The sequence below is a fragment of the Ranitomeya variabilis genome, chromosome 4 (genome assembly GCF_051348905.1).
Source record: "Ranitomeya variabilis isolate aRanVar5 chromosome 4, aRanVar5.hap1, whole genome shotgun sequence".
NCBI lineage: Eukaryota > Metazoa > Chordata > Amphibia > Anura > Dendrobatidae > Ranitomeya > Ranitomeya variabilis.
In genome coordinates this window covers 597,703,178-597,775,266 of record NC_135235.1, presented here as the reverse complement: position 1 = coordinate 597,775,266, position 72,089 = coordinate 597,703,178, and positions in this window count along the sequence as shown.

Genomic DNA, 72,089 nt, shown 5'->3' with positions numbered 1-72,089 from the left:
GGGTTAACCCTGGTCTCCCACAGGAACCAGAATAGGGGCAAGTCTCTTCCCAACACAATACCATATGGAAGGGTCTTCACCACTCCAACCACATGTTTGATTTTGCCACACTATGTATAAAAGTAACCTCCATGGTTGGGTTCTGTTGGTATTCCCCATGGATACACACCACCCTCACTTTCTGTCTACCGGGGTTGTCCCTGGAAACAAGGGACCCATGGACCAGAGTCACTAAGTTCCCTGAGTTCAAAAGAGCCTCCGTTTGGTACCTATTGATGAGTACCTGGCACAGTTGGGGTTCGCTGCCTGCAGTGCCTGTAGTGGAGGTGCAGACTGGCTGGGCATACATAGACACACAGCGAATATACTCGAAGTCCATGGGTTCAGCTGTCAAGGGGCAGTTGGCAGTCACATGTCCAGGCCCTGGGCACCACCAACACGTGACAGCTGTTGCACAACTAGACCTTGGGGCTGTTATAGGGGAAACAGGTCTCTTATGCACTCTCTCACTTCGGGTTACCCCATCCTGGCTGTCCCCAGTAGAGGGTCAGGGACCTTTCCCAGGCTCCTGGGTTGGCGGTGTCCAACGTTACAGCAGAAGTGGAGCAGTGTCCCGTATAAAGTCCTGAGTGTCTGTATACTGCTCAACCAGTCCAACCACCTGGTCCAGAGTGCCCGAGTCCCCTTGCCCCACCCAACGCTGTGTGGTTGCTGGCAGAGCCTTCACCAGCTGCTGGACCACCACCCTCTCTAGATCTGAAATGGGGTTAAGATCTCAGGCTGAAGCTATTTTTTGACCAGCTGCAAAAAATCATATGCCTGATATCTGGCGGGTCGAGTCTCCACAAAGGACCATTGGAACACCCGTTGTGCATGAACATAAGTATTATCCCCAGTCGGGCAAGGATCTCACCTCTTAGTTTCTCATAGTCCAGGGCATCCTCCCTACTGAGGTCCAAGTAACCCTTCTGGACATCTTCCGTCAGGAAGGGGGCCACCACTTCAGCCCACTGAGACAACGGCAATCTCTCCCGCTCTTCTGTGCATTCAAACACTATGAAGAAGGCCTCCATATCGTCCCCAGGACATATCATCCTCAGTGCTGACCGAACTTTGTACCGGACCTCCGAACAGAACGTGGTCACTAGCGTGGATGTCTCTCGCAGAGCTGCAGTCTGTTGCAGGATCAGCTCATTCGTTTTCTGCTGCTGCTGGTGATTGTGCTGCTGCAACTGGAGCTGCTCCTGCTGCCGTTGCTCTTGTTGTTGCCACTGAAACTGCAGCTGGTGCGTGAGGGCCAACTGCTTCAAAAGCTCCTCCATCTTGTCGCCAGGCTTGGGCTGCAACGTTGCCTTCCTGATCACTGATATGCAGCACGCTTTGAGGTAAGTCTCAGTTCATACTGCACGCATTCTCCAACCATATGTAGTGCAGCAGGGTTGGTGCAGTGTGACAGACAGGCAGTGACTACAGAAAAGTGTTAGCAGATATGCAACAGATACAGACTTAATTGTGTGCAGGAGGAGTTTACACTTTTCTGACAGTAGATGGCGAGATTGTTACTGTTATATGCTTAGTTGAATGTAATGCATATACTTGTTGTACTTTGGTTTCACTTTCTCTCTGGTAAAAGGTCCTTCAGACTTCCTGCTATGCTATATTAAGAAGCTGATGCATGTACCTCATGTTCTGTGTAGATAAAAGTTGAATTACCCCATATAATCTACTCTCTCAAGTTTCTTCTGTGACCCAATTATGCAACAGAAAGTTCAAAGTAAAAGTCTTTAATGTCCAAAAAACTCACAAAAGAAACAGCATACAAAATCCTCTGGATCGCAGTATCAAAGCAGTCCTAATTCGAGACCTGTTGCCATGGGCAACTGCACCACCGTGCTACGCTGAGGAGTGCCAGGCCTTTTGATTCTGCCTAGCTCTGTGTTATCTCACACAGGCTGTACTTTGCAGAGAAACCTGTTCTGCACATTTGCAAAACAAAACTGACACACTCAACCATTTGCTGCAGGGTTTTTACAAGGAACCTGTCTAGGCCTTTGTCCATAATACAGTATAACGAATCAGAGACCTGAAGTGTTGATACTGGTGCTGAAGCTGACCTATCCTATTAACAGTCCTCTCCCTGGTCCTGCGACTCTCTCTACCTCCTTAGGCTAAGTGCAGATTGTATGTGATACTTTTATTTTAGACTAATCATTTGTAAGTGTTGGTCTTGGGCAAGCCAAAAATAAAAGTCAATGGCAGGTTTTCTTAAATCTGCAATGGGCAAATAGTTTGCCCAAGACCAACACTTACTTTTATTTTGCATTGCCATCACAGCTCTGCCTGTGACTGCAATGCACTCCTGCAGCTTCAATATGCTTCTGTGCACACCCTGGGGGACACATAGCGACCCTCGCATATAACACCGGTCACTGCCTCACATACCCCCCCACTGTTCGAACTTGTGGGGTTGAACATTTGTCACCATACACTGGGCCCGTGACAGAGCATTCACATTTCCCTGTGACTTCCCCGGCCGATGTTCCACTGAAAAACTGAAGTTTTGCAGGGACATGAACCATCTGGTGACCCGAGCATTCCTTTCCTTTGCATTTCTCATCCAGATGAGGGGTGAATGGTCTGTTACTAAACGAAACTGATGCCCAAGCAAATAGTAGCGTAGTGACTCTAAGGCCCACTTAATTGCTAAGCACTCCTTCACCACTACGGTACAATTTTTCTCTGCCAGGGTCAGTTTCCTGCTCAAGTAGGTGACTGGATGCTCATCCCCGTTCACCTCCTGCGACAGCACCGCTCCTAGGCCTACCTCTGAGGCATACGTTTGAACGACAAAGGTTTTCCTGAAATTGGGGCTGATGAGGACCAGCTGTCCATACAACGCCAACTTCAGGGACTGGATGCTTCCTCCACCTGAGGATTCCACGGTACCATAACCGACTTCTTACCTTTTAACAGTTCAGTTAGGGGGGCCGATTTTCCAGCAAAATTGAACAAACCGGCAGTATTACCCAATGATGCCAAGGAATGCCCTTACCTGTTGGTTTTCAATGGCTTGGGCCAGTTTTGAATGGCCTTGATCTTGTTTACTTGGGGTTTTATAACCCTGCGACCGATCAAGTAACTACCGGGCTTCCGTGAGTCCTATCGCGTATTTCTTTGGGTTCGCTGTTAACCCCGTGATTCTGAGAGACTCCAGCACTGCTTGTACCTGGGACAGGTGGGTATTCCAATCCGCACTAAAGATGACTATGTCTAAATATGCCAAAGCGTATTTCCCATGAGGCTCTATCACTGTATCCATCAGCCTCTGGAATGTGGCCAGAGCCCCATGTAACCCAAAAGGCAAGACGACATGGTGATAGAGACCCCCTGGTGTTATAAAAGTGGTCTTTTCTTTCTGTTAACGGGACCTGCCAGTAACCTTTGGTGATATCGAGTGTGGTGAAGTACTGGGCCTTCTCCAGTCTCTCAATTATAGCTTGTCCACCCGGGGCATTGATTAAAGGTCAAATTTTGACACTTCAATGACCCATTTGGCTTTGGTGTTAGCACAATGGGGCTAGCCCACTCACTCCGGGACTCCTCAATGACTCCCAACTGAAGCATTTGCTTCACTTTGGCCATAATGGCTTGCCACCGGGCATCTGGCACTTAGCATGGTTTCATCCGTACCCTTACCCGGAGCTCGGTGACAATGTCATGTGGATCAATGAGGTCCACCCTGGCAGCTCTGAGAATACATCTGCATTCTGTTGTTCCAGAACCCGATCCTCCCATCGCTGCTGTTTGGTGAGAGCATCGTTTATTTTACCCTGACCTCCGGCCGTGTCCGTGGCTGGTGCCAGAGGGTTCCCCATTAGTACGACCGGAGTCGCCTCCATGCCAAACATTCCTGTTCCCTCCATGCTTTTACCAAGTTTACATGGTACAGTTGTTCAGGTTTCCACTTTCCAGGCTGGTACACTCAATAATTTACTTCTCCCACCGTACTCCATATCTCATATGGCCCTTGCCACCTGGCCATGAGTTTACTCTCCGAGGTGGGCACTACTACCAACACCCGGTCACCTTCTTTAAAGGACCTGACCGTGGCCCTTTTATATATGCAGCTCTGCGCGGCCTGGGCATCCATTAGATGCTCTTTTACTATGGGTCTAACTGCATGCTTGCCACGTGCTCAATCACACTCTGATGCAGACTTGGCTCCTGTTCTCAAGTCTCCTTAGCTATGTCGAGCAGTCCCCTTGGATGCCTGCCATACAATAGCTTAAATGGTGAGATGTCTCTGATACCTCGTGGATACCGAACATTAGGGCAATAACAGGTCCCAATCCCTCCTGTCCTTGGAGACCACCTTTTTAAGCATGGCTTTGAGGGTCTTGTTAAACCTCTCCACCAACCCGTCGGTTTGTGGGTGGTACAACAACGTGTGGAACCGTTTAATCTGGAGCAGCTTACATAGCTCCCTGGTCACGTTGGACATGAAAGGAGTCCCCTGATCAGTCAAGATCTTCTTTGGTAGCCCAAGGCAACAAAGCATGGCAAACAGCTCACAGGCTATTCGTTTCACTGAGGTGTGGTGGAGGGGTATTTCCTCTGGTTATCACCTGGCGTACTCTACTATGACCAAAATATTTTGATGGCCACGAGAGGATTTTGCGATAGGGCCCACCAGATCCACTGCTATCCTCTCAAATGGTACCTCTATGATGGGCAGAAGTACCAATGGACTCAAGTAGTTTCTGGTGGGTGAGGTTAGTTGGCACTCTGGACACATGTCACAGTACCTTTGGACCTCTATGTAAATCCCGGGCCAAAAAAAGCTGCAGTATGCGTTCCTGCATCTTTTTGGCCCCCAAGTGCCCTCCCAGCATATGGGTGTGAGCCATGTCGAGCACCACCTGACAGTAGGATTGGGGCATCACCAGGCATTCCACCACCTCATCCTGGATTTTATCCATCCTGTATTACAAATCCTGGTGGATAGCCATGTGGGGAAAAACTGCCTCTGCCCCGGTTGCTGAGCCCCTTCATTAATCTCTATCACCCTTTCTTGTGTCCGGGCCAGGGTGGGATCCTGGAGCTGAGCTGTCTCAAACTTACCAGAGGACACTACCAGCTTGGGGATCAGTGGGGTCTCCTTGACCTCTCCTGCCAATACCTCTAGGGGAAACCTATCGGGGTTACACTTTGTCCCTATGTTGGTGATCCCCAGAGTAGGTATCGCTGACTCAGGATCTTTGGGTTCCACACCCAGAAAAACATTTACCTTGGGAGGGTTAACCCTGGTCTCCCACAGGAACCAGAATAGGGGCAAGTCTCTTCCCAACACAATACCATATGGAAGGGTCTTCACCACTCCAACCACATGTTTGATTTTGCCACACTATGTATAAAAGTAACCTCCATGGTTGGGTTCTGTTGGTATTCCCCATGGATACACACCACCCTCACTTTCTGTCTACCGGGGTTGTCCCTGGAAACAAGGGACCCATGGACCAGAGTCACTAAGTTCCCTGAGTTCAAAAGAGCCTCCGTTTGGTACCTATTGATGAGTACCTGGCACAGTTGGGGTTCGCTGCCTGCAGTGCCTGTAGTGGAGGTGCAGACTGGCTGGGCATACATAGACACACAGCGAATATACTCGAAGTCCATGGGTTCAGCTGTCAAGGGGCAGTTGGCAGTCACATGTCCAGGCCCTGGGCACCACCAACATGTGACAGCTGTTGCACAACTAGACCTTGGGGCTGTTATAGGGGAAACAGGTCTCTTATGCACTCTCTCACTTCGGGTTACCCCATCCTGGCTGTCCCCAGTAGAGGGTCAGGGACCTTTCCCAGGCTCCTGGGCTGGCGGTGTCCAACGTTACAGCAGAAGTGGAGCAGTGTCCCGTATAAAGTCCTGAGTGTCTGTATACTGCTCAACCAGTCCAACCACCTGGTCCAGAGTGCCCGAGTCCCCTTGCCCCACCCAACGCTGTGTGGTTGCTGGCAGAGCCTTCACCAGCTGCTGGACCACCACCCTCTCTAGATCTGAAATGGGGTTAAGATCTCAGGCTGAAGCTATTTTTTGACCAGCTGCAAAAAATCATATGCCTGATATCTGGCGGGTCGAGTCTCCACAAAGGACCATTGGAACACCCGTTGTGCATGAACATAAGTATTATCCCCAGTCGGGCAAGGATCTCACCTCTTAGTTTCTCATAGTCCAGGGCATCCTCCCTACTGAGGTCCAAGTAACCCTTCTGGACATCTTCCGTCAGGAAGGGGGCCACCACTTCAGCCCACTGAGACAACGGCAATCTCTCCCGCTCTTCTGTGCATTCAAACACTATGAAGAAGGCCTCCATATCGTCCCCAGGACATATCATCCTCAGTGCTGACCGAACTTTGTACCGGACCTCCGAACAGAACGTGGTCACTAGCGTGGATGTCTCTCGCAGAGCTGCAGTCTGTTGCAGGATCAGCTCATTCGTTTTCTGCTGCTGCTGGTGATTGTGCTGCTGCAACTGGAGCTGCTCCTGCTGCCGTTGCTCTTGTTGTTGCCACTGAAACTGCAGCTGGTGCGTGAGGGCCAACTGCTTCAAAAGCTCCTCCATCTTGTCGCCAGGCTTGGGCTGCAACGTTGCCTTCCTGATCACTGATATGCAGCACGCTTTGAGGTAAGTCTCAGTTCATACTGCACGCATTCTCCAACCATATGTAGTGCAGCAGGGTTGGTGCAGTGTGACAGACAGGCAGTGACTACAGAAAAGTGTTAGCAGATATGCAACAGATACAGACTTAATTGTGTGCAGGAGGAGTTTACACTTTTCTGACAGTAGATGGCGAGATTGTTACTGTTATATGCTTAGTTGAATGTAATGCATATACTTGTTGTACTTTGGTTTCACTTTCTCTCTGGTAAAAGGTCCTTCAGACTTCCTGCTATGCTATATTAAGAAGCTGATGCATGTACCTCATGTTCTGTGTAGATAAAAGTTGAATTACCCCATATAATCTACTCTCTCAAGTTTCTTCTGTGACCCAATTATGCAACAGAAAGTTCAAAGTAAAAGTCTTTAATGTCCAAAAAACTCACAAAAGAAACAGCATACAAAATCCTCTGGATCGCAGTATCAAAGCAGTCCTAATTCGAGACCTGTTGCCATGGGCAACTGCACCACCGTGCTACGCTGAGGAGTGCCAGGCCTTTTGATTCTGCCTAGCTCTGTGTTATCTCACACAGGCTGTACTTTGCAGAGAAACCTGTTCTGCACATTTGCAAAACAAAACTGACACACTCAACCATTTGCTGCAGGGTTTTTACAAGGAACCTGTCTAGGCCTTTGTCCATAATACAGTATAACGAATCAGAGACCTGAAGTGTTGATACTGGTGCTGAAGCTGACCTATCCTATTAACAGTCCTCTCCCTGGTCCTGCGACTCTCTCTACCTCCTTAGGCTAAGTGCAGATTGTATGTGATACTTTTATTTTAGACTAATCATTTGTAAGTGTTGGTCTTGGGCAAGCCAAAAATAAAAGTCAATGGCAGGTTTTCTTAAATCTGCATTGGGCAAATAGTTTGCCCAAGACCAACACTTACTTTTATTTTGCATTGCCATCACAGCTCTGCCTGTGACTGCAATGCACTCCTGCAGCTTCAATATGCTTCTGTGCACACCCTGGGGGACACATAGCGACCCTCGCATATAACACCGGTCACTGCCTCACATACCCCCCCACTGTTCGAACTTGTGGGGTTGAACATTTGTCACCATACACTGGGCCCGTGACAGAGCATTCACATTTCCCTGTGACTTCCCCGGCCGATGTTCCACTGAAAAACTGAAGTTTTGCAGGGACATGAACCATCTGGTGACCCGAGCATTCCTTTCCTTTGCATTTCTCATCCAGATGAGGGGTGAATGGTCTGTTACTAAACGAAACTGATGCCCAAGCAAATAGTAGCGTAGTGACTCTAAGGCCCACTTAATTGCTAAGCACTCCTTCACCACTACGGTACAATTTTTCTCTGCCAGGGTCAGTTTCCTGCTCAAGTAGGTGACTGGATGCTCATCCCCGTTCACCTCCTGCGACAGCACCGCTCCTAGGCCTACCTCTGAGGCATACGTTTGAACGACAAAGGTTTTCCTGAAATTGGGGCTGATGAGGACCAGCTGTCCATACAACGCCAACTTCAGGGACTGGATGCTTCCTCCACCTGAGGATTCCACGGTACCATAACCGACTTCTTACCTTTTAACAGTTCAGTTAGGGGGGCCGATTTTCCAGCAAAATTGAACAAACCGGCAGTATTACCCAATGATGCCAAGGAATGCCCTTACCTGTTGGTTTTCAATGGCTTGGGCCAGTTTTGAATGGCCTTGATCTTGTTTACTTGGGGTTTTATAACCCTGCGACCGATCAAGTAACTACCGGGCTTCCGTGAGTCCTATCGCGTATTTCTTTGGGTTCGCTGTTAACCCCGTGATTCTGAGAGACTCCAGCACTGCTTGTACCTGGGACAGGTGGGTATTCCAATCCGCACTAAAGATGACTATGTCTAAATATGCCAAAGCGTATTTCCCATGAGGCTCTATCACTGTATCCATCAGCCTCTGGAATGTGGCCAGAGCCCCATGTAACCCAAAAGGCAAGACGACATGGTGATAGAGACCCCCTGGTGTTATAAAAGTGGTCTTTTCTTTCTGTTAACGGGACCTGCCAGTAACCTTTGGTGATATCGAGTGTGGTGAAGTACTGGGCCTTCTCCAGTCTCTCAATTATAGCTTGTCCACCCGGGGCATTGATTAAAGGTCAAATTTTGACACTTCAATGACCCATTTGGCTTTGGTGTTAGCACAATGGGGCTAGCCCACTCACTCCGGGACTCCTCAATGACTCCCAACTGAAGCATTTGCTTCACTTTGGCCATAATGGCTTGCCACCGGGCATCTGGCACTTAGCATGGTTTCATCCGTACCCTTACCCGGAGCTCGGTGACAATGTCATGTGGATCAATGAGGTCCACCCTGGCAGCTCTGAGAATACATCTGCATTCTGTTGTTCCAGAACCCGATCCTCCCATCGCTGCTGTTTGGTGAGAGCATCGTTTATTTTACCCTGACCTCCGGCCGTGTCCGTGGCTGGTGCCAGAGGGTTCCCCATTAGTACGACCGGAGTCGCCTCCATGCCAAACATTCCTGTTCCCTCCATGCTTTTACCAAGTTTACATGGTACAGTTGTTCAGGTTTCCACTTTCCAGGCTGGTACACTCAATAATTTACTTCTCCCACCGTACTCCATATCTCATATGGCCCTTGCCACCTGGCCATGAGTTTACTCTCCGAGGTGGGCACTACTACCAACACCCGGTCACCTTCTTTAAAGGACCTGACCGTGGCCCTTTTATATATGCAGCTCTGCGCGGCCTGGGCATCCATTAGATGCTCTTTTACTATGGGTCTAACTGCATGCTTGCCACGTGCTCAATCACACTCTGATGCAGACTTGGCTCCTGTTCTCAAGTCTCCTTAGCTATGTCGAGCAGTCCCCTTGGATGCCTGCCATACAATAGCTTAAATGGTGAGATGTCTCTGATACCTCGTGGATACCGAACATTAGGGCAATAACAGGTCCCAATCCCTCCTGTCCTTGGAGACCACCTTTTTAAGCATGGCTTTGAGGGTCTTGTTAAACCTCTCCACCAACCCGTCGGTTTGTGGGTGGTACAACAACGTGTGGAACCGTTTAATCTGGAGCAGCTTACATAGCTCCCTGGTCACGTTGGACATGAAAGGAGTCCCCTGATCAGTCAATATCTTCTTTGGTAGCCCAAGGCAACAAAGCATGGCAAACAGCTCACAGGCTATTCGTTTCACTGAGGTGTGGTGGAGGGGTATTTCCTCTGGGTATCACCTGGCGTACTCTACTATGACCAAAATATTTTGATGGCCACGAGAGGATTTTGCGATAGGGCCCACCAGATCCACTGCTATCCTCTCAAATGGTACCTCTATGATGGGCAGAAGTACCAATGGACTCAAGTAGTTTCTGGTGGGTGAGGTTAGTTGGCACTCTGGACACATGTCACAGTACCTTTGGACCTCTATGTAAATCCCGGGCCAAAAAAAGCTGCAGTATGCGTTCCTGCATCTTTTTGGCCCCCAAGTGCCCTCCCAGCATATGGGTGTGAGCCATGTCGAGCACCACCTGACAGTAGGATTGGGGCATCACCAGGCATTCCACCACCTCATCCTGGATTTTATCCATCCTGTATTACAAATCCTGGTGGATAGCCATGTGGGGAAAAACTGCCTCTGCCCCGGTTGCTGAGCCCCTTCATTAATCTCTATCACCCTTTCTTGTGTCCGGGCCAGGGTGGGATCCTGGAGCTGAGCTGTCTCAAACTTACCAGAGGACACTACCAGCTTGGGGATCAGTGGGGTCTCCTTGACCTCTCCTGCCAATACCTCTAGGGGAAACCTATCGGGGTTACACTTTGTCCCTATGTTGGTGATCCCCAGAGTAGGTATCGCTGACTCAGGATCTTTGGGTTCCACACCCAGAAAAACATTTACCTTGGGAGGGTTAACCCTGGTCTCCCACAGGAACCAGAATAGGGGCAAGTCTCTTCCCAACACAATACCATATGGAAGGGTCTTCACCACTCCAACCACATGTTTGATTTTGCCACACTATGTATAAAAGTAACCTCCATGGTTTGGTTCTGTTGGTATTCCCCATGGATACACACCACCCTCACTTTCTGTCTACCGGGGTTGTCCCTGGAAACAAGGGACCCATGGACCAGAGTCACTAAGTTCCCTGAGTTCAAAAGAGCCTCCGTTTGGTACCTATTGATGAGTACCTGGCACAGTTGGGGTTCGCTGCCTGCAGTGCCTGTAGTGGAGGTGCAGACTGGCTGGGCATACATAGACACACAGCGAATATACTCGAAGTCCATGGGTTCAGCTGTCAAGGGGCAGTTGGCAGTCACATGTCCAGGCCCTGGGCACCACCAACACGTGACAGCTGTTGCACAACTAGACCTTGGGGCTGTTATAGGGGAAACAGGTCTCTTATGCACTCTCTCACTTCGGGTTACCCCATCCTGGCTGTCCCCAGTAGAGGGTCAGGGACCTTTCCCAGGCTCCTGGGCTGGCGGTGTCCAACGTTACAGCAGAAGTGGAGCAGTGTCCCGTATAAAGTCCTGAGTGTCTGTATACTGCTCAACCAGTCCAACCACCTGGTCCAGAGTGCCCGAGTCCCCTTGCCCCACCCAACGCTGTGTGGTTGCTGGCAGAGCCTTCACCAGCTGCTGGACCACCACCCTCTCTAGATCTGAAATGGGGTTAAGATCTCAGGCTGAAGCTATTTTTTGACCAGCTGCAAAAAATCATATGCCTGATATCTGGCGGGTCGAGTCTCCACAAAGGACCATTGGAACACCCGTTGTGCATGAACATAAGTATTATCCCCAGTCGGGCAAGGATCTCACCTCTTAGTTTCTCATAGTCCAGGGCATCCTCCCTACTGAGGTCCAAGTAACCCTTCTGGACATCTTCCGTCAGGAAGGGGGCCACCACTTCAGCCCACTGAGACAACGGCAATCTCTCCCGCTCTTCTGTGCATTCAAACACTATGAAGAAGGCCTCCATATCGTCCCCAGGACATATCATCCTCAGTGCTGACCGAACTTTGTACCGGACCTCCGAACAGAACGTGGTCACTAGCGTGGATGTCTCTCGCAGAGCTGCAGTCTGTTGCAGGATCAGCTCATTCGTTTTCTGCTGCTGCTGGTGATTGTGCTGCTGCAACTGGAGCTGCTCCTGCTGCCGTTGCTCTTGTTGTTGCCACTGAAACTGCAGCTGGTGCGTGAGGGCCAACTGCTTCAAAAGCTCCTCCATCTTGTCGCCAGGCTTGGGCTGCAACGTTGCCTTCCTGATCACTGATATGCAGCACGCTTTGAGGTAAGTCTCAGTTCATACTGCACGCATTCTCCAACCATATGTAGTGCAGCAGGGTTGGTGCAGTGTGACAGACAGGCAGTGACTACAGAAAAGTGTTAGCAGATATGCAACAGATACAGACTTAATTGTGTGCAGGAGGAGTTTACACTTTTCTGACAGTAGATGGCGAGATTGTTACTGTTATATGCTTAGTTGAATGTAATGCATATACTTGTTGTACTTTGGTTTCACTTTCTCTCTGGTAAAAGGTCCTTCAGACTTCCTGCTATGCTATATTAAGAAGCTGATGCATGTACCTCATGTTCTGTGTAGATAAAAGTTGAATTACCCCATATAATCTACTCTCTCAAGTTTCTTCTGTGACCCAATTATGCAACAGAAAGTTCAAAGTAAAAGTCTTTAATGTCCAAAAAACTCACAAAAGAAACAGCATACAAAATCCTCTGGATCGCAGTATCAAAGCAGTCCTAATTCGAGACCTGTTGCCATGGGCAACTGCACCACCGTGCTACGCTGAGGAGTGCCAGGCCTTTTGATTCTGCCTAGCTCTGTGTTATCTCACACAGGCTGTACTTTGCAGAGAAACCTGTTCTGCACATTTGCAAAACAAAACTGACACACTCAACCATTTGCTGCAGGGTTTTTACAAGGAACCTGTGGCCACAGGCCACTTGGAAGACCTGGCCGGGAACAAGCTTCCTGTTGTCCGCTCCAAAAATAAAAGCCCATGGCAGAATTTCTTAGTAGAGTTGTGCATGCTCGGCCTCTGCTCTATTCATTATCTATAGAGCTGCCGAGCGCTTCATTTGGCTATTTCCATGGGTTCCATAGACAACAAATAGAGCAAATACTAGATGATACAGATACCAGATATACAGTATAATGTAATATAATATATAGATGGTCAGCGCTCTGACAGTTCCAGCACTAATCACGCAACCACGAGGAGTTGCTTTGCACACTTGCTGTCATGTGCCAGCTAGCGTGTCAGCCGCATCTGCAGTGTTATATTCGCTGATACTAGTTGTCAGTTGTCACCTGACTGCAAGTAGGACTGCACTGGAACCAGCAGAACCGAATGCTAGCCGATGGATATGTATATATATATTTATTCCTCATGCATACACTATATATATCTTCATCTCAGTGAAAAAATATAAAATATATATATTTTTTAGAGGTATGGGGAGGCCCAAATAGAACTTTTACCATGGGGCCCTGTGATGGGTATGTATGCCCTTGCTTGCAGGTTGATAATAATGAGGGAAATCTGCCTTGATTCCCATTGCCAGATTGCCCTCATCATAAGCAGCGTAGCAGGCAGGGAGGGGAGCCCAGACACATTTCTTGCACAGGGGCCTCAAGCTATTAGGCTATGTGCCCACGTTGCGGATTCGTGTGTGGATTTTTCTGCACCGTTTTTGCAAAATCCGCAGGATTTTACAGCGGATTTCCTGCGGATTTTGTGTGGATTCCACCTGCGGTTTTACACCTGAGGATTCCTACTGAGGAGCAGGTGTAAACCGTTGTGGAATCTGCACAAAGAATTGACATGCTGCGGAAAATACAACGCAGCGTTTCTGCGCGGTATTTTTCTGCACCATGGGCACAGCGGATTTGGTTTTCCATTAGTTAAAATGGTACTGTACAACGCATGGAAAACAGCTGCGAATCCGCAGCCAAATCCGAAACGTGTGCACATAGCCTTAGTGTCCGCCCCTGGTGAAGCTGTTTTGTTGTGAGGAATGGTCTAAAATTCCTCCTTGCTGATATGTAGGACTAATTACTGGAAACGATTAGATGCAGTTATTGCTGCACAAGGGGATCAAACAAGACATTGAAAGCAAAGGTTTCATTTTCTTGATTTAAAAAAAATTACAAAGTCTTTTTTTTTTTACTAATTTCTTTGATTTGGTTAATGTTAATATCCGACACTGCACCCGGTACTCAGATCGGAGCGTGCGGCTGCATAGTAATACATGCAACCGCACGCTCCGCTCCTGAGTGCTGGCACCAGCGCCGGGTATTAACATGCGAGACTCATCCGAGTTTCTCGCAGGTGAGTATGAGCCCTTATGTTTACCGTAAAAACTCAGCAAAAGTTTGATTTTATGTGAAAAGAAGGTAGACAATAAAGAATTGAATTTGAACTTGGCAACTGCAGAAAACTGAGTGTAGCTCGGAAGTAGAAAAGTACTAATTTTCAAACTATTTTTCTTCTGTGGATTTTGCTGTAGAAAATGACCTGCAGTGAATCAAAATCGGCAACAAATGTGTTGTATTTTTCTGTCAAATTGCTGCTTCTATCACTCTTCCAATTGCAAAGGGTGACATCTGCATTGATAATACACATCACAAATTTACATTTTACTGATTTAAATTGATAACTGCTGGACAATTTCCCCTGTATATTTTTTCCCAGAGCGTTTGCTGCTACTGTATTTTACAACAGTGCACAATAGTTGACGTGGACACCACCAGATCTACCTAAGGCCTCTTTCACACGAAATCGGTACCGGAGTTATCCGTGTCCATGTGTCCGTGTGCTCACGTGGCACATCAGTGTGGCACACGTGCGGCATCCGTGTGCCGCCCGTGTGCCGCCTGAGGACCACACGGACCGTGCAGGAGAGATAGCGCTACAGTAAGCGCTGTCCCCCCCACTGTGGTGCTGAAGGCGGCATTCATCTCTTCTCCCCGCAGGAGAGAAGAGATGAAAGACCAAGTTTTTTTTTCTTTTTTGTTAAAAATAAAGTTGCTGGGACCTCCCGCCTCCCATCCCCAGTGTGCCGCCCGGCCCCTTGCAGAAGAAATACTCACCCAGCTCCCGCGATGTCTCCTCTCTCCTCTCAGCGCCGGCAGCCTGTCCTGTGTGAGCGGTCACGTGGGACCGCTCATTACAGTGAGGAATATACGCATATTCCTCACTTTAATGAGCGGTCCCACGTGACCGCTCACACAGGACAGGCTGCCGGCGCTGAGAGGAGAGAGGAGGCATTGCGGGAGCTGGGTATTTCTTCTGCAAGGGGCCGGGCGGCGCACTGGGGATGTGTCAGTATTCCGGGTTTTCCAAGTTACCTTGTGAATGATTTTGCCCTTTGTTAAGATGGAGTTTGCTGTTTTTGTCTGCCCTACTTCCTGTTCATTTGTTTAAAACCCGGGTCAGGTGTCAGCCTCACTGCTGGAGTATTCTGCTTGGTTTCTCCATCAGCTCAGCTGCTTGTTTGCTGTACTGCTACCCGTGGCTCTGGACATTCTCTGCCTATGTAAGTTACACTCTCAGTCTGTTGGCTTGGGAACTTAACCCTTGGTTCACTCCTCCGGGTAAGAACTCTGATTTGGAACTGTTTGGAGCTTGCTGCTGGACTTAGACTAAGTTTGCTACTTAATTCTTATTTACTCCCCCCGGTGGGAGCTACTGGAAATTACACCAGTATAATTCTTTATGTGAACTTGTTTCTGGACTTACCCGTGTTTATGCCACAACTGAGATAAACTCATGAACTTGTTTCTGGACTTAACCCGTGTTCGTCCCACACCTGGGATTAACTTGTGAACTTGTTTCTGGACTTACCCGTGTTCGTCCCACACCTGGGATTAACCTGAGGACTTGTTTCTGGACTTCCCTATGTTTCCTTCATACCAGGATTTGACTCTTTCTGCACCAGCTGTGTTTGGATCTGCACGTCACCCGTCACACTCACCTTGCCAAGGACTTTGGCTTAAGAACTCTTCTATTTTGCTGTATATGTTAAGGGACTTGTTTCATTGCAGGTTATCCGTATATTGTTTTCTGTGTTATTGCTGTGTTACAAATACACTTTTGCACTAAAGAAACCCATCTCTGTCTGTTCATTGCCCCATGCTACCAGAATCCTAGAGTTCCTACAATAGTATTACAGGACACTCCAGCCCTAAAAAGGATTCTGCTGGGGCAATGACAGAGACACGGGTAGACAAGATGTTTGCTATGATTAACTCCTTGCAGCAGGAGGTGGTGGCTATGCAAAATAAGATCAGAGACATGGACTCCCGAGCTAACCATAATGCGCAGGTGTTTGGTCAGGCTCTTCAAGATTTACGTACTCAGGTAGAGGCTCAGGTCACACCACCTGCTCAGCATGCACCACCTGTTCAGCATGCACCACCCACCAGTATGCCTAAATTGCCTCCTTTTCAGTTTAATGGTGACCGAAGTCAATTCCGTGGGTTTGTAAATCAATGTATATTATTTTTTGATGTACATGCCTCCTACTATCAGTCTGATAGATCTAAGGTACTATGTATTATTATGTTGTTGACATCACGGGCACTGGCTTGGGCAAATCCTATGGTAGAAAGTCGCGATGTCCGTCTAAATAATTTGGATGATTTTCTGGCAGCTATGGCGCAAATGTTTGATGATCCCAACCGCCGTGCCTCCGCTGAAAAATCCTTGCTTTCCTTACACCAGGGGAAACGTTCAGTCATAGAGTATATTACTGAATTTAAGAGGTTAGTAGTGGATACCAACTGGGATGAAAATGCTTTGTTACCAATTTTCAGGAAAGGGTTGTCCAGTACAATCAAGGATGAGCTAGCTCGCTCAGAATCTCCACAGGAGTATGAGTTATTCTTACAACACTGTGTGCGTATTGATATCCGCCTAACTGAACGCAGACAGGAGAAATGGGCAGCTGTAAATCGCATCACTAATTTTACTCTTCCGTCTAGGGAAACTACCAGTAAGAACCCGCGGGAAGCTGAGGAGGTGCCGATGCAAGTGGACTCACTACAAAAACGTGAAAGTAATGAATGCCGTGAATATCGCTTTCGAGAACGCTTATGCTTTTACTGTGGCCAATCAGATCATTTCCTTATTAATTGTCCTAAATGTCCCAGGCGACCTAACAAGGTATTGGCGGCAGTAGGGGATTATGACAATACGGACACTGAGTCAGAAGTTTCGGAGACCAGTTTACATCTAGATGCTGTGGTTCCCCTAACAGTGATGTCGACTTCCCCTAAGGATCAAGGGGAGAAATACTCACATTGTTCTCTTCCTATTCAGATTCTGTGGGAGGGACAGTGGATAACAAGTTCTGCTATGATAGATTCTGGAGCAGGTGGAAATTTCATGGATTCTTCTTTTGCCAGGGAACATGGTATTAAGACACAGCTAAGAGCCTCACCAGTCACCATGGAAACGGTGGATGGTTCTCCGTTAGTTTCTGGACCAGTAGACCGGGAGACGGTGCTTCTGAAGTGTAAGATGGAACCAGACCATCTGGAAACCCTATCATTTATGCTAATATCTTCTCCTCATTTTCCTGTAATTTTAGGAATTCCCTGGTTACGGTCACAGAATCCAAACATCAATTGGGAAACTAAGGAGATATCCTTCCTTCCGAAGTGTAGCTCTACCATCAGTCCACAGGTAATGGCTCCAGTTACCCAGAATTTGGAGGAGACGAAACAGGTATCTACTCTCCCTCTGGTTTACCAGGAATTTTCAGACATTTGTGACAAGAGGAAGGCAGATCAACTCCCTCCACACAGACCATATGACTGCCCCATAGAGCTGCTTCCCGGGGCAGCGATTCCTTTTGGCCATGTTTACCCGTTGGCAGCTCCAGAATTAAAGACATTACGGGAGTATATAGACGAGAATTTAGCCAAGGGGTTTATCCGACCATCTTCTTCACCAGCGGGCGCTCCCATATTCTTTGTAAAGAAAAAAGATGGCACTCTAAGACTGTATTGACTATCGGGAGCTAAACAAGGTAACCATCCGTAACAGGTACCCGTTGCCGTTAATTCCTGAATTGTTGGAGAGAGTTCGCCAAGCTAAAATATTCACCAAATTAGATCTTCGCGGAGCATATAATTTACTCCGTATACGTCCCGGAGATGAATGGAAAACAGCTTTCAGATGTCGGTATGGACATTTTGAATATTTAGTGATGCCATTCGGACTCTGTAATGCTCCTGCTGCTTTCCAACACTTGGCCAACGATATTTTCAGGGATTTACTGGATCATTATGTAGTCATTTACCTGGATGACATCTTGATTTTCTCTGATTCCCTACAGGAACACCAGGAACATGTCAAGACCGTGCTCAGACGTTTGAGAGACAACCATCTGTATATCAAACTCGAAAAGTGTGAATTTCATTGCTCCAAAATTCAATTTTTAGGCTATGTTATTTCTCCCCAGGGATTGAATATGGAGTCCAGCAAGATCCAGGCGATCATAGATTGGCCGGTACCAGGAAACGTCAAAGAGGTACAAAGATTCATTGGCTTTGCTAACTTTTATAGACGTTTCATCCGGAATTTTTCGGAAATTGTCCATCCCATCACTCTCCTCACTAAGAAGGGGAGGAAGTTTGTATGGTCTTCGCAAGCCCAGGAAGCCTTTGATCGCCTAAAGGTTTGTTTTACCACGACTCCGATATTGACACACCCGGACCCTGCACTGCCTTTTGTCGTGGAGGTGGACGCTTCTGACTGTGCACTGGGAGCAATCCTCTCACAACGAACCGGAGATAAAGGTTTGCTGCACCCGTGTGCCTTCTTTTCTCGCAGGTTATCATCTGCTGAACTGAACTATGATAATGCAGATAAGGAACTTTTGGCAATCATTTCCGCCTTTAAGGAATGGAGACACCATTTGCAGGGAGCAACTCAACAGGTAGTGGTGCTCACAGACCACCGTAATCTGGAATTCCTCAAGTCCGCCAGATGTCTCTCTCCTCGACAAGCTAGGTGGAATTTGTTTCTAAACCAGTTTGATTTTGTCATCTCGTACCGCCCAGGTTCACGTAATGGGAAAGCCGATGCACTATCCCGAATCCACACGATGGACTCCGTGCCTGGGACCCCGTCTAAGACCATCTTGTCGGATGCCAATTTCATAGGAGTGCTCCAGGACCGGGACCTGTGGGAGGAGATCAAGCTGGCCTATGATGGTGACGTATTTCTTGCTGCCCCACCTGACAATGTGAATCTTGTCTTACAGAATGGTGTATGGCTTAGAGATCGCTGTATTTATGTCCCTGAGGCTGTGAGACTTTGAATTCTCAAATTGGTCCATGACTCCGTATTGGCTGGTCATCGGGGGGTACAGAAGACGCAGGAATTTTTAAGCCGTTTTTTCTGGTGGCCTACCTGTTTGAAGGATGTGAATGACTATGTCCGCTCTTGTGAGGTTTGTGCCCGGTACAAAGTTCCTCGTGTTTCACCTACGGGCCTTCTTAAGCCACTACCCGTACCATCTCGTCCTTGGGGGTCTATTTCGATGGACTTTATTGTGGAGTTACCCACCTCCGGCGGTAAGAATACTATTCTGGTGGTAGTGGACCATCTAACAAAGGCTGCTCATTTTATTCCTTGCAGTGGTCTTCCCTCAGCCACAGAGACAGTGGATCTGGTTATCCAGAATGTTTTCCGGCTGCATGGGGTACCAGATGAGATCATCTCTGACCGGGGAATACAATTTACCTCTAGATTTTGGAAAGGATTTTGTTCTGCACTCCACATTAATGTTTGCTTGTCTTCTGCATACCATCCTCAGACCAATGGGCAAACCGAACGAACCAATCAAACCTTGGAGCAATATCTACGCTGTTACGTCAGTCATTTGCAGGATGATTGGCTGAAGCTTCTTCCGTTAGCGGAATTCTCGTATAACAACTTACAGAGCAGTTCCACGAAGGTAACGCCTTTTTTCGCCAATTTGGGATATCATCCAAATATTTTGCCTAGGTCTCCGGTTGCTACTTCGGTACCAGCAGTTCAAGACAGAGTGGCAGTGTTGCAACGTAATCTTGAAGTTTTAAAAGACTCCCTGACCGCAGCACAGGAGCGTTACAAGAAGTCGGCTGATAGATTCCGGAAACCGGCACCCATGTATAAGGTAGGAGACTCGGTTTGGTTGTCTACCAAGAATCTAAAATTGGGTGTTCCTTCGCAGAAGCTGGGGCAGAAGTTCATCGGTCCATTCAAGATCACTGGGATTGTGAGCTCTGTTGCTTGTCGGCTGAAGCTGCCACGAACTCTAATGGTACACCCAGTATTTCATGTTTCTTTATTAAAACCAGTCTCTCTCAACACATTTCAGGGACGTATCGTACCTCCTCCTCCACCAGTGTTGGTTGATGGCGAAGAACAATTTGTTGTACAGGACATTATCGATTCAAGACTTCATAGGAATCGACTTCAGTATCTGGTTAGATGGCAGGGTTATTCTCCTGAAAACGATTCTTGGGAACCAGTAAGTAACATCAATGCTCCCCTGAAGGTTGCTCAATTTCATCGTAGATACCCAGGCAAACCTGGTCCAGGATCGTCCTGAGGCCGTTTCTAGGGGGGGGAGTAATGTCAGTATTCCGGGTTTTCCAAGTTACCTTGTGAATGATTTTGCCCTTTGTTAAGATGGAGTTTGCTGTTTTTGTCTGCCCTACTTCCTGTTCATTTGTTTAAAACCCGGGTCAGGTGTCAGCCTCACTGCTGGAGTATTCTGCTTGGTTTCTCCATCAGCTCAGCTGCTTGTTTGCTGTACTGCTACCCGTGGCTCTGGACATTCTCTGCCTATGTAAGTTACACTCTCAGTCTGTTGGCTTGGGAACTTAACCCTTGGTTCACTCCTCCGGGTAAGAACTCTGATTTGGAACTGTTTGGAGCTTGCTGCTGGACTTAGACTAAGTTTGCTACTTAATTCTTATTTACTCCCCCCGGTGGGAGCTACTGGAAATTACACCAGTATAATTCTTTATGTGAACTTGTTTCTGGACTTACCCGTGTTTATGCCACAACTGAGATAAACTCATGAACTTGTTTCTGGACTTAACCCGTGTTCGTCCCACACCTGGGATTAACTTGTGAACTTGTTTCTGGACTTACCCGTGTTCGTCCCACACCTGGGATTAACCTGAGGACTTGTTTCTGGACTTCCCTATGTTTCCTTCATACCAGGATTTGACTCTTTCTGCACCAGCTGTGTTTGGATCTGCACGTCACCCGTCACACTCACCTTGCCAAGGACTTTGGCTTAAGAACTCTTCTATTTTGCTGTATATGTTAAGGGACTTGTTTCATTGCAGGTTATCCGTATATTGTTTTCTGTGTTATTGCTGTGTTACAAATACACTTTTGCACTAAAGAAACCCGTCTCTGTCTGTTCATTGCCCCATGCTACCAGAATCCTAGAGTTCCTACAATAGTATTACAGGATGGGAGGCGGGAGGTCCCAGCAACTTTATTTTTAACAAAAAAGAAAAAAAAACTTGATCTTTCATCTCTTCTCTCCTGCGGGGGAGAAGAGATGAATGCCGCCTTCAGCACCACACAGGGGGGACAGCGCTTACTGTACTGCTGTCTCTCCTGCGGGCGGTACGTGCACATGGAGGAGAGTGCACACTGTTCTCCGTGTGCACGTGTGCAGGACGTATTGCTGTACGTGCTGCCGGAGAAACACAGACATGTCTCCGTGTTTTGCACACGGACACAGGGTCCGTGAAAACACGGAGATATGTGCATAGACCCATTCATTTGAATGGGTCTACGTGTGTCAGTGTCTCCGGTACGTGAGAAAACTGTCACTACACGTACCGGAGACACTGACGTGTGAAAGAGGCCTAATGCATACTGTTTTTGTCTTAGGCTGCCGTCACACTAGCAGTATTTGGTCAGCATTTTACATCAGTATTTGTAAGCCAAAACCAGGAGTGGGTGATAAATGCAGAAGTGGCGCATATGTTTCTGTTATACTTTTCCTCTAATTGTTCCACTCCTGGTTTTGGCTTCCAAATTCTGATGTAAAATACTGACCAAATACTGATAGTGTGACAGCAGCCTTACAGGTTTGGCTGCTTATAGTTTGATCGTGATTTGTTTATATTCTCATTCATATGTCTTAGGCTACTTTCACACTAGCGTCGTGCACTGCACGTCGCTATGCGTCGTTTGGTTTGAAAAACGCATCCTGCAAAAGTGCTTGCAGGATGCATTTTTTTTCACCATTGATTTGCATTAGCGTCGCATTGCGACGTTTTGCCACACGTCGCAACCGTCGTGCGACGGTTGCGCCATGTTGTGGCGGACCGTCGGCTGTAAAAAACGTTACATGCGCGGCCGGAACTCCGCCCCCACCTCCCCGCACCTCACAATGGGGCGGCGGATGCACTGGAAAAATGCATCCGCTTCCCCCGTTGTGCGGCGCATTCACTGCTAGCGTCGGTACGTCGGCCCGACGCACTGCGACGGGCCGAGTACGACGCTAGTGTGAAAGTATCCTTAGGGACTCATTTTTTACACAGCATTTTTGCATAAGTGGATTTAATCCCTTAAGGACCAGGAGTATTTCTGTTTTTGCATCTCCATTTTTCGCTCCCCTTCTTCCCAGAGCTATAACTTTTTTTTTATTTTTCCATCAATATGGCCATGTGAGGACTTGTTTTTTGCGGGGCAAGAAAACAGGAAAAAAAATTCCAAGTGCGGTGTAATTGCAAAAAAAGTACAATTCCACAATATTTTTTTTTACCATGTTCACTGTATGCTAAAACTGACCTGCCATTATGATTCTCCAAGTCATTACGAGTTTGCAGAGACCAAACATGTATAGGTTCTTTTTTATTTAAGTGGTGATAAAAAATGCAAAGTTTTAAAAAAAAAACCTTGTAATTTTCCAAGACCTGCAGCATCTCTATTTTTTGTGATCTCGGGTTGAATGAGGGCTTAATTTTTACATGCTGAGCTGACGTTTTTATTGGTACCATTCTGGTGCAGATACAACCTTCTCATCGCTCATTATTGCATTTTAATGCAATATTTTGGTGACCAAAAAAAGGTAATTCTGGCGTTTTGATTTTTTTTCAAGTTTCGCCGTTTACCCATTGGATTAATTCTTTTTATATATTGATAGATCGGGCGATTCTGAACGCGGCGATACCAAATATGTGTATTTTTTATTTTATTGTTTTATTTTGAATGGGGCGAATAGGGGGTGATTTGAACTTTTATATTTTTATTTTTTTTAAACTTTTTTTCACTTTTTACTTGCTTCAATAGTCTCCATGAGAAGCTGCGATCATCAAATCGCTTGTGCTACAAAGAACAGGGCTTCAGCCCTTCTCTGTGTAGCTAAAATGCTCACTTGCTATGAGTGCCACTGTCATATGGTAACATATGACACCACTGTGCGGTACTCATAGCAATCTGGCAAGGAGAACCACAGGCATCTGCTGCAGACTCCGGGTTGTCATGCCAGCTCATCGGTGACCCGCGATCATGTGACACGTGCACCGATGGGCGAGGTTTGTGACGTGCTTCCGGCACGTGCATGCTAAATGCTGTTATCAGAGCTCGACAGCGGCATTTAACATGTTAACAGCCGCAGGTGTATCGCGATTCCACCCGCGGCTGTTAGGAGCACATGACACTGATCAGATCAGCAGTCATATGCCTGAAAAGGTGCAGACTCATTGGTGGAGCCCGCACCAAACAGGGGGAGGCTCCCAATGACGGACATCGCACGTCATTGTGTGCTAAGGGATTAATATCTACCTTAATATATTTTTTTTGAGTCCCTATTTTACATTGATTATTATTGTGCTGGCATCATACTGTCTACATTGTTTAAGGGTAATATATACTTTTCAAGCAATGTACCTTTGTATATAGTACATTTAATGCATAGTACTGGCTAGCTAGGGAGGACTACATTCATGTTTTAGGGTTATTTGGTCTGTTTCTATGAGCCATGGTCTATTTTTAATTGTTTTTATCTGTTTTTTTTGGCTTATTAGTGTCTTAAATAAGAAATAATTATAAGTTGATGCTTGTTGTTTGCATACCTCTTATTCTTCTGCTTGCCTTGTATTTTACTACAGAATTCCTGCCCGGAAATATCGGTGGGAAATCTGCACAGAATGCATAGTGAAATGTATAGCAGAATAGTGAGTGCAGCTCTGGGGTATAATACAGGATGTACCTCGGGATCAGTACAGGATAAGTAATTTAATGTAATGTACATAGTGACTGCACCAGCAGAATAGTGAGTGCAGTGCTGGAGTACAGTACAAAAAGTAAATGAGTATCAGTATAGGATCATGTATTGAACTTACAGTGTATTATAGAGATTCCCTCTATCCACACTTCAAAATATTTATTAAGCAGCAGTATTACACAGTTAGGATCAGGGTGTTATTGTCTTGTAAGTAAAAATTATTGACAAAAATATAAATATTCCACCATTTCCCTTTATACTTGTGTTTACACATGAGAAAATTATGATTGAAGCTTTAGAGCTGAAATCAATGAAGATGTCTGTCCGAGCTCGTTGTACTTCCACTGAGATGTTTTATGTGCAGCTGGGAGATAATCTGTATGACTGAGAACCGCACAGAGTGAATAGTAAATTAAGACATGAGCATCCCGGGACCCACTTATCTGGATCTCTTGGAGATAATTGACAGCCCTGCTGCTGCAAGTATCTATGGGACTGCTGAGCATTGTATTGGCAAAATATTAAAGGGAAAATGTTGACACCACAGACTTCCTGTATTTAGGGCATGGTACTGATGAATTTTACCTCTAGTTTCATTTTCTAGCTCCCTGATGCTGCGAATTCCGCAGCGAGTGTCCATCTCTATTCACAGATTATGGGAAAAATGAAGGATAATGTTATGGGAGGTTGAAGAAATGAATGTAATCAACAAGGTCTATAAAGTGAGTTTCTCATCAAATGTAAATGGATTTCACCCATTATGATGTATTGCTTTCTTATTTTTTTTGGTTTAATGGATAGTTCTAAAGAGACAGATATGTGCCTCTGCGAGGTGCTGTAATCTCCGTTTATGGCACATGCCTTCTGTACAAAATCACAGGCACACTATAGGTCCATGCATATCTATCAGGGATCGAATATAAATCTGCACAGACAGTAATATGGCCTTCCTTTTTTTCGTGCCACCATATTCTGCAGCACCTTACAAACACTGTAATCACTTACCCCAGTGACGAGTCTTTGGAGTGTGAAAAGAAATTCACCCAAACTCAACGAGAACATTTGCACTTTACAGAGAGGTTGTCTTTGGAGGGATTTGAACCTTGGCCACCAACATGGCAAATCAGTTTCCTTTAAACGGTAATTCCGAGCATTGAACGTTATTACCTATCCATAGGATTGGTTAACACATACTGATCATAGGGTCATGACCCTCATAACTCCCCTACTTTGCTCAGCTTTCACTAACAGTCCCACAGAGAATGATTCGAGCAGTGGTAGACTTGGACAGAGGATCACTCCAGCCCAATAGGGCATTTGAGAGTCCCAATCTTGGGGTCAGTGAGGTTCTCCGCAGCCAGACCCACACATCAGAAAGTCATCATGTATCCTGTGGCCAGGTGCGGACTGGGACTGAAATTAGGCCCTGGCATTTGCAATCACACAGGCCCATGTTATCCCCGTTTCCAAGCACCAGCTGGGAATATATTACTAATATTACCCTAGATGGAGAAAAGCAAGATGTACTACGAGACCAATGTTTCTAATGATACCAGTGGCCTGCTGCGGTAAGTGAAGGACTCAGCAACTTTCTGCTCCGTCAAAACTCTTAACAGTATGGATGTCTTGAGATCACCGATTCTGTTAACAATGTAGCAGTCAAGGCAGCCCACGACCAGACAGGCCCTTCTGGCATTTGCCAGAATTGCCAGATGGCTAGTCCGTCCCTGCCTATGGCTCATTAGCTGCTCTTATGGAAAATTGAGTCTCCCCTCAATTAAAGTCGCAGGAGGAAATATGAAACGGTCAATATTGTGGAATCATACGTTCTGTCACTATCAGCTTTCCTGCTTTAAAGGGTCACAGTGACTCCATATATGTTCCCAGTGACGGCTACGGAATGAGTGATCTATAGGCATGTCCCTGAAGACTAGTGCTATGCTATACAGCTGCAGTTCAGCTCTTTTGTAGACATGATCAATACTCTGATTATTCAATGTTTTCTGCCTGTATCCCCCCAGTGTCTCTGCAGATCATAGTTTGAGAAAAACCTTCTGTACTGTAATTTATCCTCTCCATATGTTATATGTTCAGTGATGACAGTCAGTGGCCCCTGGGACACATGAAGTTGTTGTATCAATGGTAGTTCTGCCCTTGGTAGGTAATAGCCAGAATGTGGCCTGGGTGATCTATGGAGACTTTAGAGTTTCCCAGTCTTGTGCAGCGTCCTGAAATCTTCAACATGACTATCGACGTCTCCAAACAATGTGTAAATAATTTTGTTAGCTGCCGCAGTGCCTGGCTGATTAATGCCTTCCGTCCTCGCTAGCACATCTGTATGGTGGTCACATCCCTCGCCGGAGTTTTCAAATAGAATCCAATGCAGCAACAGTGAAAATTGCTTTGACTGCAGATAAGAAATTTGTAGCCGGCAGCGCTTGTACTTTGTTTTTTTACTGTGATATAATTTTGGCATAGATTTAGACAATGGAATTATTATTAGCGTTTGCAGAAATTTTATAGTTTTTCTATACAAATATCGTAAGACACAAGTAGTAAAAGTTGTTAACAGATGAATCCCATTAATTGCAATGCTGGCAGTTGATGTATTTTCTATAGGGCTCGTGCAGACAGCCTTATTTTCAGTCCGAGTGCAATCTGACAAAACATTGGATCGCACTCGGACCAATGCTAGTCTGTGGGGCCGTGCACGTGTCCGATTTTTTCCTTAGACAGAGTCCATAAAAAAAATCAACATGGGAGAAGGGGAAAAAGGATTTTCGCCGTGCTCACTTGAGTATCAGGGTATGTGCATACGCTGTGGATTTTGCTGCGGAACCGCAGCGTTTCCGCAGCTGCGGGTCCGCAGCGGTTTCCCATGAGTTTACAGTACAATATAAACCTATGGGAAACGAAATCCGCAGTGCGCATGCTGCGGAAAAAACCGCGCGGAAACGCAGCGGTTTATATTCCGCCGCAGCATGTCAATTGTTTGTGCGGATTCCGCTGCGGGTTTCCACCTGCTCCAATAGAAATCTGCAGGTGAAAACCCGCAGAGGAACGCACTAAAAACCGCGATAAATCCGCAGTAAAAACCGCAGCGGTTTTTCACTGCGGATTTATCAAATCCACTGCGGAAAATTCCACAACGGAATCCGCAGCGTGTGCACATGGCCTCACAGGACCACGGGTGCCAGGTTCAATGTGGCTGGAGTCCACTTGTAAATGCAGGCAAAAAAGGAAAAAACAGCACCAGGTGATTTGCCCCTTGGCATTCTATGACATGTACGTTTTTAACTTTTTACAATCAATGGATTAGATAAAAGACAAAATTTGAATTTTTATGGAAATCACCTGGTGCTGCTTTTTTCCTTTTTTGCCTTAAAAAAAAAAAATCACAACATGAATAAGTTGCCTCTGATTATCAGATGGCAGATGGCCATGCAAGTCAGTGAGTCCAAGGAAAACATTGGACTGCACTAGGAAAACATCTGTCTCACTCTCTCTTTCTAAAGGCCCCGTCACACTAAGCGACGCTGCAGCGATACAGACAACGATGCCGATCGCTGCAGCGTCGCTGTTTGGTCGCTGGAGAGCTGTCACACAGACTGCTCTCCAGCGACCAACGATGCCGAGGTCCCCGGGTAACCAGGGTAAACATCGGGTTACTAAGCGCAGGGCCGCGCTTAGTAACCCGATGTTTACCCTGGTTACCAGTGTAAAATGTAAAAAAAAAAAACAGTACATACTTAACATTCGCGTCCCCCGCCGTCCGCTTCCTGCACTGACTGAGCGCCGGCCCTAACAGCAGAGCGGTGACGTCACCGCTGTGCTGTACTTTCACTTTCACTTTACGGCGCTCAGTCAGTGTGGGAAGCGGACGCCGGGGGACGCGAAGGTGAGTATGTACTGTTTGTTTTTTTACATTTTACACTGGTAACCAGGGTAAACATCGGGTTACTAAGCGCGGCCCTGCGCTTAGTAACCCGATATTTACCCTGGTTACCAGTGTAAAACATCGCTGGTATCGTTGCTTTTGCTGTCAAACACAACGATACACGGCGATCTGACGACCAAATAAAGGTCTGAACTTTAACCAACGACCAGCGATATCACAGCAGGATCCTGATCGCTGCTGCGTGTCAAACTAAACTATATCGCTAGCCAGGACGCTGCAACGTCACGGATCGCTAGCGATATCGTTTAGTGTGAAGGTACCTTAATCTATCTATCCCCTTATTTGCACAACTACACTCCCTCCCCCAGATGCAAGTTTGAAAGCTCCTGTATCGATCCGACTATTCCCCCCCCCCAGTTTCACCCTCCTCATTGAGGTACAGCCCATCCCTACTGTAGAGCCTGTAGCTAACAGAGAAGCCGGCACATTTCTCCATGAACTCACAAACCTCCTTCCTGCACCAATTTAGCCGCTTATTTATCTCCCTAAACTTTCGCTGTCTATCTAATGACGCTCGAGGCAGCAGCAGTTTTTCTGAAAGCAGAAACTTTTTAAAAACCTTCCACCTCCCTCTAACTTTGTGATTGGTGAAGTGACCGAGGGCAAGTTCGCCCATGTATATCCATGATCTGGCTCAGCAAAACTTCCACACCCAGATTCCATTTTAACAAACATATCTTTACTGTTGTACATTTTCCTTAACACAGCGGAACACAGTAATAAACAATGCAAAATATACCTATTCAAAGTAATAACGTGTAATAACAAACTTTCCCTCACTGTCCCTATCCACACGTTACCAGTCTCTTTGCTCCAGAAGATTATCTTCCCACGTCGCAGGCCTGTCTGTCTCTGCAGGGATTAAACAAAGCTCCGTCTCTCAGGTCCAGACTGTAGTCCTTGGGGTACGGCAGGTAGGGGTGGAATATTCGGCCTCTCAACAGAGGACCCGCTTACAGTTTGTGGGTTCAGGATCTGTGGAGATGTCACCGCTGAGTGAATATTCGGCCTCTCAACAGAGGACCCGCTTACAGTTCGTGGGTTCAGGATCTGGAAGTCAGCTTTCAAGGGAGAGGGATCATCCAGACAATCTGTTATATCGCATTCACAGGAGGGCACCAGCATACACAGACTTCTCTCTGCACAGACAGGCTTCCCGGGTCTTTTTACTTCCTGATCACATGACACAGCAGGGGGGAGCTTAGCCAATACAGTTTGTTTCTCTGTAAGGCTACGTTCACATTTGCGGTGTGCGCCGCAGTGTCGCCGCCGCAACGCACAGCGCAAATGTGAACACATGCACAACGCAGCTTTTTGCGCCGCATGCGTCCTTTTTTTCATTGATTTTGGACGCAGCAAAAATGCAACTTGCTGCGTCCTCCGCGACCCGACGCGGGCGCCGCAGGGACGCATGCGGCGCAAAAAGCAAGTGCACCGCATGTCCATGCGCCCCCATGTTAAATATAGGGGCGCATGATGCATGCGGCGCCGCTGCGGCGCCCGCCGCTGCGGCGGGCGCCGCTAATGTGAACGTAGCCTAATCACATTCGGCGTAGGTATAACTTCTGGCCACACGGGGCCAGACACTGCGTCTGTCACAGATTCTTCTATGTCAATGATAACAGAACAGTCAGAGCCGGCCAGCTCATTACAATTGGTACCAATGTGTACCATGATCACTGGGCTTTTCACAGCCTTACCGTCTATTCACCCTCAAATGGTTGTTCAAGGAATGCAATGCATCTCACAAGATACATTACCCATGGACCACCTATTAAATGGGGATAAACAGCACAAATAAAAGCAGTAAGCAATGGAAAACTAGTAAGGACAACACAAAACTATGCTTTTATGTTAAACTATGATATTGTGTTTAACTATGCACTTACTGCAGCACCGCACTTAAAATGCAGCCCCCATTTCGCTCAGCTGCCCTCGCTTAGAGTCTATGGAACTTGTTCTCCAACCAGCAGCTATAGAACTTGGGCAAATATGTAAAGAACATTTGGAGTAACGAAACTAAAGAAAAGTCCCCCCTTACACATTTATCTAATGTCGGCCGAAACCATCAATATCTATGTGTTCACCCAACAGTATAATTTGTATATGTGCCAAGGACAAATGATTATGGGGGAAGAGCAGGGCCGGACTGGCCATAGGGCAGTTCTGGCAAATGCCAGAAGGGCCGATGGCAGTAGTGGGCCGCTTGAGTGTGCCGCTGTCGGCACTCTTCCCCCCGCTGTTGCGGCACACTCCCGGCCCCGCATTCAACTATACCGGCGTCATAGACGCCGGTACAGTTGAATGCAATGATGGAGGAGAGTGCGTCTGCTGACGCCCCCTCTCCCATCATTCCCCGCTCTGCCTGCCGCTGACACTGCGGGTGCGCGATGACGTCATATCATCGCGCACCTGCAGTGTGACCGGGCGCCGGGCAGACTGCAGCTGCTGAGACCGGAGCAGCGCGGGGCACGAGGAGAGAGGTGAGTAGAGTGTTTGTTTGTTTTTTAACAAAGAGTGATGAGTGGATTGTGGAGCTATTGGGGGGGGGGGGACTGCCTGCCTGCCTGCATTCCATTCTATGGGGGCTGCCTGCCTGCATTCCATTCTATGGGGGCTGCCTGCCTGCATTCCATTCTATGGGGGCTGCCTGCCTGCATTCCATTCTATGGGGGCTGCCTGCCTGCATTCCATTCTATGGGGTCTGCCTGCCTGCATTCCATTCTATGGGGGCTGCCTGCCTGCATTCCATTCTATGGGGGCTGCCTGCCTGCAGTACATTCTGTGGGGGCTGCCTGCATTACATTCTATGGGGGCTGTGCTGCATTATATTGTATGGTGGCTGCCTGCATTACATTCTATGGGGCTGGCTGCATTATATTCTATGGGGCTGGCTGCATTCCATTCCATGGGCATGTGCTGCATTATATTCTATGGGGCTGGCTGCATTCCATTCCATGGGCCTGTGCTGCATTATATTCTATGGGGCTGGCTGCTTTCCATGGGCCTGTGCTGCATTATATTCTATGGGGCTGGCTGCATTCCATTCTATGGGCCTGTGCTGCATTATATTCTATGGGGTTGGCTGCATTCCATTCTATTGGAGCTGTGCTGCATTATATTCTATGGGGCTGTGCTGCATTATATTCTATGGGGCTGTGCTGCATTGCATTCTATGGGGCTGTGCTGCATTACATTCTATGGGGCTGTGCTGCATTATATTGTATGGTAGCTGCCTGCATTATATTCTATGGGGCTGGCTGCATTCCATTCCATGGGCATGTGCTGCATTATATTCTAGGGGGCTGGCTGCATTCCATTCTATGGGAGCTGTGCTGCATTATATTCTATGGGGTTGTGCTGCATTATATTCTATGGGGCTGTGCTGCATTGCATTCTATGGGGGCTGTGCTGCATTAAATTCTATAGGGCTGGCTGCATTACATTCTATGGGGGCTGTGCTGTATTACATTCTATGGGGGCTGTGCTGCATTACATTCTATGGGGGCTGTGCTGTATTACATTCTATGGGGGCTGTGCTGTATTACATTCTATGGGGGCTGTGCTGCATTACATTCTATGGGGGCTGTGCTGTATTACATTCTATGGGGGCTGTGCTGTATTACATTCTATGGGGGCTGTGCTGTATTATAGTCTATGGGGGCTGTGCTGCATTACATTCTATGGGGGCTGTGCTGCATTAAATTCTATGGGGCTGGCTGCATTACATTCTATGGGGGCTGTGCTGTATTACATTCTATGGGGGCTGTGCTGCATTACATTCTATGGGGGCTGTGCTGTATTACATTCTATGGGACTGGGCTGCATTGCATTCTATGGGTGCTGTGCTGTATTACATTCTATGGGGCTGTGCTGTATTACATTCTATGGGGGTTGTGCTGTATTACATTCTATAGGGATTGTGCTGCATTACATTCTATGGGGACTGTGCTGCATTACATTCTATGGGGGCTGTGCTGCATTACATTCTATGGGGGGCTGTGCTGCATTACATTCTATGGGGGCTGTGCTGCATTACATTCTATGGGGGCTGGGCTGCATTACATTCTATGGGGACTGTGCTGTATTATAGTCTATGGGGGCTGTGCTGCATTACATTCTATGGGGGCTGAGCTGTATTATAGTCTATGGGGGCTGAGCTGTAATGTTGGATACAGCTGTAATTATATGTTATATAGTTGTGTTACACTCCCCTCACTTCTTGTAGCCTACAAGTGTACAAAGATATTATACAGTCACCATGCGACAAGTGGGCCTGTGTGACTTCAAATGCCAGGGCTGAATTTTAGTCCCAGTCCGGCCCTGGGGAAGAGAATGGGGTTGCCCAGGTTTGGGATGACAATCTGCCATTACGATTTGCATACTTCCTGCCACATTCTGACTTAACGTGTCCGGCCTTGCTCAATACAAGTGAATTAAGCGAGGCTAACCATGTCTAGTTGGCACATGACCGCATGTATGTACATTAAATACTTGCGGTCACGTGACCAACCGCTCTCGCCTCCATCCCCCCGAGAGTTTTGACAGTGTACATGGCGCACACGTTGAGGATTCACAAGCCTGTATTCACAGAGAGATTGAAGATTTTCATCCCTGGACTACCCTTTTGAGGATCAGACTTGTACGATTTTGGACTACAGATTTTTTTTTTCTCCCTGACATAAACTGCAACAAGAGATGTCTGGCAGTTGTTTGTTTCAGTAAAAAGATTGCTCCTATGTATGAAAGAGTTAAGAAAACCGTTGGCTGAACGATCAGTTGAACCATTGTTCGGCCGACAGCCATCTAAGGCTACTTTCACACACAGCGTATTTGCTGCGTATTTTTACGCGCGTGTATTTTGCTGCTGCTTTACCTGCGTTTTTTTACGCAGGCAAAAAACGCAGCTGCTTTCACACACTGCGTTTTTTGCTGCGTTTTTTGCAGCTGCGTTTTTTTCAGCACACAGTGGGGGGGACACACGCACAGGGGGGACACACACGGCACACGCACAGGGGGCACACACACGGGGGATACTTACCGTCTCGATCAGCAGCCCCACGTTTATGCTCATTCTGTTGAAGGACTCCATGCTGCTTCACTGGGGGGCGGGGGCTTCCCTCTTCCTGTCCGACGTCACGTCCGGTCCTGGGTGTCAACCCCTCCGTACAAAGACGCCGACACCCAGGACAAAGGCGCTGTGTGTGGACGGTAATATGGGGCCCTATGGGGATACGCAGACACGCCGCTGCGTAAAGAATTGACATGTCAATTCTTTTTATGCCGGCGTGTTTGCAGACAAAAGCGCCGCGTTTTTTTGCGGTGTGTCTGAACGGCAAAGTGAATTTCTCATTCACTTTGCCGGCAGACGAAAATGACATTGCGCATTTTTGAAAAGCGCCCGCAAAATAGCGCTCAAAAATGCGCTATGTCTGAAAGGAGCCTAAGGTGTTTGGGATGAGGTGGAGTTGAATGGTCCAGGTCTTCTGGGGACAATCCTACTCAGTTTATAGAACTAAGGTGTCCCTGGATGATCCATTTTATGCTTTTTTATGTTCTAAAGTATGAACCAGTACAGCCAAGCTCTAATACCCTGTAACAAATAAACAACAATACAATTCATTGCAGGAGAATGCTTTCTATTCACATAATACAATGCATCGCTCCATGCTCTCTACTTAACTGAGGAAATAGCCAAACAGTATTCATTATCATTATAGATCAAGAAAATGGAAGCTTTTACTGCAGAGGCTGCATCATGCCTAGCAAATATGAAAGAGAAAATAGATCAAACTGGTTAACTCTTCCAGGAGTAGAAACTGATGTTGTTCCATTTCTTGCAGATAATAGTTGCTAAAGCAAGGGACCATCAACAAACACATTAAAAGTTAGACGTGCGGGTCTATACAAGAAGATGCATAACTTATACCAGCTGTATATATATAATTATATACAGGAGATGCCCAGGTTATACCAGCATGCTCCATTTCACTATATTCAGAAGATATATGACTTATACCAGCTGTATATATATATATCTATATATATATATATATATATATATATATATATATATATATATATATATATATATATATATATATATATATAATTGTCTAAGGGTTTTTCTGTCTGTCCTGGAAATCCCACGTCTCTGATTGGTCGAGGCCGCCTGGGCCTCGACCAATCAGCGACGGGCACAGTATCGACGTAGATGTCATAATGGAAATCCCGCGTCTCTGATTGGTCGAGGCTGCCAGGCATAGATGTCATAATGGTTGCCATGGCGAAGATGATGTCATAAAGGTTGCCTTGACCAATCAGCGACGGGCACAGTCTGCCGCGAATTCTGGAATCATCATTGTCCATATACTACGGGGACATGCATATTCTAGAATACTCGATGCGTTAGAATCGGGCCACAATCTAGTACTATATAATTGTCTAAGGGTCACTTCCGTCTGTCTGTCTGTCCTTCTGTCTTTCTGTCACGGATATTCATTGGTCGCGGCCTCTGTCTGTCATGGAATCCAAGTCGCTGATTGGTCTTGCCAGCTGCCTGTCATGGCTGCCGCGACCAATCAGCGACGGCCACAGTCTGATTAGTCCCTCCCTACTCCCCGGCAGCCAGTGCCCGGCGCCCGCTCCATACTCCCCACAGCCAGTGCCCGCTCCATACTCCCCTCCAGTTACTGCTCACACAGGGTTAATGCCAGCGGTAACAGACCGCATTATGCCACGGGTAACTCACTCCATTACTGCTGCTATTAACCCTGTGTGACCAACTTTTTACTATCGATGCTGCCTATGCAGCATCAATAGTAAAAGATCTAATGTTAAAAATAATGAAAAAAAAAAAATCATTATATACTCACCTTCCGCCGCCTTTCCCGCTCCTCGCGACGCTCCGGTGACCGCTCCATGCAAGCGGCAGGTTCCGGTGCCAAGGATGGCATGCGAGAAGGACCTGCCATGACGTCACGGTCATGTGACTGTGACGTCATCACAGGTCCTGTGCTCATTCCAACCCTGGGACCGGACGCTGCCGCCTGCACCGCACACAGGGCCAGGACTTCAACGGGCCTTCGAAAGGTGAGTATATGTTTGTTTGTTATTTTAAGTCTGTATACTACGTGGCTCTGCGAAATATATTACGTCGCTGGGCAATATACTACGTTGCTGGGTAATATACTACGTGACTGGGCAATATACTACGTGACTGGGCAATATACTTCGTGATTGGGCAATATACTACGTGACTGGGCAATATACTACATGGGCTGTGCAATATACTACGTCGCTGGGCAATATACTACATGACTGGGCAATATACTACGTCGCTGGGCAATATACTACGTGACTGGGCAATATACTACGTGACTGGGCAATATACTACGTGACTGGGCAATATACTACGTGGGCTGTGCAATATACTACGTCGCTGGGCTATATACTATGTGACTGGGCAATATACTATGTGGCTGGGCAATATACTACGTGATTGGGCAATATGCTACGTGACTGGGCAATATACTATGTGGCTAGGCAATATACTGCGTGGACATGCATATTCTAGAATACCCGATGCGTTAGAATCGGGCCACCATCTAGTATATATATATATATATATATATATATATATATATATATATATATATATATATATATATATATATATATATATATATATATATATAATTATATACAGAATATACCCAGGTTATACCAGCATGCTCCATATCACTATATACAAAAGATGTATAACTTACACCAGCTGTACATATATAATTATATACAGGAGATGCCCAGTGTAGTGAAATATGTATAGTTTTATATGTGTAACCAGCAGTAATTCAACATCTGTCCTGATGGCTGCAGGTCTCGCCAAGGTGATAATATGTATTATCCTGAGAAAGAAGTCTCTTGTCTTCACTCTCGCCAGGGGGCCTCCTAAGAACCAGGAAGTAGAGGAAGCGCTTCACACCTTCAGCTCTTTTGAAGAGAGATGTCAATTACAGCCTGACACTATCTATCCTTGAGAACCTTTAGGCAAAGAGTGTTCAGAGGAAAATAATATATTCATTGGGGGAGTGGCTGTGGCCCAATCAAAAACAAGCAATTATAATATTAACATGAGAGGCTGGTCTAGAAATTTGACCTCCAGAGTAAATCTATAAATTAGGCTTGTATGTGCAAAGTTGTTCACAGATTGAGGGGCAGCCTAGCTGATGTGATCCAGTCCATATTCACCCCTCCTCAGTGAGCAGAAGCAGACTACAAGTTAGCTATTTCTGTAAGTTTTCTCCTGTTTATTTTATACTGTTTTGCATACCTGTATGTCTTTTCATTACCATATTTTTATATCTTTTTCTTTACTGTAAGAACTGTACCTTTTTGTATTAAAGCATAAAACTTTAACAAGTTGAACCTTGTATGTTCTAAAGAATCCATAGCCTTAAACGGCTTGATCCTTATGAGTAGTGTTGAGCGATACCTTCCGATATGCAAAGGTATCGGTATCGGATTGGATCGGCCGATACCCAAAAAATATCGGATATCGCCGATACCGATACCCGATACCAATGCATATCAATGGGACACAAAATATCGGAATGGTTCCCAGGGTCTTAAGGAGAGGAAACTCTCCTTCGGGCCCTGGGATCCATATTCATGTATAAAATAAAGAATAAAAATAAAAAATATTGATATACTCACCCCTCGGACGGCCCCTGGCTCTCACCGGTCCAAGTGTCTGCCTCCGTTCCTAAGAATGCAGAGTGAAGGACCTTCGATGACGTTGCGGCTTGTGATTGGTCGCGTGACTGCTCATGTGACCGCTCACGCGACCAATCACAAGCCGCGACGTCATCGCAGGTCCTACACTCACTGCATTCTTAGGAACGGAGGCTGCCGGTTACATCGCTAAGGTCCAGGGTCCGCCGGAGGGGTGAGTATATCCATATTTTTTATTTTTATTCTTTATTTTTTATTTTTTACATGAATATGGATCCCAGGGCCTGAAGGAGAGTCTCCTCTCCTCCAGACCCTGGGAACCATACACTGGGAACTTCCGATTCCAATTTCCGATATCACAAAAATATCGGAACTCGGTATCGGAATTCCGATACAGCAAATATCGGCCGATACCCGATACTTGCGGTATCGGAATGCTCAACACTACTTATGAGTGGTAGACACTAGACAGTCGTAGTAATATTTCCGGTGAGTGTGTTCAGTGAGTGATGACAGCATGTATGTATGAGCGTGTATGTGGCCTGGGTCAGTGTGTGATTTATGCTCCCATTACAGCATAGGACAGAGGTTGAATGCTGGACTCAGAGAGGGGAGATAGATTAACCCTTGCAGGCGCAACCCCAAGTCTCATGCTGAGGAGCGGGTACATGACAAATTAGTGGCAGCACAGAGGGATTCATGACACCTAGGTTATACCAGCATGCTCCATATCACTATACAGTTAGTCCTCGGGTTACAACGGTCTCGAGTTACATCGTTTCGTGGTTACAACGCTTTATACGAGGCCTCGTTCCGACTTACACGGTTTGCGTCGTAAGTCGAACTACATGCAACTACGTGCAGTGGCAGAAGAATAGAATCCAGTACTGTACACTGTACCCGGTTACATGAGGAAAACGAGCCTCCTGCACGCCATAACACCCTAATTATGTAGGGTACTGTGTTAGGATAGGTGTTTGGATAGGCTAAGTGTTTGCAGTACTGTACTGTTATTATGGTACAGTACTGTATGAATGTATGGTCCGACTTACATCGAAATTCGGTTTACGACGCCGTGTAAGAACGGATCAACGTCGTAAGTCGAGGACTACCTGTATACAGAAGATGCATAACTAATGCCAACTGTACATATATAATGATATACAGAAGATGCTCAGGTTATACCAGCATGCTCCTTATCACTATATTCAGAAGATATAAAACTTATACCAGCTGTACATATACACTCACTGGCCACTTTATTAGGTACACCTGTCCAACTTCTTGTTAACACTTAATTTCTAATCAGCCAATCACATGGCGGCAACTCAGTGCATTTAGGCATGTAGACATGGTCAAGACAATCTCCTGCAGTTCAAACCGAGCATCAGTATGTGGAAGAAAGGTGATTTGAGTGCCTTTGAACGTGGCATGGTTGTTGGTGCCAGAAGGGCTGGTCTGAGTATTTCAGAAACTGCTGATCTACTGGGATTTTCACGCACAACCATCTCTAGGGTTTACAGAGAATGGTCCGAAAAAGAAAAAAAATCCAGTGAGCGGCAGTTCTGTGGGCGGAAATGCCTTGTTGATGCCAGAGGTCAGAGGAGAATGGGCAGACTGGTTCGAGCTGATAGAAAGGCAACAGTGACTCAAATCGCCACCCGTTACAACCAAGGTAGGCCTAAGAGCATCTCTGAACGCACAGTGCGTTGAACTTTGAGGCAGATGGGCTACAGCAGCAGAAGACCACACCGGGTACCACTCCTTTCAGCTAAGAACAGGAAACTGAGGCTACAATTTGTACAAGCTCATCGAAATTGGACAGTAGAAGATTGGAAAAACGTTGCTTGGTCTGATGAGTCTCGATTTCTGCTGCGACATTCGGATGGTAGGGTCAGAATTTGGCGTAAACAACATGAAAGCATGGATCCATCCTGCCTTGTATGGAGCATCTTTGGGATGTGCAGCCGACAAATCTGCGGCAACTGTGTGATGCCATCATGTCAATATGGACCAAAATCTCTGAGGAATGCTTCCAGCACCTTGTTGAATCTATGCCACGAAGAATTGAGGCAGTTCTGAAGGCAAAAGGGGGTCCAACCCGTTACTAGCATGGTGTACCTAATAAAGTGGCCGGTGAGTGTATATTTATATACAGTAGATACCCAGGTTATACCAGCATGCTCCATATCACTATATACAAGTTATATAACTTATACCAGCTGTACATATATAATTAGCGTTTTTTTCGGACTATAAGAGTCACAATTTTCCAAAAATGTTGAGGAAAATGGGGGGCATGTTTTAAAGTCCGGATGTACCTGTCTGGCTTTAGTGGGGAGGTGGGGGAGCGGCTTCGGGGGAGCAGTGGGTTACAGAAGGCAGGAGCCGGTGGCTGTGGTTAACACTGTGATCGCTATTAAAGAGCAATTAATACTCACTGCTCTCCACGCACATAGTGCTGGCTTGGCGAGCATTGAGTATTTTGGCAGCTGTCCTCAGCTTGTAAGCATCGCATGACATCCCAGACATGCGCTGCTTACAAGCATAAAGCAGCTGCTGGCATCGGAACAATACCTACTAAACTAGGGATAAAAGGCTACCTTTCCCTGAGGAAGCCACGATCTTTGCGGCAATACGCATGGGAGCCTATCCCACATCCCCCTTTTTTTGTTGTCCCTTTCTTTCCCCTGCCACCATGCACTTGGCTTCAGTCCGACACCAGGTCTTGTAGTTCCATGGTGCAGGTTTATCTTGCAGTCTTGTACCTATGATTCATTGCGGATGTGGATTACTAGATCCATCTCTGATGCCTTCCAGGTAGTGAGTATGCATTGTTTGCAGTGATCTAATCTTGGTCCTTCCTGTGGGCCCATATGGTACTGTGACATTGGTGGGGTTTTGTAGGTATATTGTTGCTTTGGCTTTAGTTTATATACTATTTGTGCCATTACATTGATTATAAATGACATAGGTGGATATATCTTATCACATTATACCTAATCATTTTTTTCTTGTGGGACATGGATGTGGGTTGTCACTTTCCTCATATTAGGATGTGACTTTTGTATTAGGCGTGTGCTGTTTGTTGCAATTTTTAAATGTTTTTAAATCATTTTGTGTGAAATGTCCTGACATTTGTATGTTGTACCCTTTGTATTTTTTGGCTCACCAATAAAAATGTGTCTTCACAAGTTGAGATGCTCCCGTATCTTATGGACATGATCTTTTCCTTTTTGTGGTCAGTGCTGGCATCGGAACAAGACGATGGGTTTATTTTTAAGTTTTTCTGATGGGGGTCGTACATATCAGGATGGGGATGAGGCCAATCATACCAGGATAAGGATGGGGCCATGCATACCAGGATGGAGATGGGGGCCCTGTATACCAGGATAAGGATGATGGGGATGGGGGACAATAATACCATGATAAGGATGGGGCCATGCATACCAGGATGTAGATGGGGGCCCTGCATACAAGGATAGGGTTGAGGGGGACCATGCCTACCAAACTAGGGATGAGGGGGTCATGCATACCATGATGGTGATGGGGGGGCCATGCATACCAGCAAAGGGATGAGGGGGCCCTGCATACCAGGGTAGGGATGAGGGGGCCATACATACAAGGATAGGGATGAGGGGGGCATACATACCAGGATAGGGGATATTAAGTACAGAATTGATCACATTTTTTGCTTCAATTTTTTTCTTCTTATTTCCTCCTCTAAAACATAGGTGCATCGTATGGTCTGGTGCATCTTATAGTCCAAAAAATATGGTATATACATAAGATGCCCAGGTTATACCAGCATGCTCCATATCACTATATACAGAAGATGCATAACTTATACCAGCTGTACATATATAATGATATACAGAAGATGCCCAGGTTATACCAGCATGTTCCATATTACTATATACAGAATATGTATATCTTATACCAACTGTACATATATAATTATATACAGGAGATGCCCAGGTTATACCAGCTGTACATATATAATGATATACAGAAGATGCCCAGGTTATACCAGCATGCTCCACATCACTATATGCAGAAGATGCGTAACTTATACCAGCTGTGCATATATAATGATATACAGAAGATGCGCAGGTTATACCAGCATGCTCCATGTCACAATATACAGAAGATGTATATCTTATACCATCTGTACATATATAATTATATACAGGAGATACCCAGGTTATCCCAGCATGTTCCATATCTCTTGACTGAAGACTGGCTGACACTTGCCCTCTAAACCAGCCCAGTAACCTCTACCTTCCAAAAAACTCCCCTTCACTCCACTTACCCCCTCCACTCTAATGACAGACATTGTGACTTGGATGACATGGGCACAGCAACCTTTGTTAAATAACATTAGTGGAGCGACCCAGTAGGGCAATGGGGTACTCGGTACCGGGCACTTCGGTTCTCGGTGGGGATGTCACGGTGGCTGACCCGGTCCGTGGCCCTAGGGGACGTCCGTAGTAAAATGAAGGGAAAAGTCTTTAAAGGGATAATGTTCGCGACGCCACCTGTGGTATTCGGTCAGGGTGACCGACGCTGCTTAGGGGTCTGCTGGGGTGATGCAAAGGCAGCTAGATGGTATACCTTCCCACAGGTGAAGTGTATCCCCAGGGCTTCCCAGAGGGTAGACGGTGAATGGTGTGAGGCGCAGTGAAGAACGAGGGCACAAGGTCGCAGTCTCTTTACCTTTACTGAAGGCTTCAGCATCCACAGTCCAGGGTACCGACCACAGGGTAGGCAGAGTCCGGCCGGTCTGAAGGCAAATCCAAAGTCCCCTTATCCAGGTGGAAATCAGTAGCTTTCCTCTAGCGCCTGGGTGTTGTAGTACCTCCCTGCTGAGCTTCTCGGTAAGGTCCTCACAAGTGCTGTTGGTGTTCTAGATGTTATTTCTCTCTCTCTCTCTGTCCCCCAGATGGAATGGATAGGACAAACCCGTATGACTGGTGGCCTGAGGCTTTTTACAGGGACTCTATCACGCCCCGGCTCCAACAGTTGCCACCGTGCCTCCTGGGTATAAGGTTGGGCAACTAATATGGAACTAGCTGTCCTGACTGTCTCTGGAGCCAGGCTTGGAGACGTTGACTCCCTCGGTGTTCCGGCTACCGGGTCCTGCACCTCAGAAAGGAGGCAGCCTTTTGCAGGGCAGAACTCCTTCTAGATTCCTCTCCTCTTGCTATGACTTAGTTTCTCACTCGCTACTATACAATTCCCTTCTAATGTCTCTTTCTTAGGATACTGCCGCACGTGGGGCAGGCGCAGCTCCGTGGCCTTCTGTCTAGGCCTCTGACAGGATCCCACCCCTGTCAGGGACCTACTACCTGAGTGGAGCTCAGATAGCAGCTCAGTGGGTGAAGCCCAGCTCGCTTCTGCCTACTTTCTATCCAGCCCACCAGTTTTACCTAATTGTGAGGAGTGCCCTAATAAATAGGAGCATAGCTCCCCCTAGCGGACTGGAGTGTGAAGTGTGTTGTGTGGTTTGTGATACCTGGTAAAGAGATCTCCTTTATTGCCTTCAGACATAACATCACTCCCCCTGGTGGAAGAATGACATTACTGCAATGACCAGGACTCTGGGGCGCTGCACTAGCATTTTATTAACATATTAATTCACATATTAATTGACCTGAATATGAGGAAAACGTCTTTGGTAGCAACCACATGGAAAAGACCTGTCACCATCAGCTACTCCTCTTTTGCCCCTAACCGCAAATTGCCAATTCATCGGCACTCCTGCTGAATGGTGCCCCATACTTTTTCCTTCTAAGACCTTAGCCACGTAGGGACCCTGAGTATTCCCTATCTGCCAAAGGAGGGATGTGACTGTTTTAAAACAGGGTCTTACTCTTCCCCCTACCTTTTACCATATCACCACTTAGCTTTCCAAAGACCCTATCCCGCCAGCTGCCATGATATGATGCTGCCCCCTACAATTGCCTTACACTTAATTATGTGACTTTACTGGACATTTACTAAATCTGTTAAAAAATATATTACACTGATCTGCAAACGGACTGACCCATTGAACCCTATATACCTGGAGCACATGACCAATCAGGTATGGCCATGCTCCCTTAACTACACCCCTAGTGACCCTTCCCCTCAATTGAAATTGACCGTGACCCAAGGCTACTGAAAAAATGCCATCTTAACATATCTGTCACCCATAACAATAATCTGATTTCTATCTTAGTGTTCTGGCATACGTCCCAGTCATGGGTCCCTCCCTTTTATACCCTTTGGGTGGCAATGTGGGTCTTGCTATATACAAGAAGATGGATAACTTATGCTAGCTGTACATATATAAGTATGTACTCGATATATCCAGCTTATACCAGCATGGTCCAGATGATAAAACCTTACAGTAAACCATGAAATGTGCATTGTGACATGTGTGCAGCTGTTTTAGGTATCCTCAAACCATTTAGATGATTTTGCTGTACTTTTGACACCTGTGCCAATGAGGGGACAATGTAGTCACCAGTGAGACTGGCCATCCGGCAGCTCTGTAGAATCACCCATATCACTGGCCTCACAAACACAACTAACACATTTCTCAAAAACCCAGCATACAGCTCCTCGTGTCTGAGCATATGGACCCCATTGAGAGTTATTGGGATATTACTAATTATCTAGTTGTAGTATGTAACTACATCTACATGGGCACAAATCCTCTCATCGGATTCCTCCTGCAGTAATGGGTTAAGTGGCTGTGGATAGCAGGGATAAATAAGTTCCTACAGCCTGAAGGTCGAGCCCTGGGCACGTTTAGAAATATTGGTCTGACTTAACGGCTTCATTGGCTTCTATTATAAGGCCAATCTGTCACACGGTTTGCAATAAGCTGTAATTAGTTTAAGCAGCAGATCCTGGGAGAGTTACATGTGTTCCTGCTGCTGGAGCCCAAACATTGCACTGTACATCAATCTCCCAGCGGCTATCACCTCCCCGGCATTAATCTGTGTGATCACATCTCGAATGTATTACTGCTTCCATCAATGTTGTAAGATGAAGAAGATATCATTTACCCTGGAATCTGAAGTCCAAGTTATTAATGCAACTTTTGAAGCTCCTAGGGTATGTTCATACGATGCTTTTTTTCAAGCGGATGAAAACGATGAGTTATTCAAGAAGAAATGATGGACTTTTTTTCTTTGTGCACTACTGAAGGATTTTGGTAGACATTTTGTTAGCATTTCCTGAAGTGTTTGTTAACAATTATGGTTTCAAATTTCTATAGACATTTTTTTTTGCTTTTTCTGGAGTAGATTTTCGGATGTTATTTTTTTTAAGTCCATCAAGCACTGAATAAAATAGTAACTTTTTAGAGTCATTTTTTGACTTTAAATGTAAAGTATGAAAAATGCTCAAGTCACTTCTTTTAACAACCTGGCATCTTTGGAAGCCTAGAGCAGCTAAAAGACCCTCAAAAGCCTGAAAGTACGTATGTGCAGCAAGCCGTTTTTACATAGTAATGAAGGCCGGTTTCACACATCCTGATATTTCCGGTACCTGAAAAACTGGTACCGGAGATATCAGTGTCCGTGTATGTACTACATGTACTACATGCGGCACACATGTTGTGACCGTGTGCGCCTGTGTGCCGCATCAGTACCACACGGACGGCCGCCGGGGAAGTAGCGCTACTGTAAGCACTGTTCCCCCCCTGCATGTGGTGCTGAACGCGGCTGTCATCCGTTCTCCCCTGCATGGCCGGCGAGCAGGGGAGAATGAATAAATGAGAAACAGCGGGTACAAGCTCAGTAACTAGAGCTGACGTCACTGAGTCTGTGCTCGCTGACGGCATGATCTCCTGTGACCTCAGGACCGTGGGAGAATGCAAGTGATGAGGTCACGGCAGTTCAAGCTCTGTCACAGTGACCTCAGCACTTGCATTCTCCCACAGTTCTGAGGTCACAGGAGTTCATGCCGGAGAGCGAGCACAGACTCAGTCACGTCACCGCTAGTAACTGAGCCTGCGCCCGCTGTGTATCATTCATTCCACAGTAGTTTACAGCCGGTTGTAAACCCACATCTCCATTACTAAGCTGGCTTAATGTCACCTTACAATAGGAAGATGACATTATCCCCTCATTACACCACTTGCTACCGCTACAGGGCAAGTGGGAAGAACCGGGCAAAGCTCCAGAATTGGCGCATCTAGTAGATGCGCCTTTTCTGGTCAGCTGCGGGCTGCTGTTTTTAGGCGGGCGGGGACCATATCCATGGCCCGTTACCAGCCTGAGAATAGCAGCCCGCACCTATGAGTTTTGCCAGGTTGGTTTAAAAACACAGGGGGGGACTGTTATGACCCCACTTGGCAGAGGGTCTCAGAATTTATTACCAAGTCTGCAAACACAAAAAACCAGCTCATAGGGCAGTGGTAACTAGGCTGACCGTATACCTGAACCTAACACCACAAATAGCAGCAGCCGGGGAACGTACCTACGTTGGTTCTAGACGTCTCGCGCCAGCCGGAGAACTAACTAACCCTAGAAGGGAAAAGATAGACCTTTCTTGCCTCCAGAGAAAAGACCCCAAAAGTTGGATACAAGCTCCCAACAAATAATAACGGTGAGGTAAGAAGAAAAGACAAACGTAAGGATGAACTGGGTTTTTAGCAAAGAGAGGCCCACTGACTAATAGCAGAATATAGGAAGATGACTTATACGGTCAGCAAAAACCCTATCAAAATTTCCATGCTGGATATTCAAGAACCCCCGAACCGTCTAACGGCACAGGGGGAGAATATCAGCCCCCTAGAGCTTCCAGCTATATCAGGAATCACTTCAGAATTAGCTTATTTTGCAAGAACCAGGACCAGCAGACAGGAGCAAACAGAAAGGAACTGATTACAACGATGCCAGGCACCAGACTGAAAATCCAGGAAGCTTAAATAGCAACACCCCTGGACTAACGAGCCAGGTGGGTACCAAGCTAGAGAAAGAAGCTCAAAGTGTCATGTCGCTAGTGACCACAAGAGGGAGCCAAAAAGTCCAATTCACAACAGTACCCCCCCTTAAGGAGGGGTCACCGAACCCTCACCAAGACCACCAGGACAATCAGGATGAGCAGCGTGAAAGGCACGAACTAAATCGGCCGCATGAACATCAGAGGCGACCACCCAGGAATTATCCTCCTGACCATAGCCCTTCCACTTGACCAGATACTGAAGCCTCTGTCTGGAGAGACGAGAATCCAAGATCTTCTCCACCACGTACTCCAACTCGCCCTCAACCAACACCGGAGCAGGAGGCTCAACAGAAGGAACCACAGGCACAACGTAGCGCCGCAACAAAGACCTATGGAACACGTTGTGAATGGCAAACGACACCGGAAGATCCAAGCGAAAGGACACTGGATTAAGGATTTCCAAAATCTTATAAGGACCGATGAAGCGAGGCTTAAATTTAGGAGAGGAGACCTTCATAGGAACAAACCGAGAAGACAGCCACACCAAATCCCCAACACGAAGTCGGGGACCCACACCGCGGCAGCGGTTGGCAAAACGCTGAGCCTTCTCCTGTGACAACTTTAGGTTGTTCACCACGATTCCAAATCCGCTGCAACCTATCCACCACAGAATCTACCCCAGGACAGTCAGAGGGCTCAACATGTCCCGAGGAAAAACGAGGATGAAAACCAGAGTTGCAGAAAAATGGCGAAACCAAAGTAGCGGAACTAGCCCGATTATTAAGGGCAAACTCAGCCAATGGCAAGAAGGTCACCCAATCATCCTGATCTGCAGAAACAAAACACCTCAAATAAGCCTCTAGAGTCTGATTTGTTCGCTCCGTTTGGCCATTAGTCTGAGGATGAAAGGCAGACGAAAATGACAAATCAATGCCCATCTTAGCACAAAAGGATCGCCAGAACCTGGAAACAAACTGGGATCCTCTATCAGACACGATATTCTCAGGAATGCCGTGCAAGCGAACCACATTCTGAAAGAATAAAGGAACCAGATCGGAAGAGGAAGGCAGCTTAGGCAAAGACACCAAATGGACCATCTTGGAAAAGCGATCACATACCACCCAGATGACAGACATGCAATGAGACACCGGAAGATCTGAAATGAAATCCATGGAAATGTGTGTCCAAGGCCTCTTCGGGACAGGTAAAGGCAAGAGCAACCCGCTGGCACGAGAACAGCAAGGCTTAGCTCGAGCACAAGTCCCACAGGACTGCACAAATGACCGCACATCCCGTGACAAGGAAGGCCACCATATGGACCTAGCCACCAAATCTCTGGTGCCAAAAATTCCCGGATGCCCTGCCAACACCGAGGAATGAACCTCGGAAATGACTCTGCTGGTCTATTTATCAGGAACAAACAGTCTGTCAGGTGGACAAGAGTCAGGTCTACCAGCCTGAAATCTCTGCAACACACGTCGCAAATCCGGAGATATGGCTGACAAGATTACTCCCTCTTTAAGAATACCAGCTGGCTCTGAAACTCCAGGAGAGTCAGGCACAAAGCTCCTTGAAAGAGCATCAGCCTTCACATTCTTTGAACCTGGTAGGTACGAGACCACAAAGTCAAAACGGGAGAAAAACAATGACCAACGGGCCTGTCTAGGATTCAGGCGTTTAGCAGACTCGAGATACATCAGATTCTTGTGATCCGTCAAGACCACCACACGATGCTTAGCACCCTCGAGCCAATGACGCCACTCCTCAAATGCCCACTTCATGGCCAACAACTCCCGATTGCCAACATCATAGTTCCGCTCAGCAGGCGAAAACTTCCTAGAAAAAAAAGCACATGGTCTCATTACAGAGCACCCAGGGCCTCTCTGCGACAAAACGGCCCCTGCCCCGATCTCAGAAGCATCCACTTCAACCTGAAAGGGAAGTGAGACATCAGGCTGGCACAAAACAGGCGCCGAAGTAAACCGGCGCTTCAGCTCTTGGAAAGCTTCCACGGCTGCAGGAGCCCAGTTAGCAACATCAGAACCTTTCTTGGTCATATCCGTCAAAGGTTTAACAATGCTAGAAAAGTTAGCGATAAAACGACGGTAGAAGTTAGCAAAACCCAAGAACTTCTGAAGAATCTTAACTGACGTGGGTTGAGTCCAATCATGAATAGCTCGGACTTTGACTGGGTCCATCTCCACCGCAGAAGGGGAAAAAATAAAACCCAAAAAGGGAACCTTCTGTACTCCAAAGAGACACTTTGAGCCCTTAACGAACAAAGCATTCTCACGCAAAACCTGAAACACCGTCCTGACCTGCTTAACATGGGAGTCCCAATCATCAGAAAAAAACAGAATATCATCCAGATAAACAATCATAAATTTATCCAGATACTTCCGGAAGATATCATGCATAAAGGACTGAAAAACTGAAGGAGCATTAGAGAGCCCAAAAGGCATCACCAAGTACTCAAAATGACCTTCGGGCGTATTAAATGCAGTTTTCCATTCATCTCCTTGCTTAATGCGCACAAGGTTGTACGCACCACGAAGATCTATCTTGGTGAACCACTTGGCACCCTTAATCCGGGCAAACAAGTCTGACAACAGAGGCAAAGGATACTGAAATTTAACAGTGATTTTATTCAGAAGCCGATAGTCTATACAAGGTCTCAAAGATCCGTCCTTCTTGGCCACAAAAAAGAATCCCGCACCAAGAGGGGAAGAGGATGGACGGATATGCCCCTTCTCCAGAGACTCCTTGATATACGAACGCATTGCGGTATGCTCAGGTACAGACAGATTAAATAATCTTCCCTTAGGAAATTTACTACCTGGAATCAAATCTATAGCGCAGTCACAATCCCTATGAGGAGGAAGAGCACTGGACCTGGACTCGCTGAAAACATCCTGATAATCAGACAAATACTCAGGAACTTTCGAAGGAGTAGAGGAAGCAATAGACACCGGCGGGGAATCACCATGAATTCCCTGACAGCCCCAACTTGACACTGACATTGCCTTCCAATCCAAAACTGGATTATGGGTCTGTAACCATGGCAGACCCAAAACGACCAAATCATGCATTTTATGCAGAACAAGAAAACGAATCACCTCCCGATGTTCAGGAGTCATGCACATGGTTACCTGTGTCCAAAACTGCGGCTTATTTTCCGCCAATGGCGTAGCATCAATATCTCTAAGAGGGATAGGATTTACCAACGGCTCAAGTACAAAACCACAGCGCTTGGCAAACGACAGATCCATAAGACTCAGGGCAGCACCTGAATCCACAAACGCCATAGCAGGGTAGGAAGACAATGAGCAAATTAAAGTCACAGACAAAATAAATTTAGGTTGCAGATTACCAATGGCGACAGGAGTAACAACCCTTGTTAGGCGTTTAGAGCATGCTGATATAACATGTGTAGAATCACCACAGTAAAAACACAACCCATTCAGACGTCTATGATTTTTCCGTTCATTTGTAGTCTGAATTCTACCACATTGCATTAAATCAGGTGTTTGTTCAGACAACACCACCAGAGGATTAGCGGCTTTGCGCTCCCGCAAACGCCGGTCAATCTGAATAGCCAGCGCCATGGAATCATTTAGACTTGTAGGAATGGAGAAACCCACCATCACATTCTTAATGGCTTCAGAAAGGCCATTTCTGAAATTTGCGGCCAGAGCACACTCATTCCACTGAGTAAGCACGGACCATTTCCGAAATTTTTGGCAATACACTTCAGCTTCATCCTGGCCCTGAGAGATAGCCAGCAAGGCTTTTTCTGCCTGAATTTCAAGATTGGGTTCCTCGTAAAGCAACCCGAGCGCCAGAAAAAACGCATCAATATTTGCCAATGCCGGATCTCCTGGCGCTAACGAGAAACCCCAATCCTGAAGGTCGCCCCGCAAGAAAGAGATAACAATTTTAACTTGCTGAGCTGAGTCTCCAGACGAACGGGGTCTCAGAGATAGAAACAATTTACAATTATTCCTGAAATTCCTAAACTTAAATCGGTCTCCAGAAAACAGTTCAGGAATAGGTATTTTAGGTTCTGACATAGGACTACTGGTAACAAAATCTTGAATACCCTGCACACGAGCAGCAAGCTGATCCACACTAGTAATCAAGGTCTGGACATTCACCTTAGGCCTGGCATACTGTTATGACCCCAATGGCAGAGGGTCTCAGAATTTATTACCAAGTCTGCAAACACAAAAAACCAGCTCATAGGGCAGTGGTAACTAGGCTGACCGTATACCTGAACCTAACACCACAAATAGCAGCAGCCGGGGAACGTACCTACGTTGGTTCTAGACGTCTCGCGCCAGCCGGAGAACTAACTAACCCTAGAAGGGAAAAGATAGACCTTTCTTGCCTCCAGAGAAAAGACCCCAAAAGTTGGATACAAGCCCCCAACAAATAATAACGGTGAGGTAAGAAGAAAAGACAAACGTAAGGATGAACTGGGTTTTTAGCAAAGAGAGGCCCACTGACTAATAGCAGAATATAGGAAGATGACTTATACGGTCAGCAAAAACCCTATCAAAATTTCCATGCTGGATATTCAAGAACCCCCGAACCGTCTAACGGCACAGGGGGAGAATATCAGCCCCCTAGAGCTTCCAGCTATATCAGGAATCACATTTGGTACAAGCTGGACAGAAATAAGAGCAAATGCAAATAACCAAAAATAAGGAAGCAGGACTTAGCTTATTTTGCAAGAACCAGGACCAGCAGACAGGAGCAAACAGAAAGGAACTGATTACAACGATGCCAGGCACCAGACTGAAAATCCAGGAAGCTTAAATAGCAACACCCCTGGACTAACGAGCCAGGTGGGTACCAAGCTAGAGAAAGAAGCTCAAAGTGTCATGTCGCTAGTGACCACAAGAGGGAGCCAAAAAGTCCAATTCACAACAGGGGACCCCATGTCGGGCTTTTCATTCATTCATTCATTCATTCTCCCCTGTTCACGCTGCTCGCCGGCACAGCAGGGGAGAATGGATGAAAGCCGCGTTCAGCACCACACGCAGAGGAACAGCGCTTACAGTAGTGCTACATCCCCAGTGGCCATCCGTGCACACGGAGGACAGTGTGCACTGTTCTCCGTGTGCACGTGTGTGGCACGTTTTGCGGCCCGTGTGTCTGAGTAAAAACAGACATGTCTGCGTGTTTTGCACACAAATGCACGGTCCGTGAAAACAAGCTGACATGTGCATAGACCCATTCATTTGAATGGGTCTACGTGTGTCAGTGTCTCCAGTACGTGAGAAAACTGTCACCACTAGTGTTGAGCATTCCGATACCGCAAGTATCGGGTATCGGCCGATACTTGCGGGTATCGGAATTCTGATACCGAGATCCGATACTTTTGTGGTATCGGGAATCGGTATCGGGATTAATATCAATGTGTAAAAGAAAGAATTAAAATAAAAAATAGGGATATACTCACCTCTCCGACGCAGCCTGGACTTTACCGCCGTAACCGGGAGCCGTTGTACCTAAAAATGCGCGCTTGAAGGGCCTTAGATGAGGTCACTGCACTCTGATTGGTCCGTAGCGGTCGCGTGACCGCTACGCGACCAATCACAAAGCAGTGACGTCACCTAAGGTCTTTCAAGCGCTTGAAAGACCTTAGGTGACGTCACTGCTTTGTGATTGGTCGCGTAGCAGTCACGCGACCGCTATGGACCAATCAGAGCGCAGTGACCTCATCTAAGGCCCTTCAAGCGCGCATTCTTAGATACAACGGCTCCCGGTTACGGCGGTAAAGTCCAGGGGCCGCCGGAGAGGTGAGTATATCCCTATTTTTTATTTTAATTCTTTATTTTACACATTGATATGGATCCCAGGGCCTGAAGGAGAGTTTCCTCTCCTTCAGACCCTGGGAACCATCAGGATACCGTCCGATACTTGGTGTCCCATTGACTTGTATGGGTATCGGGTATCGGTATCGGATTAGATCCGATACTTTGCCGGTATCGGCTGATACTTTCCGATACCGATACTTTCAAGTATCGGACGGTATCGCTCAACACTAGTCACCACACGTACCGGAGACACTGATGTGTGAAACCGGCCTAATAGGAAGAATTTTTGGAGCTTCTTTCTGACAACGTTTTCAGGCGTTTTTCAGTGCACACCCCCTCAAAGCCCACCTGAATAAAAAAAACGTTGAGTGAACATGCCCTTAGTAAATGGCCAGGCATTGCATCTGCGATGTGGGCACAGTATGGCCAAGAACCTCAGTGGCCAGGGAACAACAACTTCTGCAGTTTTGTTTTTTTTTAAACAGCTGTTTCCCTGCAAATTAAAAAAGTTGTTTAAGCAATTTTAAAAGCAGTAAGTAGATATGCTACTGGATATAAAGAGATTCCAGCTAAGTAGTAAAAAATATATTTTTATTAAATGAATACATAAAAGAAAGAGCAAACATATTAAAAAGACAAGGCAACAGGCCTTGAAAATTAGGGACACAGATCATGTTTCAAAGATCCAAATAAATCAGGTAGATTTATGTGCAGGCTTCCGAAAACAGTGAACAAAGTGCTAGTACAATAGCGGGTTACTCTTTCTTTTATGTATTAATTTAATAAAATATTTTTTTTTTATTACTGTACTTAGCTGGAATCTCTTTATATCTGGTAGCATATCTACTTATTGCTACGGATATTGGTTGTGAATATATTGATAAAGTGTCTAGCAATATACTGTTGTTTTTACAGGACGTCCCTCCTGACAGCACCACCAGGAGGTTGTCCTTCTTATCCTTGATAGGGACAGGAACACAGAAGAGGTTAAATAGCCCCTCCCCACCTCCACCCTTCAGTGTTTTTCCTGTCCCTATCAGGGACAGACGCAGAGGAGTTTTGGTGCGGCTTACCGTGCCGAAGATCTAGCAGCCGGTTGAGCAGGGCTCCCGGAAAGCTTCATCCCTCCCCAGAGGGCTCTAAGCAGCGGAGGCTTGCTCCAGCAGGCAGACTCCGCAGAGCGCGCTGACACCGAGGGAGGTCCCTCAGCGCAGGTCGAGCTGTGTGCTCCCATCTTTGGTGCACCCCTCTCCAGAGGGCTCTGCGCCTGCAGCTGTGTACCCGGCCGCACGCCGGCGGTGATCAGTCTCCTGGCGTGACGCGTCATCGGGAGCACCGGCATCCACTTCCGGTTCCGGTGACGACTTCCGGAGGCAGGGTTCCGGCTCGGGCCTCGTTGCTGCCGGCGGGAATGCCGAGAGAACGCGGCCTCGTGGGATGGTGCTAGTGGGGCCGGGGAGGAATTCCCACCCATCAGGGATGCATACAGGTCCGTCACAGATCAGGAGGATCACCAGCAGCTGAGCTCGGAAGGAGGATGAGGCAGATGATTTGAAGCCTGGTAAGGCAATCTATTTAAACACAAACATCTGACAGCAGACTTGTCCTAGGAACATGGAAGGTGCAGGTCGTGCAGACATTAAGTCCTCAGAGCTCGCCCCAGAACATGTAAGTTATACATAGTGGGGTTTATTTCACAGCACTAGTCACACACAAGCTATAGGGCGTTCTTATATCTCTATTGCAGGATAAAGAAGCACCCAAACGTTCAACAGCAGTTCCTAAACGCAAGACGAATAGATGCCCACTATGTTCTAACAAACTTCCAGATGGACATTCTAAGAAATTGTGTGACGGCTGTATGTCGGGACAACTTAAAGAGGAGCAGTCCTCCTTTCTAGATAGTATTAAAACTATCATTAGAGAGGAGGTGCAGTCCACGGTATCAGCCCTGATGGCGGTTGAATCCCACCGTCCTAAAAGGCCCAGGTGGGAGCAGGATCCTAGCTCAGAAGAGGGTGAGCTTTCAACTTCCTACATATCTGATTCCGTGGAAGGCGAATATTCTTCAGCCATCCTCCCAGAAGAGAGAAAGATATCTGTTCTTTTCTGAAAACACGGACATACTCCTGCAGGCCGTTAGAAACACCATGAAGGTGGAAGAGGCCACAGAACCCCTTACGGTCCAAGATGAGATGTTTGGCGGGTTCAGAGCTCGCAGAAGCAGGGTGTTTCCGGTGAACCACCATATAACAGAAATTATCCTGGAAGAATGGGAGGATGTCGGAAAGAAGCTAGTAGTCCCAAAAGATTTTAGATATCGACTCCCTTTTGATCCAGACGAGACCAAGATATGGGAATCCTCAAGAAGGCCTGGAAAGCGTCATCAGCTATCATGAAGACTAATATCGCGGCTACCTCAGTAGCCAGGTCAATGACTCTGTGGGTATAAAAATTAGAAGCCCAAATTAACAATAAAACACCCAGAGAGGAAATCCTAAAGTCTTTACCGTTATTGAAGATGGCAACAGACTTTATGGCCGATGCTTCGGCGGAATCAGTTCGGTTCGCAGCAAGAAACAACGCCCTATCTAACGCAGCAAGAAGAGCTCTATGGCTCAGGTCATGGTCTGGCGATACGCAGTCAAAGAACAAACTGTGTTTAATACCCTTCTCCGGCCTTCATGTTTTTGGTCCAGTTTTGGATGAACTGATTGAAAAAGCAGCAGACAAGAAGAAGGGCTTTCCTGAGGAAAAGCCAAAAAATCCACCGTCCTTTCGGATGACTCATTCCCATCCCAGACAGGACTATAGAGGGAAAGGGAAAGGCCGAAGATGGAGCTACCCGAAAGGTGGTAGAGGTAGAGGTACCTTTCAGGATCAGAAGCCAAGAGCCAGCAGACAATGACGCCAGCTTAGTGGGTGGAAGACTCCAGTAGTTCTTACAGGGCTGGAAAAAGATCACTCAAAATTCTTGGATCTTAAATACGATAGAACGGGGGTACAGAATAGAATTCAGCCAATCACCCCCCAGGAGATTTTGTCTGACTCAGACAGTCGTTGACAGTTCACCAGGGACTTCTAAAAGATATTCAGGAACTTATCCAGATAAAAGCCATCATTCCGGTACCCCACTCTCAGAGGTTCAAGGGACACTATTCAAGCCTGTTCTCCATAAAAAAAACCGGGAGGAGAATACCGTATGATTATAAATCTAAAACCTCTAAATCTGTTGGTAACCTACAAACAGTTCAAGATGGAGTCCCTCAAATCCGTAATACCTCTAATCCAGAAAGGATCCGTAATGAGCACTTTAGACCTAAAAAGTGCTTACTACCAGGTTCCCATCTACGCCTCACACCAACAATATCTCAGATTTGCTATAAAAGACGGAGATCACATTCTACACTTTCAGTTCACGTGCCTGCCGTTCGGCCTCTCGTCTGCTCCCAGAATCTTCACCAAGCTCATGGCAGAGGTGATGGCCTTTTTGAGAGAAAAAGAGATCCTGATCGTCCCTTATCTGGACGATATCCTGCTTATAGTAAACTCCTCTCAACAGATGGAGAAGAATTTAACAACGACGATGTCAGTCCTAAAAAGCCTAGGATTGCTAATAAATCTTAAAAAATCAAACTTCAAACCCGAGACAAGGAAGGCGTTTCTCGGAGTGATCTTAGACTCAACTCAGGAACATACGTACCTCCCGCAACACAAGCAAGAATCATTCAAAAAAGAGATTCAAATGTTGCAAAAGCAAAAACAGACCTTCATAAGGAAGGCCATGCGTGTGCTGGGGTTAATGACATCATGCATTTCCGGCGTTCAATGGAGTCAGTATCACTCAAGACCCTTGCAGCAGGAAGTCCTGTCACTGTGGGATGGCAGAGATACAACCCTGAACAACAAAGTGCGTCTATCCAGAGATGCAAAAAGATCACGGTCATGGTGGACCATACCAACAAACCTCGAGAAAGGAACACCTTGGAGAACATCTCCGTGTGTGAACATCACTACGGATGTAAGTCTCAGAGGCTGGGGAGCCCACATAGGGGAGGACTACTCTCAAGGAACTTGAACCATGTCAATATGAAGCAGGTCTTCAAATTACAGAGAGCTCAGGGCAGTCTGGGAAGCCTTAAAACATATCAGGAGAAGTTAAAGGACCAACACATCCGTATTTTTTCCGACAATTCAACAACAGTAGCCTTCCTACTTCACCAAGGAGGTCCAAAACATCGCCCTTTACAGGACCTGTCAGGTACAATATTCTCCTGGGCAGAGCTCACAGTCAAATCAATAATGGCAGTTCACCTAAAAGGCACTGAAAACCAGGTAGCCGACTTTCTGAGCAGACAAAAGTTATGCCCCACAGAATGGTCCCTAAATCAGGAAATCTTCCTCCACTTAACCCAACGTTGGGGTTTCCCAGAGGTGGATCTATTCGCCTCAAAGAAAAATACAAAGACAGAAAGGTTCTTTTCTCTAAATCCAGGAGACAGGCCATCAAGAATAGACACCCTGGCTCAGAAGTGGGATATGAAATTGGCATATGCTTTTCCTCCATTGGCTCTAATACCGAGAGTTTTGCGGAAGATCCAGGAGAGCTAGACATCAGTAATCCTAATAGTTCCATACTGGCCCAAAAGGAGCTGGTTTCCTCTACTAAAATGGATGTCCGTGGAAGAGCCAATCCATCTACCAGCAAGACCGGATCTTTTATTCCAGGGCCCTCTACTTCATCAGAACCCGGATCTGCTACAGTTAACAGCATGGATCCTGAAAAAGAAATCCTAAGGTCAAAGGGCCTCTCAGATCCAGTCATTGCCACTATCCAGAGCAGCAGGAAGCCTGTGACTTCCGCAATATACGGGAAAGTATGGAAGAAGTTCTGTTCACAGAGTACAACTCCTGTATCGGTCCCTCAGGGCCCAAACATCCCTAAGATTCTAGACTTTCTCCAGTCAGGCTTTGATAAAGGACTAACACCTAGTACTTTAAAAGTACAAATTTCAGCCCTTAGTTCCTTCTATGACTTTCAGTTAGCTACTCATCCATGGATAGTGAGATTTGTTAAGGCCATCCAAAGACTTAGGCCTATAATTCACAGTACAGTACCTCCCTGGGATCTAAACCTGGTCTTGAATGAACTTTGTAAAGAGCCATATGAACCACTAAATCAGGCAGACTTAAAAGCCGTTACCTTTAAAGCCCTCTTCCTAGTTGCAATAACTTCAGCGAGACGTATTGGCGAAATTCAATCCTTATCCATTAAAGATGCATACCTAAAAATTCAAGATGATTGTATCATCCTTAAACTAGATCCCGGGTTTCTCCCTAAGGTCGTTTCCGACTTCCATAGAAGTCAAGAGATTGTTCTACCCACATTTTGCCAAAATTATAGTAATGAGAAGGAGTGTTCTCTTCATGCCTTAGATGTTAAGAGGACAATTCTACACTACCTAGAGATCACAAACAATTGGAGAGTGGACTCTAACCTATTCATCCAGATTGCCGGGAAGAACAGAGGGAAGAAGGTGTCCAAAGGTACTCAAGCTAGATGGATTAAGTCAACTATCAGGGCAGCCTATATCTCGGCAGGGAAACCCCCACCGGAAAGTCTCAGAGAACACTCGTTGAGGGCAGTCTCAGCCTCATGGGCAGAAAGCGCTGGGGCTTCTATGGACCAAATATGCAGAGCTGCAACTTGGTCTAGATCAAATACGTTCTGTAGGCACTATAAATTAGATGTTACAGCGAACCAACAGACTACATTTGGGAGGAAAGTCCTCCATGCTGTAATCCCGCCCTAAAATAGGAGTTATTTGGTATTTCTCCTGGTGGTGCTGTCAGGAGGGACATCCTGGAAAGTAGGAATTAGTCCTACCGGTAATAGTGTTTCCAGGAGTCCATTATGACAGCACCCCTTATATACCCTCCCTTGAGTTCCTGTTTGATATGTGATGTAAACATGTGTAGAAAGGAATTTCAATAAAATAGAGTTGCATCCATCCTGGTGTGGTACTTGGAAAAATCACTGAAGGGTGGAGGTGGGGAGGGGCTATTTAACCTCTTCTGTGTTCCTGTCCCTATCAAGGATAAGAAGGACAACCTCCTGGTGGTGCTGTCATGATGGACTCCTGGAAACACTATTACCGGTAGGACTAATTCCTACTTTTTGGGACATATGTGATTAATTGTAAAAGCAGCCATACTTACCAATACCTGGTCATGTTACAAACCCACTGAAGGATGCAGCAGACAGCTAGGGTGCAAAGTATTGATGAACAACCACTTACACACCTAGTCTCCATGGTTGGGGTGATTGCTTTCGGTCCCTATGGGGTGCACTTATATAATGCTGAGCAGCCCGCCTGTTCTAATAGTATAGGCGTGACAAATAGACTGTAAGCCGGCTCAATGCACTACACATATCTGTGTGATTGACATCCTGTACAAGCCTTATCCATGCTATACAAGCCTTATCCATGTTCATTTCTAATACTAGACAACCACCACCCTCCATGAACGATAGGAGTGCGAGTGGATGTTCTTTAGTATTTTCCGCCTTCGCTACTAACGCCATTTATCTCTGCATTCTGCAGTGCATTGTTATTGTGACCAGGTATTGGTAAGTATGGCTGCTTTTTCTGTAATTTGTTTTTTTCATCCCAGCCGTACATGGTTGCTGATCTTGATTGTATCGCCCCTGCATGTCTGTGATATAAAAACCGCATCTAGTCATACCCTAAGGGTTGATGTGTGTAATTTATCAGAATGCTGAAAAAGAGAATGGACAGCACCTCCAAAAATCATACATTGATCTAATGCCGCCCACTAGGCAAAAATATATATAACTGGACATGAGGTTCTTAGTTTAACATTCTGCTCAGACTTTATGAAGCTCACTGCAACATCACGGCAAACCTCTTAGTGGGTCCCTATCTCCTGGAGCAGAGCTGTGCGCCAACCACCGCCGCAGCGACAAAGCACCGGCAGGGCGGACGGCCTAGTGCCTCACAGCACCCATGCCCATTGTTGCTGTGGTTTTGTACTGGTGGGCGGTGCGGTCTGGAGTCATGGGGACTCAGTCTTCCAGCATGGGTGCTGTGGGGCACCAGGCTGTCTGCCCTGCAGGTGCATTATGGCGGTGGTCGGCGCACGGCTCCGCTCCATTAGGGCGATAGGGACCCACGAAGAGGTTTGCCGTGACGTGGCAGTGTGCTTCATACAGTCTGATCAGAATGTTAAACTGAGAACTTCATGTTCAGTTATATATATTTTTGCCTAGTGGGCGGCATTAGATCAATGTATGATTTTTGGAGGTGCTGTCTGTTGTGAATTCTGCTTTTGGGCTCCCTCCGGTGGTTGTAGGTGGTAATGCAGTTGCCCCTGAGTTGCAGTCCTGGTCAGGTGTATCTGCTCATTGCAGTTCTGACTGGGGTATTTAGGTGTGCAGGATTCATTAGTCCTTGCCAGTTGTCAATTGTTGTTGGGAGGTGTTTTACCTCTGCCTGGTTCCTCCTGCCTTCCTGCCAAATCAGCAAAGATAAGTGTCTGGGTTTTTTTTCCCTGTGACACACATGCTGTGCGTTTCACAATTCAGTGCTATTCTTTGTGTTTTCTTGTCCAGCTTAGATTGTGTCAGTATTTTCTCAGTCTTGCTGGATTCTCTGGAGTGGCAGATATACATTCCATGTCTTTAGTTAGATTGTGGAACTTTTTGCATTATCTGCTGTGGATATTTTTGGAAGGGTTTTAATACTGACCGCCTAGTAATCTGTCCTATCCTTTCCTATTTAGCTAGAGTGGCCTCTTTTGCTAAATCCTGTTTTCTACCTGCGTGTGTCTAATCTTCTCCTTCTCACAGTCATTATTCGTGGGGGGCTGCCTATCCTTTGGGGGTCTGCTCTGAGGCAAGATAGCATTTCCTATTTCCATCTATAGGGGTATTTAGTCCTCCGGCTGTGTCGAGGTGTCTAGGGTATGTTAGGCACACCACAAGGCTATTTCTAGTTGCGGTGTTAGTTCAGGATTTGCGGTCAGTACAGGTTCCACCGACTCCAGAGAAAGTTTCATGCGGCTCCAAGGTCACCGGATCATAACAGTACAACTGGCCCATAATGAGTTAAATGCATCTCAGAAGAAGGGAAGAAAGGTGTTGAGCCATTTTTTTTTTTCTGCAGCCTGTTTTGTCTTTTCTTCCCTCTTTATCTATGGGTGGCTGAGGAGTCTTGTGCCAGCATGGATGTTCAGGAATTAGCTTCTCGTGTAGACCAGCTTGCTGCTAGGGTACAGGGTATTTCTGATTATATTGTTCAGACTCCTGCTTTAGAGCCGAAGATTCCTACTCCTGATTTGTTTTTTGGTGATAGGTCCAAATTTTTGGGTTTTAAAAACAATTGTAAACTGTTTTTTGCTCTGAGACCGCGATCCTCCGGTGATTCCATTCAGCAGGTTAAAATTGTCATCTCCCTGCTGCGTGGCGATCCTCAGGATTGGGCATTTTCCCTGGAATCTGGGAATCCGGCCTTGCTTAATGTAGATTCCTTTTTTCAGGCTTTAGGATTATTATATGATGAACCAAATGCTGTGGATCAAGCGGAGAAAACCTTGTTGGCCCTGTCTCAGGGTCAAGAGGCGGCAGAATTGTATTGTCAGAAATTTACAAAATGGTCTGTGTTGACTAAATGGAATGATGATGCTTTGGCGGCAATTTTCAGAAAGGGTCTTTCTGAATCCGTTAAAGATGTTATAGTGGGGTTTCCCACGCCTTCCGGTCTGAGTGATTCTATGTCTCTGGCCATTCAGATTGATTGGCGCTTGCGGGAGCGTCAAACTGTGCACGCTGTGGCGTCGTCCTTAGAGTAAAGTCCTGCTTCTTATGTCATTTCAGTCTGCCCTAAGCGGACAAAAAGGATCGCTAGTTCATTTACTATCAGTACTGTACAACCTAAATTTCTGTTATCGGTGTCCTTGATCTGCTCATTGTCATCATTTTCTGTCATGGCATTTGTGGATTCAGGCGCCGCCTTGAACTTAATGGATTTTGAGTTTGCCAGGCGTTGTGGTTTTCCCTTGCAGCCTTTGCAGAACCCTATTCCTTTAAGGGGGATTGATGCTACACCTTTGGCTAAAAATAAGCCCCAGTTTTGGACACAGGTGACCATGCACATGGCGCCAGCCCATCAGGAAGATTGTCGATTTCTGGTGTTGCATAATTTGCATGATGTTATCGTGCTGGGTTTCCCGTGGTTGCAGGTACATAATCCTGTGTTGGATTGGAAATCTATGTCTGTGACTAGTTGGGGTTGTCAGGGGGTTCATAATGATGTTCCTTTGATGTCAATCTCCTCTTCTTCCTATTCTGAAATTCCAGAGTTTTTGTCTGATTTTCAGGATGTATTCGATGAGCCCAAGTCCAGTTCCCTTCCACCGCACAGGGACTGTGATTGTGCAATTGACTTGATTCCAGGCAGTAAGTTTCCTAAGGGCCGACTTTTCAACCTGTCTGTGCCTGAACATACCGCCATGCAGAGTTATGTTAAGGAGTCTTTGGAGAAAGGGCATATTCGGCCATCTTCTTCACCGTTGGGAGCAGGTTTTTTTTTTGTTGCTAAGAAGGATGGCTCCTTGAGACCTTGTATTGATTATCGCCTCTTGAATAAGATCACGGTCAAGTTTCAATACCCTTTACCTTTGCTTTCCAATTTGTTTGCTAGGATTAAGGGGGCTAGTTGGTTTACGAAGATTGACCTTCGGGGGGCATATAATCTTGTTCGTATTAGGCAGGGTGATGAATGGAAAACTACGTTTAATACGCCCGAAGGCCATTTTGAATACCTTGTGATGCCATTCGGGCTCACTAACGCTCCATCTGTTTTTCAATCCTTTATGCATGATATCTTCTGGACTTATATTGATAAATTCTTGATTGTATATTTGGACGATATTTTGATTTTTTCCAATGATTGGGAGTCTCATGTGGAACAGGTCAGGATGGTATATCAGATCCTTCGTGACAATGCTTTGTTTGTGAAGGGGTCTAAGTGTCTCTTTGGGGTGCAGAAGGTTTCTTTTTTGGGCTTTATTTTTTCTCCCTCATCTATGGAGATGGATCCGGTTAAGGTTCAGGCATTCATGATTGGATTCAACCCACATCTGTGAAGAGCCTTCAGAAATTTTTGGGTTTTGCAAATTTTTATCATCGTTTCATTGCTAACTTCTCCAGCGTGGTTAAACCCTTGACTGATTTGACGAAAAAAGGCGCTGATGTGGCGAATTGGTCCTCTGCGGCTGTCTCTGCCTTTCAGGAGCTTAAATGCCGATTTACTTCTGCTCCGGTGTTGCGCCAACCTGATGTTTCTCTTCCGTTTCAGGTTGAGGTTGATGCTTCTGAGATTGGGGCAGGGGCCGTTTTGTCTCAGAGGGATTCTGTTGGTTCTTTGATGAAACCGTGTGCCTTCTTCTCCCGCAAGTTTTCGCCTGCTGAACGCAATTATGATGTCGGCAATCGGGAGTTGTTGGCTATGAAGTGGGCGTTTGAGGAGTGGCGACATTGGCTTGAGGGAGCTAAGCACCGTATTGTGGTCCTGACCGATCATAAGAATTTGATTTACCTCGAGTCTGCCAAACGGCTGAGTCCTAGACAGGCTCGATGGTCCTTGTTTTTTTCCCGTTTTGATTTCGTGGTTTCGTATCTTCCGGGTTCTAAGAATATTAAGGCTGATGCCCTTTCTAGGAGTTTTTTGCCTGATTCTCCTGAGGTGCTTGAACCGGTCGGCATTCTGAAAGAAGGGGTGGTCCTTTCTGCCATTTCCCCTGATTTACGGCGGGTTCTTCAGGAATTTCAGGCTGATAGACCTGACCGCTGTCCTGTTGTGAAATTGTTTGTTCCTGACAGATGGACTAGTAGAGTGATTTCTGAGGTTCACTGTTCTGTGTTGGCTGGTCATCCTGGTATTTTTGGTACCAGAGATTTGGTTGGTAGGTCCTTTTGGTGGCCTTCGTTGTCACGTGATGTGCGTTCTTTTGTGCAGTCCTGTGGGACTTGTGCGCGGGCCAAGCCTTGTTGTTCCCGTGCTAGTGGGTTACTTTTGCCATTGCCGGTCCCTGAGAGGCCCTGGATGCATATTTCTATGGATTTTATTTCTGATCTTCCGGTTTCCCAGAGGATGTCGGTTATCTGGGTTGTTTGTGACCGGTTTTCTAAGATGGTTCATTTGGTGCCTTTGCCTAAATTGCCTTCCTCTTCAGAGTTGGTTCCGTTGTTTTTTCAGCATGTGGTTCATTTGCATGGTATTCCGGAGAATATTGTGTCTGACAGAGGGTCCCAGTTTGTTTCTAGGTTTTGGCGGGCCTTTTGTGCTAGGCTGGGCATTGATTTGTCTTTTTCTTCTGCATTTCATCCTCAGACAAATGGCCAGACCGAGCAAACTAATCAGACTTTGGAGACTTATTTGAGATGCTTTGTGTCTGCCGATCAGGATGATTGGGTGGCCTTTTTGCCATTGGCCGAGTTTGCCCTTAATAATCGGGCTAGTTCGGCTACTTTGGTTTCGCCTTTTTTTTTTGCAATTTTGGTTTTCATCCTCGTTTTTCTTCTGGGCAGGTTGAGCCTTCTGACTGTCCTGGTGTGGATTCTGTGGTTGACAGGTTGCAGCAGATTTGGGCTCATGTGGTGGACAATTTGGTGTTGTCTCAGGAGGAGGCTCAACGTTTTCCTAACCGTCGTCGGTGTGTTGGTTCCCGGCTTCGGGTTGGGGATTTGGTTTGGTTGTCTTCCCGTCATGTTCCTATGAAGGTCTCTTCCCCTAAGTTTAAGCCTCGGTTTATTGGTCCTTATAGGATTTCTGAGATTATTAATCCAGTGTCTTTTCGATTGGCGCTTCCGTCCTCTTTTGCTATCCATAATGTCTTCCATAGATCTTTATTGCGGAAATATGTGGTGCCCGTTGTTCCCTCTGTTGATCCTCTGGCCCCTGTTTTGGTTGATGGGGAGTTGGAGTATGTGGCTGAGAAGATTTTGGATTCTCGTTTTTCGAGGCGGAGGCTTCAGTACCTTGTCAAATGGAAGGGTTATGGCCAGGAGGATAATTCTTGGGTTTTTGCTTCTGATGTCCATGCTGCTGATTTGGTCCATGCCTTTCATTTGGCTCGTCCTGATCGGCCTGGGGGCGCTGGTGAGGGTTCGGTGACCCCTCCTCAAGGGGGGGGGGTACTGTTGTGAATTCTGCTTTTGGGCTACCTCCGGTGGTTGTAGGTGGTAATGCAGTTGCCCCTGAGTTGCAGTCCTGGTCAGGTGTATCTGCTGATTGCAGTTCTGACTGGGGTATTTAGGTGTGCAGGATTCATTAGTCCTTGCCAGTTGTCAATTGTTGTTGGGAGGTGTTTTACCTCTGCCTGGTTCCTCCTGCCTTCCTGCCAAATCAGCAAAGATAAGTGTCTGGGTTTTTTTCCCTGTGACACACATGCTGTGTGTTTCACAATTCAGTGCTATTCTTTGTGTTTTCTTGTCCAGCTTAGATTGTGTCAGTATTTTCTCAGTCTTGCTGGATTCTCTGGAGTGGCAGATATACATTCCATGTCTTTAGTTAGATTGTGGAACTTTTTGTATTATCTGCTGTGGATATTTTTGGAAGGGTTTTAATACTGACCGCCTAGTAATCTGTCCTATCCTTTCTATTTAGCTAGAGTGGCCTCTTTTGCTAAATCCTGTTTTCTACCTGCGTGTGTCTAATCTTCTCCTTCTCACAGTCATTATTCGTGGGGGGCTGCCTATCCTTTGGGGGTCTGCTCTGAGGCAAGATAGCATTTCCTATTTCCATCTATAGGGGTATTTAGTCCTCCGGCTGTGTCGAGGTGTCTAGGGTATGTTAGGCACACCCCACAGCTACTTCTAGTTGCGGTGTTAGTTCAGGATTTGCGGTCAGTACAGGTTCCACCGACTCCAGAGAAAGTTTCATGCGGCTCCAAGGTCACCGGATCATAACAGCTGTCCATTCTCTTTTTCAGCATAATTTATCAGAATATTGCACTGAAAGGGCATATGCAGAAATAACATAACAGGGCCCTATAGCTACACTCAAAATGAACCCTACACTTCACTGTGTGACACACTTACCATGCCTTTATTTAAGACAATGGGATGAATTAATTTCATTGTGTACTGGAGTAACATGCCTGGTGTAAGAAATACTGACACTTTTAATGAATATCATGGACATGTATACCCTTGCCCTGCTCTGGTTGTTCCCCAGCTATGCCCATTTTGGAGGAGCTGGTTGAAATTAGCGTGAAAAAAAACAAAAAGGTGGAAAATATTTGTGCAACTTCGTAATACACAGAAACTTGCAGCTTTTCACTGTGTTTTACCCCTGTTTTCTGGCAAAAACACTTTGATGACTTGTCCAAAATATTCACTATTCTATGTGAATAATTGTTATTGTATCGGCATAGCCGAGCTGTCTGCAGGGGAGCCAACTACAGAGGAGTAATCCATCTTGCTGCATTACCATCTATCCCTTGGGGACTCCACTTGCAGCGCTGGCCATCCCTGGCCAGACACCTCAGCTGACGCCACGATAGTACCATAAACTATTATCCCTTGTAAATATTCCCCTTTCACATGTCCGGTCAGGGCCACGGTGCTGGGCAATCGCCACTGTGACATCCCTGAGAGACTGCCTGCCTGGCTACCAAGTACCCCAGCCCCGCGACCGTGGCAATGGCGCACCCTAATTGTGGATATAGAGGCACCTCACCAGATGACCACTCTGTTACTGAAAATAATCTCTATACTAAGACCAACAATGATATTACTGTCATATGGTGAACGTATGGTGGTAAATACCAATCCTGCAGTATATATAAGAAATTACAGTACCGTTTTATATAGTGACGTACAGGTGACGTTCTTTTAGATGAAGTCGTTCATTTTTCCAATCTTTTCCTTCTGGCCCAGACCGACATGACAACTTCTCCAGCAAGGACTCGGCTGCAGAGATTACAACATAGACACATCTAACTTCTCCATCTATTCCCAACTTGTACAAACTCCTCATCCTGCTGATACCCCAATGCTTAGCTGCGGCTGCCATATGTGTCCCTATTACTGCACCTGCTGTGTAGCACAAAACAGTGCTCATCTTAGTGCCCCACATTATAATGCCCACCACTGTGCCAGTTACAAAGTAAAATGCCATCTTTGCCTCCTCTAGATGGTAAAATTGCCCCTAGAAAATATAAATTTTGCCCCTAGATAGTAATAATACCTCTTGTGTGCCCCTTTTGACAGTCACAATACGCTGAATGCCCCTATAGCATTAAGTGCCCATTAAATAATGTTCCCTCCATTCTCCCCTGTTCAGCTCATGTACACCCAGTATGATGTCCCCACAGCTCCCTTATAGATAGCACAATGGGTCCACAGCTCCCCTCTATACATTATTATGCCCATAGTAGCTCCCACACTGTATCAGGGCCCCATTTAGTAGCCTGCACTCTGTATGAGGGCTCCCTTTGTAGATCCCATTCTGTATGAAGCCCCTTAGTAGCTCCCACTCTGTATGAAGGCCTCACACATTATTAAAATACAAAATGCTGCTAAATATGATGGTCATTGTAGTGCAGGGAAAACATAATCGAGGAATTACTGCCTGGTATAGATTTAGGTTCCTCTTCTCACAAACCTTGCACTTGAATCAAGCGGAAAACATAAGTTCCTTTGCCTGAATTCAAAATCTACAGTATAACTACCATGTGCCATTTGTTATACTAAGAAATTGAAATATCAGGCGCACAACTATTTTGTAGAATATGGACAGGGAGTTTATATCAAAGATCAGGGTGCTCCATGATGCATGGAAAATATAAACCGAAACAAAAAAGGAGGAAAGACCAATGGGTAAAAATGCGCACACCTGCTAAGTAGTAGAAAAAGAATTACAAACTTTATTATATCACAAAGGACACAAACACCAATCTAAAATCAATTAAAAACATAGCAAAAACACTCTTCCCCATAAATGGATAACAGAATAATTATCCTCTAAATTGTGCTATATGCCAAAATACAGCAAACTGCAACAAGAGACGTATAGCTTGATTAACATATAGTGCAAAAAGTCACAACCACAGAGAAGCAAAGAATGGTCACTAAACATGCAAAAAATATGTATAGCAAAGTAATAATGCCTGTTTGATATGACAAAAAATGGGCGTCCCCAAGTTTGTCATGAATAAACAATCATAGACCATGTGGTGTAACACAATAGACACTAAATAGGTAAGCTGAAGCCTCATACAAGCGCAAGGATATGCAGCAAAGCCTGGGAATACGCACTATATGCGATAGTCCAGCTTCAGGGTCAATGTCCTTTGTGATATAATAAAGTATCAAACAGGTATTATTGGAGCGCCCCCACACCGCCGCAGGGCCGAGGGGTACCCGGAGCCGGGCCTCTGGGATCTCAGTCCTGGGGTTGTCACGGTGGCTAGACCCGGTCCGTGGCCCTGTCTGTCAGTGGGGGACGTCCGTTGCAAATAGGTGCTGTTAACGGTGGTATAGCGGCGCAGTTGTGGGGTGCAGGTCGCGGTAAATAATGAGGACACCAGGTTGCAGTCTCTTTACCTCTTTACTGGAGATCTCCCGGTCCTCAGTCCAGAATCCGGTCCACCAGGCTGCGCAAGTCCGGCCGGTCCAATGGCACTTCCAGAGTTCTCCTCACAGGTGGAAATCTGTGCCTTCCTTCTTAGCGCTTTGTGTTGTAGTCCTTCCCTGCTGTGCTTACGGAAAGTACCCCACAACTGTTGTGTCTGTTTCTTAAGTTCCCTCACAACTCGATTAACTGATCTTCTGCTAATCTTCCGTCCCTTCCTGATGTTACAGTAAGAACGGCACCCGTTTGTCAGGTAGGCCTGGAGTTCTTCCGGGACCCTAGAGACGCCCCTCTCCCGCAATTGCCCCCCAAGACTTCATAGGTGATATGTGGTAGACAGCCCGCCTGAGACTGACTGTCCTGCCGCTGTTTAGAGTATGGCTTAAAGCTGTATATTATTCCACTCCCTCGGCGTTCCGGCCACCGGTAATGCGCCTCAGCAAGGTGCTGCCTCTTTCAACAAAACCCCTGCTGGTATTCTCCTTCTGCTTGATTTCGTTTCTCACTCAGCACAATCTATCTCGCTTCTAATCCTTTCTTAGGGCACCGCCGCTATTCTGAGCAGGCACGGTCCCGTTACGTTCTTTCAATGCCAAGCCTCTGCCAGGATCCCACCCCTGGCAGAGACTCTACTGTCTCTTCCTCCACAACACCCTCTCTCACTAGGTGTTGCTTCGTTCGATCCAGTCAGCTTTCTCTACTAACTTCCTGCCTGACCCCCAGTTTACCCACTATGGTGGGGAGTGGCCTAATGAATAGCACCCTTAGCTCCCCCCGGAGGCCCAGCTGTGAAACATATTGGTGTCTGTGATACCTGATTGGAGGAACTCCTTCAGTGCCATCGAACGCACCATGGCTCCCCTTAGTGGCGGAGCCACAGTACTGCAACGACCAGGACTCTGGGGCGCTGCACTATTACTTTACTATACATATTTTTTGCATGTTTAGTGACCATTCTTTGCTTCTCTGTGATTGTGACTTTTTGTTTGTGTCCTTTGTGATATAATAAAGTTTGTAATTCTTTTTCTACTACTTAGCAGGTGTGCGCATTTTTATGCATTGGTCTTTCCTTCTTTTTTGTTTCCATTTGTTATACTAGCCTCATCTTATGAGTCAGAGGTACAACTATTACCTCTCCACCCTCCATAGCGGCATTCTCTGGTGTATATAGCCGGATGATGTATTTTTCTCAAAATTGATTTTCGCAAGTTATAACTACTTTTATATTAAACCCTGCTCAGTAGCGGTGATAATAAACATATTCTTTTGTGCCCTCGATTAATTATACAATATCTACCTGATTAATATTTCATTTCTCCTTTTGAATTCTTAATCACCTCTATGGAAAATATCAGAAGCATAAAGTCACATAGGGCCAGAAGGGAGAACTCAGGCATGAGTACAATTATTACAATCGTTTAGAGGGCACGGTATAAAACATGGGGTCAGTGATGTTACTATACGTGTTTGCAACAGTCGTAAACGTGAGCTCCAATTTTAGGGAACGTGAGGAAAGTATTTTATTGGGACAATGCGTAACATCCAACGCTATCTACGAAATTATGCCATTGGGTAGCTTTGCACTTTTTTGAACCTACATTATGTGATGTGAGATAAGGGGAAGGGGGAGAGAGGGAGTCAGCTCACTGTAGTGTTGGATACAGCCAGGAATCTCACACGGAATGACCCAGGAACAGGTGTGTCATCAAGGAGAAAAGGAAGAAGGATTCCTGAGAGATGAAAGTTGAAGTAAAATCTATTTTATTATAATAAAAATTTATTTAGAAAAACACATTAAAAAATGTGGTACGATAACCAGCAGGACACTGACCAACACGTTTCAGTTTAAATGAAATAAGCCATGAATAAGGCTTCTTAAGCTGAAACGCATTGGTCGGTGTGATGATGGTTATCGTACCACATTTTTTATGTGCTTTTCAAATTAAATTTTTGATTTTACTGTGACTTTCATCACTCTGGAATACTTCCTCCTTTTTCTTAAATTATGTGATGTCATCCCTTATGGTAGTAAGTTTCAGCAAAAGTGGAGAATGTACTCTGGAAGTGGTGCTCTAGGTAACTATGTGTTATTTTATGCAGAGACAAGTCCTCCCTGGAAGAAATAATGTCGGTCTGCGCTGGATGAAAAATAAAGGCAAAAGATGAAGGATTTCAGCTAGATACACTGTATTACCTGTACACTGACAGTATATAATAAGCTCTTGTGTATAATGTCACTGGGGATCCCTGTATACCTGTACACTGACACTATATACAGAACTCATGTATATAATGTCACTGGTGATTACAGTATTACCTGTACACTATACACTATATACAGAGCTCCTGTGTATAATGTCACTGGTATGTCACTGTATTACCTGTACACTATATACAGAGCTCCTGTATATAATGTCACTGGTGATTACGGTATTACCTGTACACTATACACTATATACAGAGCTCATGTGTATAATGTCACTGATGATCACTGTATTACCTGTACACTGACACTATATACAGAGCTCCTGTGTTTGTCACTGGTGATTACGGTACCAGGAATGGTCTTCCAACAATTAGCACTTGTGCCTTCACTCTGTGGTCCAGCTCACCCCAAACCATCTCGATTGGGTTCAGGTCTGGTGATTGTGGAGGCCAGGTCATCTGGCGTAGCACCCCATCACTCTCCTTCTTGGTCAAATAGCCCTTACACAGCCTGGAGGTGTGTTTGGGGTCATTGTCCTGTTGAAAAATAAATGATGGTCCAACTGAACGAAAACCGGATGCAATAGCATGCCGCTGCAAGATGCTGTGGTAGCCATGCTGGTTCAGTATGCCTTCAATTTTGAATAAATCCCCAACAGTGTCACCAGCAAAACACCCCCACACCATCACATCTCCTCCTCCATGCTTCACGGTGGGAACCAGGCATGTAGAGTCCATCTGTTCACCTTTTCTGCATCACACAAAGACACGGTGGTTGGAACCAAAGATCTCAAATTTGGACTCATCAGACCAAAGCACAGATTTCTACTGGTCTAATGTCCATTCCTTGTGTTCTTTAGCCCAAACAAGTCTCTTCTGCTTTGTTGCCTGTCCTTAGCAGTGGTTTCCTAGCAGCTATTTTACCATGAAGGCCTGCTGCACAAAGTCTCCTCTTAACAGTTGTTGTAGAGATCTCTGGTCTCTAATCTGAGCTGCTGTTAACCTGCGATTTCTGAGGCTGGTGACTCGGATAAACTTATCCTCAGAAGCAGAGGTGACTCTTGGTCTACCTTTCCTGGGGCGGTCCTCATGTGAGCCAGTTTCTTTTGAAGCTCATCAAGAGAATGCCAAGAGTGTGCAAAGCAGTCATCAAAGCAAAAGGTGGCTACTTTGAAGAACCTAGAATATAAGACATAATTTCAGTTGTTTCACACTTTTTTGTTAAGTATATAATTCCACATGTGTTAATTCATAGCTTTGATGCCTTCAGTGTGAATGTACAATTTTCATAGTCATGAAAATACAGAAAAATCTTTAAATGAGAAGGTATGTCCAAATTTTTGGTCTGTACTGTAAGTCAGTCACTCTGTGGTGGTAATATGTGACCTGATCATGGTGTGGTGGAATTTGTTCCTTGTATGTGGTATTATAGATCACTATGTGGTGGTAATATGTGGTCCAGTTATGGTATGGTGGTATGTGTTCCTTGTATGTGGTGTTACTCAGTCACTATGTGATGATAATATGTGGTCTGGTCATCGTGTGGTGGTATTTGTTCCTTGTATGTTGTATTAATGGTAATTTAAAAAACGTATGTGACTCATTCCCTTAAAGAAAAAATAAAAATATACCTACAAAGAGTATTGGGTATTTTAAGAAATGTTTAATTGGTTAGAGTAGATTAGAGCCCTTCCAAAAGAGTTTACCTTGTCATGGTGGTGGCTTAAAAATCTTTTGGCCAAAACAAAAGCTGGTGGCTATGTATGTGATCTGGTAATGAGAACTGTTAATGTGTGATTGGTGAGGATGTGGTGCAGAAGTGCAGTTTTCCCAAGACTGTGGAAAGTTCGAGGGCTGGATGCAAACATCTGAGTGCAGTCTAATTTCTGCAGCCTCACAGAAAAAGAAAGATGGAGAAAAGTTTTCCTTCATCTTCTCTTCTTGCGAGAGAATTGGATCACACTATGTTCACACTTCGATCAGAGTCTGATCAGAGTGTCATACGCATAATCCACCCGATTCTTTCAGATCAAAGAATCTACGGCCGTCTGCACCTGCCCTTAGAGAGAGCTTAAAGTAAAACCAAAACCTAGAAATAGGAACTAAAGGAGAGAGAAAGCTACAGACAAGGAATTCATATAAATATGTCTTTATTTGAGTAGCAGTGAGTCAAATTACAAAAAATGTACAAAAATTATTTAAAAGATTAAAAAGAAGAGTGCAACACGAGCGCGTGTGCACGCAGACACTTACTCTCAAAGGTACCCTGTATGTTCGGATTAATTATTATTGGCATTACTGGTTTTGTGTTACGTTTTTGGATATCTGTGCTTCACCTGCATAGGTACTCTCTTCCCCTTTTCTTGCTGCTGTGGCACTTATGCACTTTATTTACCTTTAGGCATTGCCTTTATACAGCGTTTTTAATTTTGGTCTACCTTGTGATAATTATATCACATGGATTAATCACATTGGTAATACTGGTTTTGTGTTGATTGAGCACGTTTTTGGATATCTGTGACTTACCAACATTGATATTCCCTTTCCCCTCTTCTCTTTTGCTGTGGCACTTATGCACTTTATTTACTTTTAGGCACTGCCTTTATACAGCGTTTTTTTATAATTGGTATATCGTATTTTTTAAGGATAAACCCTTGTTCACTTTTCACCTTTGCACGCCCAGGTATTAATTATTATTTTTTATTCTGAGCATATGGTCTATATAATATATCATGTTTTTCTATATAATTAATTATATATTGTACCTTTGATTAGTTGTCTCGTGTTGCACTCTTTTTTTTAATCTTTTAAA